Raw genomic sequence first — 72,089 nt, 5'->3', positions numbered from 1 at the left:
TCCTAGAGTCAAGGCGATGGACGTCTGATACTAGAGCCCTATTGGCGACTATTCCTGTTTCCCACAATGCAGTCCCAGCAGCTTCTTTCTTGGACAGACTGAACACTGCCACGAATCCCTCCTCAAGCACACTTGTCTCCCAATGTGTGAAGCTTTTTTGACAAGAAAGACAGTACGGATGACAACCGGTCGTGAACATCCATATGTGTTTGGGATGCCTACTCACCATAGGCTGCACTTACTCACAGTACCCAAAGTGCCCATAGTCCGTCTCTGTTCTATCTTCATTCCTCCAAGGAGAAGACACTGTTATGAATGAGTATCCACCTGAAGTCGTTTTCCCAAACAGATATTTTCCTATGAATCACCTGTAAGGGCCCTGTGTGCAACACTTAATCATTTCAACACAGACAGTTCCCAGAGCTACCCACTTTCCAGAGATTCGTCCCTGTCATGAGTACGTCCTAGAACGCCGTTCCTCGTGACATTAGAAGTGTTTTGAGCAGAGGTGGACACTGGGGAATCGACACAGAAACAGAGTGTGGCTGACCATATGTCGTGCACATTCCTTATTGGTTTTGGATGCCTACACGCAATAGCCTGCACTTCATGCACAGTATCTGAAGTGCCCATAGTCCGTCCTTGTTCTACCTTCATTCCTTAATGGAGAAGACACTGTTATGAGTGAGTATCCAACTGAACTAGTTTCCCTGAATAGCACTTTACTATGAACACAGGTAAGAGCCCTATATGGAACACATCATGATCTCACCACAGACACGTACCACAGTTTCCAGCTTTGCACAGACGCATCCCTGTAATGAGTACGTCCCATGGCACTGTTTTCTCAGAACATTTGAAGTGTTTTGAGCAGAGCTAGACTCTGCGGAATATCAAGGGTGCTGCACGTCGAGTATGTGTCTGTGAGGCCAAGTGCATTACCCTGCCCTTCACTCACAGTATGCAACCTGCCCTCTCTCCGTCCTTTTTCTATCTGCTTTCCTCCACTGGAAAGACACTGTCAGAAAGGAGAATGCGCCTCAAGGAGTTTGCCTCAAACAGAATGTCCTATGCTCGAGGGGATGGCCATCTGACACTAGAGCCCTATACGCGCCTATTCCTGTTTAGCACACAGGCAGTCCTAACAGCTTCTTTCATGAAACATTCAACAAGGCCTCGAAACCCACCTAAAACAGACTTCCCTCCAAAGGTTTGAAGCCTTTTCGACAGAGAAACAGAGTGAGGATAACCACAGGTATTGAACATCCACTATGTGTTTGGGATGCCTAAGCGCCTTAGGCTGCACTTCACTCAGTGTACCTGCGGTGCCCATAGTCCGTCCCTGTTCTACCTTATTTCGTAAAAGGAGAACACACTGGTTGGATTGAGTATCCACCAGGACTCGTTTCTCTGCATAGGTACCTTCCTCGGAACACAGGTAAGTGCCTTGTAGGGAACACATCATGATTTCAACAAAGACAGGTACCACTGTATTCAGTTTTGCACAGAGGCTTCCTTGTCATGAGTACGTGCCATATCACAGTTGTCTCGCAAAATTGAAGTGTTTGGAGCAGAGGTAGACTCTGTGAACTCTCAAGGGTTTTCCACTGCCAGTATGTGTCTTAGAGGCCTAAGTGCATTTCCCTGCCCTTCACACACAGTATGCAACCTGCCCTCTGTCCGGCCTTGTTCTATCATCTTTCCTCCACTGGAAAGAGACTGTCAGATATGAGGATCCGCCTGAAGCAGTTTGCCTGAAACAGAATGTCCTAGGGTCAAGGGGATGGACGTCTGATACTAGAGCCCTATTCGCGACTATTCCTGTTTGCCACAATGCAGTCCCAGCAGCTTCTTTCTTGGACAGACTGAACACTGCCACGAATCCCTCCTCAAGCACACTTGTCTCCCAATGTGTGAAGCTTTCTTGACACGAAAGACAGTACGGATGACAACTGGTCGTGAACATCCATTATGTGTTTGGGATGCCTACGCACCATAGGCTGCACTTCACTCACAGTACCCAAAGTGCCCATAGTCCGTCTCTGTTCTATCTTCATTCCTCCAAGGAGAAGACACTGTTATGAATGAGTATCCACCTGAAGTCGTTTCCCCAAACAGATATTTTCCTATGAATCACCTGTCAGGGCCCTGTGTGCAACACTTAATCATTTCAACACAGACAGGTCCCAGAGCTACGCACTTTCCACAGATTCGTCCCTGTGATGAGTACGTCCTAGAACGCCGTTCGTCGTGACATTAGAAGTGTTTTGAGCAGAGGTAGACACTGGGGAATCGACACGGAAACAGAGTGCGGATGACCACATGTCGTGCACATTCCTTATTGGTTTTGGATGCCTACACGTTATAGCCTGCACTTCATTCACAGTATCTGAAGTGCCCACAGTCCGTCCTTGTTCTACCTTCATTCCTTAAAGGAGAAGACACTGTTATGAGTGAGTATCCAACTGAACTAGCTTCCCTGAATAGACACTTTACTATGTACACAGGTAAGCGCCCTGTATGGAACACATCATGACCTCACCACAGACAGGTACCACAGTTTCCAGCTTTACACAGACGCATCCCTGTCATGAGTACGTCCCATGGCACAGTTATCTCAGGACATTTGAAGTGTTTTGAGCAGAGGTAGACTCTGTGGACTATCAAGGGTGTTGCCCGTCTAGTATGTGTCTGAGAGGCGCAAGAGCATTACCCTGCCCTTCCCTCATAGTATGCAACCTGCCCTCTGTCCGTCCTTTTTCTATCTGCTTTCCTCCACTGGAAAGACACTGTCAGATATGAGGATCCGCCTGATGCAGTTTGCCTGAAACAGAAGGTCCTAGAGTCAAGGCGATGGACGTCTGATACTAGAGCCCTATAAGCGACTATTCCTGTTTCCCACAATGCAGTCCCAGCAGCTTCTTTCTTGGACAGACTGAACACTGCCACGAATCCCTCCTCAAGCACACTTGTCTCCCAATGTGTGAAGCTTTTTTGACAAGAAAGACAGTACGGATGACAACCGGTCGTGAACATCCATATGTGTTTGGGATGCCACTCACCATAGGCTGCACTTCACTCACAGTACCCAAAGTGCCCATAGTCCGTCTCTGTTCTATCTTCATTCCTCCAAGGAGAAGACACTGTTATGAATGAGTATCCACCTGAAGTCGTTTTCCCAAACAGATATTTTCCTATGAATCACCTGTAAGGGCCCTGTGTGCAACACTTAATCATTTCAACACAGACAGTTCCCAGAGCTACCCACTTTCCAGAGATTCGTCCCTGTCATGAGTACGTCCTAGAATGCCATTCCTCGTGACATTAGAAGTGTTTTGAGCAGAGGTGGACACTGGGGAATCGACACAGAAACAGAGTGTGGATGACCATATGTCGTGCACATTCCTTATTGGTTTTGGATGCCTACACGCTATAGCCTGCACTTCATTCACAGTATCTGAAGTGCCCATAGTCCGTCCTTGTTCTACCTTCATTCCTTAATGGAGAAGACACTGTTATGAGTGAGTATCCAACAGAACTAGTTTCCCTGAATAGCACTTTACTATGAACACAGGTAAGAGCCCTATATGGAACACATCATGATCTCACCACAGACACGTACCACAGTTTCCAGCTTTGCACAGACGCATCCCTGTAATGAGTACGTCCCATGGCACTGTTTTCTCAGAACATTTGAAGTGTTTTGAGCAGAGCTAGACTCTGCGGAATATCAAGGGTGCTGCACGTCGAGTATGTGTCTGTGAGGCCAAGTGCATTACCCTGCCCTTCACTCACAGTATGCAACCTGCCCTCTCTCCGTCCTTTTTCTATCTGCTTTCCTCCACTGGAAAGACACTGTCAGAAAGGAGAATGCGCCTCAAGGAGTTTGCCTCAAACAGAATGTCCTATGCTCGAGGGGATGGCCATCTGACACTAGAGCCCTATACGCGCCTATTCCTGTTTAGCACACAGGCAGTCCTAACAGCTTCTTTCATGAAACATTCAACAAGGCCTCGAAACCCACCTAAAACAGACTTCCCTCCAAAGGTTTGAAGTCTTTTCCACAGAAAAACAGAGTGAGGATAACCACAGGTATTGAACATCCACTATGTGTTTGGGATGCCTAAGCGCCTTAGGCTGCACTTCACTCAGTGTACCTGCGGTGCCCATAGTCCGTCCCTGTTCTACCTTATTTCGTAAAAGGAGAACACACTGGTTGGATTGAGTATCCACCCGGACTCGTTTCTCTGCATAGGTACCTTCCTCGGAACACAGGTAAGTGCCTTGTAGGGAACACATCATGATTTCAACAAAGACAGGTACCACTGTATTCAGTTTTGCACAGAGGCTTCCTTGTCATGAGTACGTGCCATATCACAGTTGTCTCGCAAAATTGAAGTGTTTGGAGCAGAGGTAGACTCTGTGAACTCTCAAGGGTTTTCCACTGCCAGTATGTGTCTTAGAGGCCTAAGTGCATTTCCCTGCCCTTCACACACAGTATGCAACCTGCCCTCTGTCCGGCCTTGTTCTATCATCTTTCCTCCACTGGAAAGAGACTGTCAGATATGAGGATCCGCCTGAAGCAGTTTGCCTGAAACAGAATGTCCTAGGGTCAAGGGGATGGACGTCTGATACTAGAGCCCTATTCGCGACTATTCCTGTTTGCCACAATGCAGTCCCAGCAGCTTCTTTCTTGGACAGACTGAACACTGCCACGAATCCCTCCTCAAGCACACTTGTCTCCCAATGTGTGAAGCTTTCTTGACACGAAAGACAGTACGGATGACAACTGGTCGTGAACATCCATTATGTGTTTGGGATGCCTACGCACCATAGGCTGCACTTCACTCACAGTACCCAAAGTGCCCATAGTCCGTCTCTGTTCTATCTTCATTCCTCCAAGGAGAAGACACTGTTATGAATGAGTATCCACCTGAAGTCGTTTCCCCAAACAGATATTTTCCTATGAATCACCTGTCAGGGCCCTGTGTGCAACACTTAATCATTTCAACACAGACAGGTCCCAGAGCTACGCACTTTCCACAGATTCGTCCCTGTGATGAGTACGTCCTAGAACGCCGTTCGTCGTGACATTAGAAGTGTTTTGAGCAGAGGTAGACACTGGGGAATCGACACGGAAACAGAGTGCGGATGACCACATGTCGTGCACATTCCTTATTGGTTTTGGATGCCTACACGTTATAGCCTGCACTTCATTCACAGTATCTGAAGTGCCCACAGTCCGTCCTTGTTCTACCTTCATTCCTTAAAGGAGAAGACACTGTTATGAGTGAGTATCCAACTGAACTAGCTTCCCTGAATAGACACTTTACTATGTACACAGGTAAGCGCCCTGTATGGAAAACATCATGACCTCACCACAGACAGGTACCACAGTTTCCAGCTTTACACAGACGCATCCCTGTCATGAGTACGTCCCATGGCACAGTTATCTCAGGACATTTGAAGTGTTTTGAGCAGAGGTAGACTCTGTGGACTATCAAGGGTGTTGCCCGTCTAGTATGTGTCTGAGAGGCGCAAGAGCATTACCCTGCCCTTCCCTCATAGTATGCAACCTGCCCTCTGTCCGTCCTTTTTCTATCTGCTTTCCTCCACTGGAAAGACACTGTCAGATATGAGGATCCGCCTGATGCAGTTTGCCTGAAACAGAAGGTCCTAGAGTCAAGGCGATGGACGTCTGATACTAGAGCCCTATAAGCGACTATTCCTGTTTCCCACAATGCAGTCCCAGCAGCTTCTTTCTTGGACAGACTGAACACTGCCACGAATCCCTCCTCAAGCACACTTGTCTCCCAATGTGTGAAGCTTTTTTGACAAGAAAGACAGTACGGATGACAACCGGTCGTGAACATCCATATGTGTTTGGGATGCCTACTCACCATAGGCTGCACTTCACTCACAGTACCCAAAGTGCCCATAGTCCGTCTCTGTTCTATCTTCATTCCTCCAAGGAGAAGACACTGTTATGAATGAGTATCCACCTGAAGTCGTTTTCCCAAACAGATATTTTCCTATGAATCACCTGTAAGGGCCCTGTGTGCAACACTTAATCATTTCAACACAGACAGTTCCCAGAGCTACCCACTTTCCAGAGATTCGTCCCTGTCATGAGTACGTCCTAGAACGCCGTTCCTCGTGACATTAGAAGTGTTTTGAGCAGAGGTGGACACTGGGGAATCGACACAGAAACAGAGTGTGGCTGACCATATGTCGTGCACATTCCTTATTGGTTTTGGATGCCTACACGCTATAGCCTGCACTTCATTCACAGTATCTGAAGTGCCCATAGTCCGTCCTTGTTCTACCTTCATTCCTTAATGGAGAAGACACTGTTATGAGTGAGTATCCAACTGAACTAGTTTCCCTGAATAGCACTTTACTATGAACACAGGTAAGAGCCCTATATGGAACACATCATGATCTCACCACAGACACGTACCACAGTTTCCAGCTTTGCACAGACGCATCCCTGTAATGAGTACGTCCCATGGCACTGTTTTCTCAGAACATTTGAAGTGTTTTGAGCAGAGCTAGACTCTGCGGAATATCAAGGGTGCTGCACGTCGAGTATGTGTCTGTGAGGCCAAGTGCATTACCCTGCCCTTCACTCACAGTATGCAACCTGCCCTCTCTCCGTCCTTTTTCTATCTGCTTTCCTCCACTGGAAAGACACTGTCAGAAAGGAGAATGCGCCTCAAGGAGTTTGCCTCAAACAGAATGTCCTATGCTCGAGGGGATGGCCATCTGACACTAGAGCCCTATACGCGCCTATTCCTGTTTAGCACACAGGCAGTCCTAACAGCTTCTTTCATGAAACATTCAACAAGGCCTCGAAACCCACCTAAAACAGACTTCCCTCCAAAGGTTTGAAGTCTTTTCCACAGAAAAACAGAGTGAGGATAACCACAGGTATTGAACATCCACTATGTGTTTGGGATGCCTAAGCGCCTTAGGCTGCACTTCACTCAGTGTACCTGCGGTGCCCATAGTCCGTCCCTGTTCTACCTTATTTCGTAAAAGGAGAACACACTGGTTGGATTGAGTATCCACCCGGACTCGTTTCTCTGCATAGGTACCTTCCTCGGAACACAGGTAAGTGCCTTGTAGGGAACACATCATGATTTCAACAAAGACATGTACCACTGTATTCAGTTTTGCACAGAGGCTTCCTTGTCATGAGTACGTGCCATATCACAGTTGTCTCGCAAAATTGAAGTGTTTGGAGCAGAGGTAGACTCTGTGAACTCTCAAGGGTTTTCCACTGCCAGTATGTGTCTTAGAGGCCTAAGTGCATTTCCCTGCCCTTCACACACAGTATGCAACCTGCCCTCTGTCCGGCCTTGTTCTATCATCTTTCCTCCACTGGAAAGAGACTGTCAGATATGAGGATCCGCCTGAAGCAGTTTGCCTGAAACAGAATGTCCTAGGGTCAAGGGGATGGACGTCTGATACTAGAGCCCTATTCGCGACTATTCCTGTTTGCCACAATGCAGTCCCAGCAGCTTCTTTCTTGGACAGACTGAACACTGCCACGAATCCCTCCTCAAGCACACTTGTCTCCCAATGTGTGAAGCTTTCTTGACACGAAAGACAGTACGGATGACAACTGGTCGTGAACATCCATTATGTGTTTGGGATGCCTACGCACCATAGGCTGCACTTCACTCACAGTACCCAAAGTTCCCATAGTCCGTCTCTGTTCTATCTTCATTCCTCCAAGGAGAAGACACTGTTATGAATGAGTATCCACCTGAAGTCGTTTCCCCAAACCGATATTTTCCTATGAATCACCTGTCAGGGCCCTGTGTGCAACACTTAATCATTTCAACACAGACAGGTCCCAGAGCTACGCACTTTCCACAGATTCGTCCCTGTGATGAGTACGTCCTAGAACGCCGTTCGTCGTGACATTAGAAGTGTTTTGAGCAGAGGTAGACACTGGGGAATCGACACGGAAACAGAGTGCGGATGACCACATGTCGTGCACATTCCTTATTGGTTTTGGATGCCTACACGTTATAGCCTGCACTTCATTCACAGTATCTGAAGTGCCCACAGTCCGTCCTTGTTCTACCTTCGTTCCTTAAAGGAGAAGACACTGTTATGAGTGAGTATCCAACTGAACTAGCTTCCCTGAATAGACACTTTACTATGTACACAGGTAAGCGCCCTGTATGGAAAACATCATGACCTCACCACAGACAGGTACCACAGTTTCCAGCTTTACACAGACGCATCCCTGTCATGAGTACGTCCCATGGCACAGTTATCTCAGGACATTTGAAGTGTTTTGAGCAGAGGTAGACTCTGTGGACTATCAAGGGTGTTGCCCGTCTAGTATGTGTCTGAGAGGCGCAAGAGCATTACCCTGCCCTTCCCTCATAGTATGCAACCTGCCCTCTGTCCGTCCTTTTTCTATCTGCTTTCCTCCACTGGAAAGACACTGTCAGATATGAGGATCCGCCTGATGCAGTTTGCCTGAAACAGAAGGTCCTAGAGTCAAGGCGATGGACGTCTGATACTAGAGCCCTATAAGCGACTATTCCTGTTTCCCACAATGCAGTCCCAGCAGCTTCTTTCTTGGACAGACTGAACACTGCCACGAATCCCTCCTCAAGCACAATTGTCTCCCAATGTGTGAAGCTTTTTTGACAAGAAAGACAGTACGGATGACAACCGGTCGTGAACATCCATATGTGTTTGGGATGCCTACTCACCATAGGCTGCACTTAACTCACAGTACCCAAAGTGCCCATAGTCCGTCTCTGTTCTATCTTCATTCCTCCAAGGAGAAGACACTGTTATGAATGAGTATCCACCTGAAGTCGTTTTCCCAAACAGATATTTTCCTATGAATCACCTGTAAGGGCCCTGTGTGCAACACTTAATCATTTCAACACAGACAGTTCCCAGAGCTTCCCACTTTCCAGAGATTCGTCCCTGTCATGAGTACGTCCTAGAACGCCGTTCCTCGTGACATTAGAAGTGTTTTGAGCAGAGGTGGACACTGGGGAATCGACACAGAAACAGAGTGTGGATGACCATATGTCGTGCACATTCCTTATTGGTTTTGGATGCCTACACGCTATAGCCTGCACTTCATTCACAGTATCTGAAGTGCCCATAGTCCGTCCTTGTTCTACCTTCATTCCTTAATGGAGAAGACACTGTTATGAGTGAGTATCCAACTGAACTAGTTTCCCTGAATAGCACTTTACTATGAACACAGGTAAGAGCCCTATATGGAACACATCATGATCTCACCACAGACACGTACCACAGTTTCCAGCTTTGCACAGACGCATCCCTGTAATGAGTACGTCCCATGGCACTGTTTTCTCAGAACATTTGAAGTGTTTTGAGCAGAGCTAGACTCTGCGGAATATCAAGGGTGCTGCACGTCGAGTATGTGTCTGTGAGGCCAAGTGCATTACCCTGCCCTTCACTCACAGTATGCAACCTGCCCTCTCTCCGTCCTTTTTCTATCTGCTTTCCTCCACTGGAAAGACACTGTCAGAAAGGAGAATGCGCCTCAAGGAGTTTGCCTCAAACAGAATGTCCTATGCTCGAGGGGATGGCCATCTGACACTAGAGCCCTATACGCGCCTATTCCTGTTTAGCACACAGGCAGTCCTAACAGCTTCTTTCATGAAACATTCAACAAGGCCTCGAAACCCACCTAAAACAGACTTCCCTCCAAAGGTTTGAAGTCTTTTCCACAGAAAAACAGAGTGAGGATAACCACAGGTATTGAACATCCACTATGTGTTTGGGATGCCTAAGCGCCTTAGGCTGCACTTCACTCAGTGTACCTGCGGTGCCCATAGTCCGTCCCTGTTCTACCTTATTTCGTAAAAGGAGAACACACTGGTTGGATTGAGTATCCACCCGGACTCGTTTCTCTGCATAGGTACCTTCCTCGGAACACAGGTAAGTGCCTTGTAGGGAACACATCATGATTTCAACAAAGACATGTACCACTGTATTCAGTTTTGCACAGAGGCTTCCTTGTCATGAGTACGTGCCATATCACAGTTGTCTCGCAAAATTGAAGTGTTTGGAGCAGAGGTAGACTCTGTGAACTCTCAAGGGTTTTCCACTGCCAGTATGTGTCTTAGAGGCCTAAGTGCATTTCCCTGCCCTTCACACACAGTATGCAACCTGCCCTCTGTCCGGCCTTGTTCTATCATCTTTCCTCCACTGGAAAGAGACTGTCAGATATGAGGATCCGCCTGAAGCAGTTTGCCTGAAACAGAATGTCCTAGGGTCAAGGGGATGGACGTCTGATACTAGAGCCCTATTCGCGACTATTCCTGTTTGCCACAATGCAGTCCCAGCAGCTTCTTTCTTGGACAGACTGAACACTGCCACGAATCCCTCCTCAAGCACACTTGTCTCCCAATGTGTGAAGCTTTCTTGACACGAAAGACAGTACGGATGACAACTGGTCGTGAACATCCATTATGTGTTTGGGATGCCTACGCACCATAGGCTGCACTTCACTCACAGTACCCAAAGTGCCCATAGTCCGTCTCTGTTCTATCTTCATTCCTCCAAGGAGAAGACACTGTTATGAATGAGTATACACCTGAAGTCGTTTCCCCAAACAGATATTTTCCTATGAATCACCTGTCAGGGCCCTGTGTGCAACACTTAATCATTTCAACACAGACAGGTCCCAGAGCTACGCACTTTCCACAGATTCGTCCCTGTGATGAGTACGTCCTAGAACGCCGTTCGTCGTGACATTAGAAGTGTTTTGAGCAGAGGTAGACACTGGGGAATCGACACGGAAACAGAGTGCGGATGACCACATGTCGTGCACATTCCTTATTGGTTTTGGATGCCTACACGTTATAGCCTGCACTTCATTCACAGTATCTGAAGTGCCCACAGTCCGTCCTTGTTCTACCTTCATTCCTTAAAGGAGAAGACACTGTTATGAGTGAGTATCCAACTGAACTAGCTTCCCTGAATAGACACTTTACTATGTACACAGGTAAGCGCCCTGTATGGAACACATCATGACCTCACCACAGACAGGTACCACAGTTTCCAGCTTTACACAGACGCATCCCTGTCATGAGTACGTCCCATGGCACAGTTATCTCAGGACATTTGAAGTGTTTTGAGCAGAGGTAGACTCTGTGGACTATCAAGGGTGTTGCCCGTCTAGTATGTGTCTGAGAGGCGCAAGAGCATTACCCTGCCCTTCCCTCATAGTATGCAACCTGCCCTCTGTCCGTCCTTTTTCTATCTGCTTTCCTCCACTGGAAAGACACTGTCAGATATGAGGATCCGCCTGATGCAGTTTGCCTGAAACAGAAGGTCCTAGAGTCAAGGCGATGGACGTCTGATACTAGAGCCCTATAAGCGACTATTCCTGTTTCCCACAATGCAGTCCCAGCAGCTTCTTTCTTGGACAGACTGAACACTGCCACGAATCCCTCCTCAAGCACACTTGTCTCCCAATGTGTGAAGCTTTTTTGACAAGAAAGACAGTACGGATGACAACCGGTCGTGAACATCCATATGTGTTTGGGATGCCTACTCACCATAGGCTGCACTTCACTCACAGTACCCAAAGTGCCCATAGTCCGTCTCTGTTCTATCTTCATTCCTCCAAGGAGAAGACACTGTTATGAATGAGTATCCACCTGAAGTCGTTTTCCCAAACAGATATTTTCCTATGAATCACCTGTAAGGGCCCTGTGTGCAACACTTAATCATTTCAACACAGACAGTTCCCAGAGCTACCCACTTTCCAGAGATTCGTCCCTGTCATGAGTACGTCCTAGAACGCCGTTCCTCGTGACATTAGAAGTGTTTTGAGCAGAGGTGGACACTGGGGAATCGACACAGAAACAGAGTGTGGATGACCATATGTCGTGCACATTCCTTATTGGTTTTGGATGCCTACACGCTATAGCCTGCACTTCATTCACAGTATCTGAAGTGCCCATAGTCCGTCCTTGTTCTACCTTCATTCCTTAATGGAGAAGACACTGTTATGAGTGAGTATCCAACTGAACTAGTTTCCCTGAATAGCACTTTACTATGAACACAGGTAAGAGCCCTATATGGAACACATCATGATCTCACCACAGACACGTACCACAGTTTCCAGCTTTGCACAGACGCATCCCTGTAATGAGTACGTCCCATGGCACTGTTTTCTCAGAACATTTGAAGTGTTTTGAGCAGAGCTAGACTCTGCGGAATATCAAGGGGCTGCACGTCGAGTATGTGTCTGTGAGGCCAAGTGCATTACCCTGCCCTTCACTCACAGTATGCAACCTGCCCTCTCTCCGTCCTTTTTCTATCTGCTTTCCTCCACTGGAAAGACACTGTCAGAAAGGAGAATGCGCCTCAAGGAGTTTGCCTCAAACAGAATGTCCTATGCTCAAGGGGATGGCCATCTGACACTAGAGCCCTATACGCGCCTATTCCTGTTTAGCACACAGGCAGTCCTAACAGCTTCTTTCATGAAACATTCAACAAGGCCTCGAAACCCACCTAAAACAGACTTCCCTCCAAAGGTTTGAAGTCTTTTCCACAGAAAAACAGAGTGAGGATAACCACAGGTATTGAACATCCACTATGTGTTTGGGATGCCTAAGCGCCTTAAGCTGCACTTCAATCAGTGTACCTGCGGTGCCCATAGTCCGTCCCTGTTCTACCTTATTTCGTAAAAGGAGAACACACTGGTTGGATTGAGTATCCACCAGGACTCGTTTCTCTGCATAGGTACCTTCCTCGGAACACAGGTAAGTGCCTTGTAGGGAACACATCATGATTTCAACAAAGACAGGTACCACTGTATTCAGTTTTGCACAGAGGCTTCCTTGTCATGAGTACGTGCCATACCACAGTTGTCTCGCAAAATTGAAGTGTTTGGAGCAGAGGTAGACTCTGTGAACTCTCAAGGGTTTTCCACTGCCAGTATGTGTCTTAGAGGCCTAAGTGCATTTCCCTGCCCTTCACACACACTATGCAACCTGCCCTCTGTCCGGCCTTGTTCTATCATCTTTCCTCCACTGGAAAGAGACTGTCAGATATGAGGATCCGCCTGAAGCAGTTTGCCTGAAACAGAATGTCCTAGGGTCAAGGGGATGGACGTCTGATACTAGAGCCCTATTCGCGACTATTCCTGTTTGCCACAATGCAGTCCCAGCAGCTTCTTTCTTGGACAGACTGAACACTGCCACGAATCCCTCCTCAAGCACACTTGTCTCCCAATGTGTGAAGCTTTCTTGACACGAAAGACAGTACGGATGACAACCGGTCGTGAACATCCATATGTGTTTGGGATGCCTACTCACCATAGGCTGCACTTCACTCAGAGTACCCAAAGTGCCCATAGTCCGTCTCTGTTCTATCTTCATTCCTCCAAGGAGAAGACACTGTTATGAATGAGTATCCACCTGAAGTCGTTTTCCCAAACAGATATTTTCCTATGAATCACCTGTAAGGGCCCTGTGTGCAACACTTAATCATTTCAACACAGACAGTTCCCAGAGCTACCCACTTTCCAGAGATTCGTCCCTGTCATGAGTACGTCCTAGAACGCCGTTCCTCGTGACATTAGAAGTGTTTTGAGCAGAGGTGGACACTGGGGAATCGACACAGAAACAGAGTGTGGATGACCATATGTCGTGCACATTCCTTATTGGTTTTGGATGCCTACACGCTATAGCCTGCACTTCATTCACAGTATCTGAAGTGCCCATAGTCCGTCCTTGTTCTACCTTCATTCCTTAATGGAGAAGACACTGTTATGAGTGAGTATCCAACTGAACTAGTTTCCCTGAATAGCACTTTACTATGAACACAGGTAAGAGCCCTATATGGAACACATCATGATCTCACCACAGACACGTACCACAGTTTCCAGCTTTGCACAGACGCATCCCTGTAATGAGTACGTCCCATGGCACTGTTTTCTCAGAACATTTGAAGTGTTTTGAGCAGAGCTAGACTCTGCGGAATATCAAGGGGCTGCACGTCGAGTATGTGTCTGTGAGGCCAAGTGCATTACCCTGCCCTTCACTCACAGTATGCAACCTGCCCTCTCTCCGTCCTTTTTCTATCTGCTTTCCTCCACTGGAAAGACACTGTCAGAAAGGAGAATGCGCCTCAAGGAGTTTGCCTCAAACAGAATGTCCTATGCTCAAGGGGATGGCCATCTGACACTAGAGCCCTATACGCGCCTATTCCTGTTTAGCACACAGGCAGTCCTAACAGCTTCTTTCATGAAACATTCAACAAGGCCTCGAAACCCACCTAAAACAGACTTCCCTCCAAAGGTTTGAAGTCTTTTCCACAGAAAAACAGAGTGAGGATAACCACAGGTATTGAACATCCACTATGTGTTTGGGATGCCTAAGCGCCTTAAGCTGCACTTCAATCAGTGTACCTGCGGTGCCCATAGTCCGTCCCTGTTCTACCTTATTTCGTAAAAGGAGAACACACTGGTTGGATTGAGTATCCACCAGGACTCGTTTCTCTGCATAGGTACCTTCCTCGGAACACAGGTAAGTGCCTTGTAGGGAACACATCATGATTTCAACAAAGACAGGTACCACTGTATTCAGTTTTGCACAGAGGCTTCCTTGTCATGAGTACGTGCCATACCACAGTTGTCTCGCAAAATTGAAGTGTTTGGAGCAGAGGTAGACTCTGTGAACTCTCAAGGGTTCAATACACTGCCAGTATGTGTCTTAGAGGCCTAAGTGCATTTCCCTGCCCTTCACACACACTATGCAACCTGCCCTCTGTCCGGCCTTGTTCTATCATCTTTCCTCCACTGGAAAGAGACTGTCAGATATGAGGATCCGCCTGAAGCAGTTTGCCTGAAACAGAATGTCCTAGGGTCAAGGGGATGGACGTCTGATACTAGAGCCCTATTCGCGACTATTCCTGTTTGCCACAATGCAGTCCCAGCAGCTTCTTTCTTGGACAGACTGAACACTGCCACGAATCCCTCCTCAAGCACACTTGTCTCCCAATGTGTGAAGCTTTCTTGACACGAAAGACAGTACGGATGACAACTGGTCGTGAACATCCATTATGTGTTTGGGATGCCTACGCACCATAGGCTGCACTTCACTCACAGTACCCAAAGTGCCCATAGTCCGTCTCTGTTCTATCTTCATTCCTCCAAGGAGAAGACACTGTTATGAATGAGTATCCACCTGAAGTCGTTTCCCCAAACAGATATTTTCCTATGAATCACCTGTCAGGGCCCTGTGTGCAACACTTAATCATTTCAACACAGACAGGTCCCAGAGCTACGCACTTTCCACAGATTTGTCCCTGTGATGAGTACGTCGTAGAACGCCGTTCCTCGTGACATTAGAAGTGTTTTGAGCAGAGGTAGACACTGGGGAATCGACACGGAAACAGAGTGCGGATGACCACATGTCGTGCACATTCCTTATTGGTTTTGGATGCTACACGTTATAGCCTGCACTTCATTCACAGTATCTGAAGTGCCCACAGTCCGTCCTTGTTCTACCTTCATTCCTTAAAGGAGAAGACACTGTTATGAGTGAGTATCCAACTGAACTAGCTTCCCTGAATAGACACTTTACTATGTACACAGGTAAGCGCCCTGTATGGAAAACATCATGACCTCACCACAGACAGGTACCACAGTTTCCAGCTTTACACAGACGCATCCCTGTCATGAGTACGTCCCATGGCACAGTTATCTCAGGACATTTGAAGTGTTTTGAGCAGAGGTAGACTCTGTGGACTATCAAGGGTGTTGCCCGTCCAGTATGTGTCTGAGAGGCGCAAGAGCATTACCCTGCCCTTCCCTCATAGATTGCAACCTGCCCTCTGTCCGTCCTTTTTCTATCTGCTTTCCTCCACTGGAAAGACACTGTCAGATATGAGGATCCGCCTGATGCAGTTTGCCTGAAACAGAAGGTCCTAGAGTCAAGGCGATGGACGTCTGATACTAGAGCCCTATAAGCGACTATTCCTGTTTCCCACAATGCAGTCCCAGCAGCTTCTTTCTTGGACAGACTGAACACTGCCACGAATCCCTCCTCAAGCACACTTGTCTCCCAATGTGTGAAGCTTTTTTGACAAGAAAGACAGTACGGATGACAACCGGTCGTGAACATCCATATGTGTTTGGGATGCCTACTCACCATAGGCTGCACTTACTCACAGTACCCAAAGTGCCCATAGTCCGTCTCTGTTCTATCTTCATTCCTCCAAGGAGAAGACACTGTTATGAATGAGTATCCACCTGAAGTCGTTTTCCCAAACAGATATTTTCCTATGAATCACCTGTAAGGGCCCTGTGTGCAACACTTAATCATTTCAACACAGACAGTTCCCAGAGCTACCCACTTTCCAGTGATTCGTCCCTGTCATGAGTACGTCCTAGAATGCCGTTCCTCGTGACATTAGAAGTGTTTTGAGCAGAGGTGGACACTGGGGAATCGACACAGAAACAGAGTGTGGATGACCATATGTCGTGCACATTCCTTATTGGTTTTGGATGCCTACACGCTCTAGCCTGCACTTCATTCACAGTATCTGAAGTGCCCATAGTCCGTCCTTGTTCTACCTTCATTCCTTAATGGAGAAGACACTGTTATGAGTGAGTATCCAACTGAACTAGTTTCCCTGAATAGCACTTTACTATGAACATAGGTAAGAGCCCTATATGGAACACATCATGATCTCACCACAGACACGTAGCACAGTTTCCAGCTTTGCACAGACGCATCCCTGTAATGAGTACGTCCCATGGCACTGTTTTCTCAGAACATTTGAAGTGTTTTGAGCAGAGCTAGACTCTGCGGAATATCAAGGGTGCTGCACGTCGAGTATGTGTCTGTGAGGCCAAGTGCATTACCCTGCCCTTCACTCACAGTATGCAACCTGCCCTCTCTCCGTCCTTTTTCTATCTGCTTTCCTCCACTGGAAAGACACTGTCAGAAAGGAGAATGCGCCTCAAGGAGTTTGCCTCAAACAGAATGTCCTATGCTCGAGGGGATGGCCATCTGACACTAGAGCCCTATACGCGCCTATTCCTGTTTAGCACACAGGCAGTCCTAACAGCTTCTTTCATGAAACATTCAACAAGGCCTCGAAACCCACCTAAAACAGACTTCCCTCCAAAGGTTTGAAGTCTTTTCCACAGAAAAACAGAGTGAGGATAACCACAGGTATTGAACATCCACTATGTGTTTGGGATGCCTAAGCGCCTTAGGCTGCACTTCACTCAGTGTACCTGCGGTGCCCATAGTCCGTCCCTGTTCTACCTTATTTCGTAAAAGGAGAACACACTGGTTGGATTGAGTATCCACCAGGACTCGTTTCTCTGCATAGGTACCTTCCTCGGAACACAGGTAAGTGCCTTGTAGGGAACACATCATGATTTCAACAAAGACAGGTACCACTGTATTCAGTTTTGCACAGAGGCTTCCTTGTCATGAGTACGTGCCATATCACAGTTGTCTCGCAAAATTGAAGTGTTTGGAGCAGAGGTAGACTCTGTGAACTCTCAAGGGTTTTCCACTGCCAGTATGTGTCTTAGAGGCCTAAGTGCATTTCCCTGCCCTTCACACACAGTATGCAACCTGCCCTCTGTCCGGCCTTGTTCTATCATCTTTCTACCACTGGAAAGAGACTGTCAGATATGAGGATCCGCCTGAAGCAGTTTGCCTGAAACAGAATGTCCTAGGGTCAAGGGGATGGACGTCTGATACTAGAGCCCTATTCGCGACTATTCCTGTTTGCCACAATGCAGTCCCAGCAGCTTCTTTCTTGGACAGACTGAACACTGCCACGAATCCCTCCTCAAGCACACTTGTCTCCCAATGTGTGAAGCTTTCTTGACATGAAAGACAGTACGGATGACAACTGGTCGTGAACATCCATTATGTGTTTGCGATGCCTACGCACCATAGGCTGCACTTCACTCACAGTACCCAAAGGGCCCATAGTCCGTCTCTGTTCTATCTTCATTCCTCCAAGGAGAAGACACTGTTATGAATGAGTATCCACCTGAAGTCGTTTCCCCAAACAGATATTTTCCTTTGAATCACCTGTAAGGGCCCTGTGTGCAACACTTAATCATTTCAACACAGACAGGTCCCAGAGCTACGCACTTTCCACAGATTCTTCTCTGTGATGAGTACGTCCTAGAACGCCGTTCGTCGTGACATTAGAAGTGTTTTGAGCAGAGGTAGACACTGGGGAATCGACACGGAAACAGAGTGCGGATGACCACATGTCGTGCACATTCCTTATTGGTTTTGGATGCCTACACGTTATAGCCTGCACTTCATTCACAGTATCTGAAGTGCCCACAGTCCGTCCTTGTTCTACCTTCATTCCTTAAAGGAGAAGACACTGTTATGAGTGAGTATCCAACTGAACTAGTTTCCCTGAATAGACACTTTACTATGTACACAGGTAAGCGCCCTGTATGGAAAACATCATGACCAAACCACAGACAGGTACCACAGTTTCCAGCTTTACACAGACGCATCCCTGTCATGAGTACGTCCCATGGCACAGTTATCTCAGGACATTTGAAGTGTTTTGAGCAGAGGTAGACTCTGTGGACTATCAAGGTTGTTGCCCGTCTAGTATGTGTCTGAGAGGCGCAAGAGCATTACCCTGCCCTTCCCTCATAGTATGCAACCTGCCCTCTGTCCGTCCTTTTTCTATCTGCTTTCCTCCACTGGAAAGACACTGTCAGATATGAGGATCCGCCTGATGCAGTTTGCCTGAAACAGAAGGTCCTAGAGTCAAGGCGATGGACGTCTGATACTAAAGCCCTATAAGCGACTATTCCTGTTTCCCACAATGCAGTCCCAGCAGCTTCTTTCTTGGACAGACTGAACACTGCCACGAATCCCTCCTCAAGCACACTTGTCTCCCAATGTGTGAAGCTTTTTTGACAAGAAAGACAGTACGGATGACAACCGGTCGTGAACATCCATATGTGTTTGGGATGCCTACTCACCATAGGCTGCACTTCACTCACAGTACCCAAAGTGCCCATAGTCCGTCTCTGTTCTATCTTCATTCCTCCAAGGAGAAGACACTGTTATGAATGAGTATCCACCTGAAGTCGTTTTCCCAAACAGATATTTTCCTATGAATCACCTGTAAGGGCCCTGTGTGCAACACTTAATCATTTCAACACAGACAGTTCCCAGAGCTACCCACTTTCCAGAGATTCGTCCCTGTCATGAGTACGTCCTAGAACGCCGTTCCTCGTGACATTAGAAGTGTTTTGAGCAGAGGTGGACACTGGGGAATCGACACAGAAACAGAGTGTGGATGACCATATGTCGTGCACATTCCTTATTGGTTTTGGATGCCTACACGCTATAGCCTGCACTTCATTCACAGTATCTGAAGTGCCCATAGTCCGTCCTTGTTCTACCTTATTTCGTAAAAGGAGAACACACTGGTTGGATTGAGTATCCACCCGGACTCGTTTCTCTGCATAGGTACCTTCCTCGGAACACAGGTAAGTGCCTTGTAGGGAACACATCATGATTTCAACAAAGACAGGTACCACTGTATTCAGTTTTGCACAGAGGCTTCCTTGTCATGAGTACGTGCCATATCACAGTTGTCTCGCAAAATTGAAGTGTTTGGAGCAGAGGTAGACTCTGTGAACTCTCAAGGGTTTTCCACTGCCAGTATGTGTCTTAGAGGCCTAAGTGCATTTCCCTGCCCTTCACACACAGTATGCAACCTGCCCTCTGTCCGGCCTTGTTCTATCATCTTTCCTCCACTGGAAAGAGACTGTCAGATATGAGGATCCGCCTGAAGCAGTTTGCCTGAAACAGAATGTCCTAGGGTCAAGGGGATGGACGTCTGATACTAGAGCCCTATTCGCGACTATTCCTGTTTGCCACAATGCAGTCCCAGCAGCTTCTTTCTTGGACAGACTGAACACTGCCACGAATCCCTCCTCAAGCACACTTGTCTCCCAATGTGTGAAGCTTTCTTGACACGAAAGACAGTACGGATGACAACTGGTCGTGAACATCCATTATGTGTTTGCGATGCCTACGCACCATAGGCTGCACTTCACTCACAGTACCCAAAGTGCCCATAGTCCGTCTCTGTTCTATCTTCATTCCTCCAAGGAGAAGACACTGTTATGAATGAGTATCCACCTGAAGTCGTTTCCCAAAACAGATATTTTCCTATGAATCACCTGTCAGGGCCCTGTGTGCAACACTTAATCATTTCAACACAGACAGGTCCCAGAGCTACGCACTTTCCACAGATTCGTCCCTGTGATGAGTACGTCCTAGAACGCCGTTCGTCGTGACATTAGAAGTGTTTTGAGCAGAGGTAGACACTGGGGAATCGACACGGAAACAGAGTGCGGACGACCACATGTCGTGCACATTCCTTATTGGTTTTGGATGCCTACACTTTATAGCCTGCACTTCATTCACAGTATCTGAAGTGCCCACAGTCCGTCCTTGTTCTACCTTCATTCCTTAAAGGAGAAGACACTGTTATGAGTGAGTATCCAACTGAACTAGCTTCCCTGAATAGACACTTTACTATGTACACAGGTAAGCGCCCTGTATGGAAAACATCATGACCTCACCACAGACAGGTACCACAGTTTCCAGCTTTACACAGACGCATCCCTGTCATGAGTACGTCCCATGGCACAGTTATCTCAGGACATTTGAAGTGTTTTGAGCAGAGGTAGACTCTGTGGACTATCAAGGGTGTTGCCCGTCTAGTATGTGTCTGAGAGGCGCAAGAGCATTACCCTGCCCTTCCCTCATAGTATGCAACCTGCCCTCTGTCCGTCCTTTTTCTATCTGCTTTCCTCCACTGGAAAGACACTGTCAGATATGAGGATCCGCCTGATGCAGTTTGCCTGAAACAGAAGGTCCTAGAGTCAAGGCGATGGACGTCTGATACTAGAGCCCTATAAGCGACTATTCCTGTTTCCCACAATGCAGTCCCAGCAGCTTCTTTCTTGGACAGACTGAACACTGCCACGAATCCCTCCTCAAGCACACTTGTCTCCCAATGTGTGAAGGGTTTTTGACAAGAAAGACAGTACGGATGACAACCGGTCGTGAACATCCATATGTGTTTGGGATGCCTACTCACCATAGGCTGCACTTCACTCACAGTACCCAAAGTGCCCATAGTCCGTCTCTGTTCTATCTTCATTCCTCCAAGGAGAAGACACTGTTATGAATGAGTATCCACCTGAAGTCGTTTTCCCAAACAGATATTTTCCTATGAATCACCTGTAAGGGCCCTGTGTGCAACACTTAATCATTTCAACACAGACAGTTCCCAGAGCTACCCACTTTCCAGAGATTCGTCCCTGTCATGAGTACGTCCTAGAACGCCGTTCCTCGTGACATTAGAAGTGTTTTGAGCAGAGGTGGACACTGGGGAATCGACACAGAAACAGAGTGTGGATGACCATATGTCGTGCACATTCCTTATTGGTTTTGGATGCCTACACGCTATAGCCTGCACTTCATTCACAGTATCTGAAGTGCCCATAGTCCGTCCTTGTTCTACCTTCAATCCTTAATGGAGAAGACACTGTTATGAGTGAGTATCCAACTGAACTAGTTTCCCTGAATAGCACTTTACTATGAACACAGGTAAGAGCCCTATATGGAACACATCATGATCTCACCACAGACACGTACCACAGTTTCCAGCTTTGCACAGACGCATCCCTGTAATGAGTACGTCCCATGGCACTGTTTTCTCAGAACATTTGAAGTGTTTTGAGCAGAGCTAGACTCTGCGGAATATCAAGGGTGCTGCACGTCGAGTATGTGTCTGTGAGGCCAAGTGCATTACCCTGCCCTTCACTCACAGTATGCAACCTGCCCTCTCTCCGTCCTTTTTCTATCTGCTTTCCTCCACTGGAAAGACACTGTCAGAAAGGAGAATGCGCCTCAAGGAGGTTGCCTCAAACAGAATGTCCTATGCTCGAGGGGATGGCCATCTGACACTAGAGCCCTATACGCGCCTATTCCTGTTTAGCACACAGGCAGTCCTAACAGCTTCTTTCATGAAACATTCAACAAGGCCTCGAAACCCACCTAAAACAGACTTCCCTCCAAAGGTTTGAAGTCTTTTCCACAGAAAAACAGAGTGAGGATAACCACAGGTATTGAACATCCACTATGTGTTTGGGATGCCTAAGCGCCTTAGGCTGCACTTCACTCAGTGTACCTGCGGTGCCCATAGTCCGTCCCTGTTCTACCTTATTTCGTAAAAGGAGAACACACTGGTTGGATTGAGTATACACCAGGACTCGTTTCTCTGCATAGGTACCTTCCTCGGAACACAGGTAAGTGCCTTGTAGGGAACACATCATGATTTCAACAAAGACAGGTACCACTGTATTCAGTTTTGCACAGAGGCTTCCTTGTCATGAGTACGTGCCATATCACAGTTGTCTCGCAAAATTGAAGTGTTTGGAGCAGAGGTAGACTCTGTGAACTCTCAAGGGTTTTCCACTGCCAGTATGTGTCTTAGAGGCCTAAGTGCATTTCCCTGCCCTTCACACACAGTATGCAACCTGCCCTCTGTCCGGCCTTGTTCTATCATCTTTCCTCCACTGGAAAGAGACTGTCAGATATGAGGATCCGCCTGAAGCAGTTTGCCTGAAACAGAATGTCCTAGGGTCAAGGGGATGGACGTCTGATACTAGAGCCCTATTCGCGACTATTCCTGTTTGCCACAATGCAGTCCCAGCAGCTTCTTTCTTGGACAGACTGAACACTGCCACGAATCCCTCCTCAAGCACACTTGTCTCCCAATGTGTGAAGCTTTCTTGACACGAAAGACAGTACGGATGACAACTGGTCGTGAACATCCAATATGTGTTTGGGATGCCTACGCACCATAGGCTGCACTTCACTCACAGTACCCAAAGTGCCCATAGTCCGTCTCTGTTCTATCTTCATTCCTCCAAGGAGAAGACACTGTTATGAATGAGTATCCACCTGAAGTCGTTTCCCCAAACAGATATTTTCCTATGAATCACCTGTCAGGGCCCTGTGTGCAACACTTAATCATTTCAACACAGACAGGTCCCAGAGCTACGCACTTTCCACAGATTCGTCCCTGTGATGAGTACGTCCTAGAACGCCGTTCCTCGTGACATTAGAAGTGTTTTGAGCAGAGGTAGACACTGGGGAATCGACACGGAAACAGAGTGCGGATGACCACATGTCGTGCACATTCCTTATTGGTTTTGGATGCCTACACGTTATAGCCTGCACTTCATTCACAGTATCTGAAGTGCCCACAGTCCGTCCTTGTTCTACCTTCATTCCTTAAAGGAGAAGACACTGTTATGTGTGAGTATCCAACTGAACTAGCTTCCCTGAATAGACACTTTACTATGTACACAGGTAAGCGCCCTGTATGGAAAACATCATGACCTCACCACAGACAGGTACCACAGTTTCCAGCTTTACACAGACGCATCCCTGTCATGAGTACGTCCCATGGCACAGTTATCTCAGGACATTTGAAGTGTTTTGAGCAGAGGTAGACTCTGTGGACTATCAAGGGTGTTGCCCGTCCAGTATGTGTCTGAGAGGCGCAAGAGCATTACCCTGCCCTTCCCTCATAGTATGCAACCTGCCCTCTGTCCGTCCTTTTTCTATCTGCTTTCCTCCACTGGAAAGACACTGTCAGATATGAGGATCCGCCTGATGCAGTTTGCCTGAAACAGAAGGTCCTAGAGTCAAGGCGATGGACGTCTGATACTAGAGCCCTATAAGCGACTATTCCTGTTTCCCACAATGCAGTCCCAGCAGCTTCTTTCTTGGACAGACTGAACACTGCCACGAATCCCTCCTCAAGCACACTTGTCTCCCAATGTGTGAAGCTTTTTTGACAAGAAAGACAGTACGGATGACAACCGGTCGTGAACATCCATATGTGTTTGGGATGCCTACTCACCATAGGCTGCACTTACTCACAGTACCCAAAGTGCCCATAGTCCGTCTCTGTTCTATCTTCATTCCTCCAAGGAGAAGACACTGTTATGAATGAGTATCCACCTGAAGTCGTTTTCCCAAACAGATATTTTCCTATGAATCACCTGTAAGGGCCCTGTGTGCAACACTTAATCATTTCAACACAGACAGTTCCCAGAGCTACCCACTTTCCAGAGATTCGTCCCTGTCATGAGTACGTCCTAGAACGCCGTTCCTCGTGACATTAGAAGTGTTTTGAGCAGAGGTGGACACTGGGGAATCGACACAGAAACAGAGTGTGGATGACCATATGTCGTGCACATTCCTTATTGGTTTTGGATGCCTACACGCTCTAGCCTGTACTTCATTCACAGTATCTGAAGTGCCCATAGTCCGTCCTTGTTCTACCTTCATTCCTTAATGGAGAAGACACTGTTATGAGTGAGTATCCAACTGAACTAGTTTCCCTGAATAGCACTTTACTATGAACACAGGTAAGAGCCCTATATGGAACACATCATGATCTCACCACAGACACGTAGCACAGTTTCCAGCTTTGCACAGACGCATCCCTGTAATGAGTACGTCCCATGGCACTGTTTTCTCAGAACATTTGAAGTGTTTTGAGCAGAGCTAGACTCTGCGGAATATCAAGGGTGCTGCACGTCGAGTATGTGTCTGTGAGGCCAAGTGCATTACCCTGCCCTTCACTCACAGTATGCAACCTGCCCTCTCTCCGTCCTTTTTCTATCTACTTTCCTCCACTGGAAAGACACTGTCAGAAAGGAGAATGCGCCTCAAGGAGTTTGCCTCAAACAGAATGTCCTATGCTCGAGGGGATGGCCATCTGACACTAGAGCCCTATACGCGCCTATTCCTGTTTAGCACACAGGCAGTCCTAACAGCTTCTTTCATGAAACATTCAACAAGGCCTCGAAACCCACCTAAAACAGACTTCCCTCCAAAGGTTTGAAGTCTTTTCCACAGAAAAACAGAGTGAGGATAACCACAGGTATTGAACATCCACTATGTGTTTGGGATGCCTAAGCGCCTTAAGCTGCACTTCAATCAGTGTACCTGCGGTGCCCATAGTCCGTCCCTGTTCTACCTTATTTCGTAAAAGGAGAACACACTGGTTGGATTGAGTATCCACCAGGACTCGTTTCTCTGCATAGGTACCTTCCTCGGAACACAGGTAAGTGCCTTGTAGGGAACACATCACGATTTCAACAAAGACAGGTACCACTGTATTCAGTTTTGCACAGAGGCTTCCTTGTCATGAGTACGTGCCATACCACAGTTGTCCCGCAAAATTGAAGTGTTTGGAGCAGAGGTAGACTCTGTGAACTCTCAAGGGTTCAATACACTGCCTGTATGTGTCTTAGAGGCCTAAGTGCATTTCCCTGCCCTTCACACACACTATGCAACCTGCCCTCTGTCCGGCCTTGTTCTATCATCTTTCCTCCACTGGAAAGAGACTGTCAGATATGAGGATCCGCCTGAAGCAGTTTGCCTGAAACAGAATGTCCTAGGGTCAAGGGGATGGACGTCTGATACTAGAGCCCTATTCGCGACTATTCCTGTTTGCCACAATGCAGTCCCAGCAGCTTCTTTCTTGGACAGACTGAACACTGCCACGAATCCCTCCTCAAGCACACTTGTCTCCCAATGTGTGAAGCTTTCTTGACACGAAAGACAGTACGGATGACAACTGGTCGTGAACATCCATTATGTGTTTGGGATGCCTACGCACCATAGGCTGCACTTCACTCACAGTACCCAAAGTGCCCATAGTCCGTCTCTGTTCTATCTTCATTCCTCCAAGGAGAAGACACTGTTATGAATGAGTATCCACCTGAAGTCGTTTCCCCAAACAGATATTTTCCTATGAATCAGCTGTCAGGGCCCTGTGTGCAACACTTAATCATTTCAACACAGACAGGTCCCAGAGCTACGCACTTTCCACAGATTCGTCCCTGTGATGAGTACGTCCTAGAACGCCGTTCGTCGTGACATTAGAAGTGTTTTGAGCAGAGGTAGACACTGGGGAATCGACACGGAAACAGAGTGCGGATGACCACATGTCGTGCACATTCCTTATTGGTTTTGGATGCCTACACGTTATAGCCTGCACTTCATTCACAGTATCTGAAGTGCCCACAGTCCGTCCTTGTTCTACCTTCATTCCTTAAAGGAGAAGACACTGTTATGAGTGAGTATCCAACTGAACTAGCTTCCCTGAATAGACACTTTACTATGTACACAGGTAAGCGCCCTGTATGGAAAACATCATGACCTCACCACAGACAGGTACCACAGTTTCCAGCTTTACACAGACGCATCACTGTCATGAGTACGTCCCATGGCACAGTTATCTCAGGACATATGAAGTGTTTTGAGCAGAGGTAGACTCTGTGGACTATCAAGGGTGTTGCCCGTCCAGTATGTGTCTGAGAGGCGCAAGAGCATTACCCTGCCCTTCCCTCATAGTATGCAACCTGCCCTCTGTCCGTCCTTTTTCTATCTGCTTTCCTCCACTGGAAAGACACTGTCAGATATGAGGATCCGCCTGATGCAGTTTGCCTGAAACAGAAGGTCCTAGAGTCAAGGCGATGGACGTCTGATACTAGAGCCCTATTGGCGACTATTCCTGTTTCCCACAATGCAGTCCCAGCAGCTTCTTTCTTGGACAGACTGAACACTGCCACGAATCCCTCCTCAAGCACACTTGTCTCCCAATGTGTGAAGCTTTTTTGACAAGAAAGACAGTACGGATGACAACCGGTCGTGAACATCCATATGTGTTTGGGATGCCTACTCACCATAGGCTGCACTTACTCACAGTACCCAAAGTGCCCATAGTCCGTCTCTGTTCTATCTTCATTCCTCCAAGGAGAAGACACTGTTATGAATGAGTATCCACCTGAAGTCGTTTTCCCAAACAGATATTTTCCTATGAATCACCTGTAAGGGCCCTGTGTGCAACACTTAATCATTTCAACACAGACAGTTCCCAGAGCTACCCACTTTCCAGAGATTCGTCCCTGTCATGAGTACGTCCTAGAACGCCGTTCCTCGTGACATTAGAAGTGTTTTGAGCAGAGGTGGACACTGGGGAATCGACACAGAAACAGAGTGTGGATGACCATATGTCGTGCACATTCCTTATTGGTTTTGGATGCCTACACGCTCTAGCCTGTACTTCATTCACAGTATCTGAAGTGCCCATAGTCCGTCCTTGTTCTACCTTCATTCCTTAATGGAGAAGACACTGTTATGAGTGAGTATCCAACTGAACTAGTTTCCCTGAATAGCACTTTACTATGAACATAGGTAAGAGCCCTATATGGAACACATCATGATCTCACCACAGACACGTACCACAGTTTCCAGCTTTGCACAGACGCATCCCTGTAATGAGTACGTCCCATGGCACTGTTTTCTCAGAACATTTGAAGTGTTTTGAGCAGAGCTAGACTCTGCGGAATATCAAGGGTGCTGCACGTCGAGTATGTGTCTGTGAGGCCAAGTGCATTACCCTGCCCTTCACTCACAGTATGCAACCTGCCCTCTCTCCGTCCTTTTTCTATCTGCTTTCCTCCACTGGAAAGACACTGTCAGAAAGGAGAATGCGCCTCAAGGAGTTTGCCTCAAACAGAATGTCCTATGCTCGAGGGGATGGCCATCTGACACTAGAGCCCTATACGCGCCTATTCCTGTTTAGCACACAGGCAGTCCTAACAGCTTCTTTCATGAAACATTCAACAAGGCCTCGAAACCCACCTAAAACAGACTTCCCTCCAAAGGTTTGAAGTCTTTTCCACAGAAAAACAGAGTGAGGATAACCACAGGTATTGAACATCCACTATGTGTTTGGGATGCCTAAGCGCCTTAGGCTGCACTTCACTCAGTGTACCTGCGGTGCCCATAGTCCGTCCCTGTTCTACCTTATTTCGTAAAAGGAGAACACACTGGTTGGATTGAGTATACACCAGGACTCGTTTCTCTGCATAGGTACCTTCCTCGGAACACAGGTAAGTGCCTTGTAGGGAACACATCATGATTTCAACAAAGACAGGTACCACTGTATTCAGTTTTGCACAGAGGCTTCCTTGTCATGAGTACGTGCCATACCACAGTTGTCTCGCAAAATTGAAGTGTTTGGAGCAGAGGTAGACTCTGTGAACTCTCAAGGGTTCAATACACTGCCAGTATGTGTCTTAGAGGCCTAAGTGCATTTCCCTGCCCTTCACACACACTATGCAACCTGCCCTCTGTCCGGCCTTGTTCTATCATCTTTCCTCCACTGGAAAGAGACTGTCAGATATGAGGATCCGCCTGAAGCAGTTTGCCTGAAACAGAATGTCCTAGGGTCAAGGGGATGGACGTCTGATACTAGAGCCCTATTCGCGACTATTCCTGTTTGCCACAATGCAGTCCCAGCAGCTTCTTTCTTGGACAGACTGAACACTGCCACGAATCCCTCCTCAAGCACACTTGTCTCCCAATGTGTGAAGCTTTCTTGACACGAAAGACAGTACGGATGACAACTGGTCGTGAACATCCATTATGTGTTTGCGATGCCTACGCACCATAGGCTGCACTTCACTCACAGTACCCAAAGTGCCCATAGTCCGTCTCTGTTCTATCTTCATTCCTCCAAGGAGAAGACACTGTTATGAATGAGTATCCACCTGAAGTCGTTTCCCCAAACAGATATTTTCCTATGAATCACCTGTCAGGGCCCTGTGTGCAACACTTAATCATTTCAACACAGACAGGTCCCAGAGCTACGCACTTTCCACAGATTCGTCCCTGTGATGAGTACGTCCTAGAACGCCGTTCGTCGTGACATTAGAAGTGTTTTGAGCAGAGGTAGACACTGGGGAATCGACACGGAAACAGAGTGCGGATGACCACATGTCGTGCACATTCCTTATTGGTTTTGGATGCCTACACGTTATAGCCTGCACTTCATTCACAGTATCTGAAGTGCCCACAGTCCGTCCTTGTTCTACCTTCATTCCTTAAAGGAGAAGACACTGTTATGAGTGAGTATCCAACTGAACTAGCTTCCCTGAATAGACACTTTACTATGTACACAGGTAAGCGCCCTGTATGGAAAACATCATGACCTCACCACAGACAGGTACCACAGTTTCCAGCTTTACACAGACGCATCCCTGTCATGAGTACGTCCCATGGCACAGTTATCTCAGGACATTTGAAGTGTTTTGAGCAGAGGTAGACTCTGTGGACTATCAAGGGTGTTGCCCGTCCAGTATGTGTCTGAGAGGCGCAAGAGCATTACCCTGCCCTTCCCTCATAGTATGCAACCTGCCCTCTGTCCGTCCTTTTTCTATCTGCTTTCCTCCACTGGAAAGACACTGTCAGATATGAGGATCCGCCTGATGCAGTTTGCCTGAAACAGAAGGTCCTAGAGTCAAGGCGATGGACGTCTGATACTAGAGCCCTATTGGCGACTATTCCTGTTTCCCACAATGCAGTCCCAGCAGCTTCTTTCTTGGACAGACTGAACACTGCCACGAATCCCTCCTCAAGCACACTTGTCTCCCAATGTGTGAAGCTTTTTTGACAAGAAAGACAGTACGGATGACAACCGGTCGTGAACATCCATATGTGTTTGGGATGCCTACTCACCATAGGCTGCACTTACTCACAGTACCCAAAGTGCCCATAGTCCGTCTCTGTTCTATCTTCATTCCTCCAAGGAGAAGACACTGTTATGAATGAGTATCCACCTGAAGTCGTTTTCCCAAACAGATATTTTCCTATGAATCACCTGTAAGGGCCCTGTGTGCAACACTTAATCATTTCAACACAGACAGTTCCCAGAGCTACCCACTTTCCAGAGATTCGTCCCTGTCATGAGTACGTCCTAGAACGCCGTTCCTCGTGACATTAGAAGTGTTTTGAGCAGAGGTGGACACTGGGGAATCGACACAGAAACAGAGTGTGGATGACCATATGTCGTGCACATTCCTTATTGGTTTTGGATGCCTACACGCTCTAGCCTGTACTTCATTCACAGTATCTGAAGTGCCCATAGTCCGTCCTTGTTCTACCTTCATTCCTTAATGGAGAAGACACTGTTATGAGTGAGTATCCAACTGAACTAGTTTCCCTGAATAGCACTTTACTATGAACACAGGTAAGAGCCCTATATGGAACACATCATGATCTCACCACAGACACGTAGCACAGTTTCCAGCTTTGCACAGACGCATCCCTGTAATGAGTACGTCCCATGGCACTGTTTTCTCAGAACATTTGAAGTGTTTTGAGCAGAGCTAGACTCTGCGGAATATCAAGGGTGCTGCACGTCGAGTATGTGTCTGTGAGGCCAAGTGCATTACCCTGCCCTTCACTCACAGTATGCAACCTGCCCTCTCTCCGTCCTTTTTCTATCTGCTTTCCTCCACTGGAAAGACACTGTCAGAAAGGAGAATGCGCCTCAAGGAGTTTGCCTCAAACAGAATGTCGTATGCTCGAGGGGATGGCCATCTGACACTAGAGCCCTATACGCGCCTATTCCTGTTTAGCACACAGGCAGTCCTAACAGCTTCTTTCATGAAACATTCAACAAGGCCTCGAAACCCACCTAAAACAGACTTCCCTCCAAAGGTTTGAAGTCTTTTCCACAAAAAAACAGAGTGAGGATAACCACAGGTATTGAACATCCACTATGTGTTTGGGATGCCTAAGCGCCTTAAGCTGCACTTCAATCAGTGTACCTGCGGTGCCCATAGTCCGTCCCTGTTCTACCTTATTTCGTAAAAGGAGAACACACTGGTTGGATTGAGTATCCACCCGGACTCGTTTCTCTGCATAGGTACCTTCCTCGGAACACAGGTAAGTGCCTTGTAGGGAACACATCACGATTTCAACAAAGACAGGTACCACTGTATTCAGTTTTGCACAGAGGCTTCCTTGTCATGAGTACGTGCCATACCACAGTTGTCCCGCAAAATTGAAGTGTTTGGAGCAGAGGTAGACTCTGTGAACTCTCAAGGGTTCAATACACTGCCAGTATGTGTCTTAGAGGCCTAAGTGCATTTCCCTGCCCTTCACACACACTATGCAACCTGCCCTCTGTCCGGCCTTGTTCTATCATCTTTCCTCCACTGGAAAGAGACTGTCAGATATGAGGATCCGCCTGAAGCAGTTTGCCTGAAACAGAATGTCCTAGGGTCAAGGGGATGGACGTCTGATACTAGAGCCCTATTCGCGACTATTCCTGTTTGCCACAATGCAGTCCCAGCAGCTTCTTTCTTGGACAGACTGAACACTGCCACGAATCCCTCCTCAAGCACACTTGTCTCCCAATGTGTGAAGCTTTCTTGACACGAAAGACAGTACGGATGACAACTGGTCGTGAACATCCATTATGTGTTTGGGATGCCTACGCACCATAGGCTGCACTTCACTCACAGTACCCAAAGTGCCCATAGTCCGTCTCTGTTCTATCTTCATTCCTCCAAGGAGAAGACACTGTTATGAATGAGTATCCACCTGAAGTCGTTTCCCCAAACAGATATTTTCCTATGAATCACCTGTCAGGGCCCTGTGTGCAACACTTAATCATTTCAACACAGACAGGTCCCAGAGCTACGCACTTTCCACAGATTCGTCCCTGTGATGAGTACGTCCTAGAACGCCGTTCGTCGTGACATTAGAAGTGTTTTGAGCAGAGGTAGACACTGGGGAATCGACACGGAAACAGAGTGCGGATGACCACATGTCGTGCACATTCCTTATTGGTTTTGGATGCCTACACGTTATAGCCTGCACTTCATTCACAGTATCTGAAGTGCCCACAGTCCGTCCTTGTTCTACCTTCATTCCTTAAAGGAGAAGACACTGTTATGAGTGAGTATCCAACTGAACTAGCTTCCCTGAATAGACACTTTACTATGTACACAGGTAAGCGCCCTGTATGGAAAACATCATGACCTCACCACAGACAGGTACCACAGTTTCCAGCTTTACACAGACGCATCCCTGTCATGAGTACGTCCCATGGCACAGTTATCTCAGGACATTTGAAGTGTTTTGAGCAGAGGTAGACTCTGTGGACTATCAAGGGTGTTGCCCGTCCAGTATGTGTCTGAGAGGCGCAAGAGCATTACCCTGCCCTTCCCTCATAGTATGCAACCTGCCCTCTGTCCGTCCTTTTTCTATCTGCTTTCCTCCACTGGAAAGACACTGTCAGATATGAGGATCCGCCTGATGCAGTTTGCCTGAAACAGAAGGTCCTAGAGTCAAGGCGATGGACGTCTGATACTAGAGCCCTATTGGCGACTATTCCTGTTTCCCACAATGCAGTCCCAGCAGCTTCTTTCTTGGACAGACTGAACACTGCCACGAATCCCTCCTCAAGCACACTTGTCTCCCAATGTGTGAAGCTTTTTTGACAAGAAAGACAGTACGGATGACAACCGGTCGTGAACATCCATATGTGTTTGGGATGCCTACTCACCATAGGCTGCACTTACTCACAGTACCCAAAGTGCCCATAGTCCGTCTCTGTTCTATCTTCATTCCTCCAAGGAGAAGACACTGTTATGAATGAGTATCCACCTGAAGTCGTTTTCCCAAACAGATATTTTCCTATGAATCACCTGTAAGGGCCCTGTGTGCAACACTTAATCATTTCAACACAGACAGTTCCCAGAGCTACCCACTTTCCAGAGATTCGTCCCTGTCATGAGTACGTCCTAGAACGCCGTTCCTCGTGACATTAGAAGTGTTTTGAGCAGAGGTGGACACTGGGGAATCGACACAGAAACAGAGTGTGGATGACCATATGTCGTGCACATTCCTTATTGGTTTTGGATGCCTACACGCTCTAGCCTGTACTTCATTCACAGTATCTGAAGTGCCCATAGTCCGTCCTTGTTCTACCTTCATTCCTTAATGGAGAAGACACTGTTATGAGTGAGTATCCAACTGAACTAGTTTCCCTGAATAGCACTTTACTATGAACACAGGTAAGAGCCCTATATGGAACACATCATGATCTCACCACAGACACGTAGCACAGTTTCCAGCTTTGCACAGACGCATCCCTGTAATGAGTACGTCCCATGGCACTGTTTTCTCAGAACATTTGAAGTGTTTTGAGCAGAGCTAGACTCTGCGGAATATCAAGGGTGCTGCACGTCGAGTATGTGTCTGTGAGGCCAAGTGCATTACCCTGCCCTTCACTCACAGTATGCAACCTGCCCTCTCTCCGTCCTTTTTCTATCTGCTTTCCTCCACTGGAAAGACACTGTCAGAAAGGAGAATGCGCCTCAAGGAGTTTGCCTCAAACAGAATGTCGTATGCTCGAGGGGATGGCCATCTGACACTAGAGCCCTATACGCGCCTATTCCTGTTTAGCACACAGGCAGTCCTAACAGCTTCTTTCATGAAACATTCAACAAGGCCTCGAAACCCACCTAAAACAGACTTCCCTCCAAAGGTTTGAAGTCTTTTCCACAAAAAAACAGAGTGAGGATAACCACAGGTATTGAACATCCACTATGTGTTTGGGATGCCTAAGCGCCTTAAGCTGCACTTCAATCAGTGTACCTGCGGTGCCCATAGTCCGTCCCTGTTCTACCTTATTTCGTAAAAGGAGAACACACTGGTTGGATTGAGTATCCACCCGGACTCGTTTCTCTGCATAGGTACCTTCCTCGGAACACAGGTAAGTGCCTTGTAGGGAACACATCACGATTTCAACAAAGACAGGTACCACTGTATTCAGTTTTGCACAGAGGCTTCCTTGTCATGAGTACGTGCCATACCACAGTTGTCCCGCAAAATTGAAGTGTTTGGAGCAGAGGTAGACTCTGTGAACTCTCAAGGGTTCAATACACTGCCAGTATGTGTCTTAGAGGCCTAAGTGCATTTCCCTGCCCTTCACACACACTATGCAACCTGCCCTCTGTCCGGCCTTGTTCTATCATCTTTCCTCCACTGGAAAGAGACTGTCAGATATGAGGATCCGCCTGAAGCAGTTTGCCTGAAACAGAATGTCCTAGGGTCAAGGGGATGGACGTCTGATACTAGAGCCCTATTCGCGACTATTCCTGTTTGCCACAATGCAGTCCCAGCAGCTTCTTTCTTGGACAGACTGAACACTGCCACGAATCCCTCCTCAAGCACACTTGTCTCCCAATGTGTGAAGCTTTCTTGACACGAAAGACAGTACGGATGACAACTGGTCGTGAACATCCATTATGTGTTTGGGATGCCTACGCACCATAGGCTGCACTTCACTCACAGTACCCAAAGTGCCCATAGTCCGTCTCTGTTCTATCTTCATTCCTCCAAGGAGAAGACACTGTTATGAATGAGTATCCACCTGAAGTCGTTTCCCCAAACAGATATTTTCCTATGAATCACCTGTCAGGGCCCTGTGTGCAACACTTAATCATTTCAACACAGACAGGTCCCAGAGCTACGCACTTTCCACAGATTCGTCCCTGTGATGAGTACGTCCTAGAACGCCGTTCGTCGTGACATTAGAAGTGTTTTGAGCAGAGGTAGACACTGGGGAATCGACACGGAAACAGAGTGCGGATGACCACATGTCGTGCACATTCCTTATTGGTTTTGGATGCCTACACGTTATAGCCTGCACTTCATTCACAGTATCTGAAGTGCCCACAGTCCGTCCTTGTTCTACCTTCATTCCTTAAAGGAGAAGACACTGTTATGAGTGAGTATCCAACTGAACTAGCTTCCCTGAATAGACACTTTACTATGTACACAGGTAAGCGCCCTGTATGGAAAACATCATGACCTCACCACAGACAGGTACCACAGTTTCCAGCTTTACACAGACGCATCCCTGTCATGAGTACGTCCCATGGCACAGTTATCTCAGGACATTTGAAGTGTTTTGAGCAGAGGTAGACTCTGTGGACTATCAAGGGTGTTGCCCGTCCAGTATGTGTCTGAGAGGCGCAAGAGCATTACCCTGCCCTTCCCTCATAGTATGCAACCTGCCCTCTGTCCGTCCTTTTTCTATCTGCTTTCCTCCACTGGAAAGACACTGTCAGATATGAGGATCCGCCTGATGCAGTTTGCCTGAAACAGAAGGTCCTAGAGTCAAGGCGATGGACGTCTGATACTAGAGCCCTATTGGCGACTATTCCTGTTTCCCACAATGCAGTCCCAGCAGCTTCTTTCTTGGACAGACTGAACACTGCCACGAATCCCTCCTCAAGCACACTTGTCTCCCAATGTGTGAAGCTTTTTTGACAAGAAAGACAGTACGGATGACAACCGGTCGTGAACATCCATATGTGTTTGGGATGCCTACTCACCATAGGCTGCACTTACTCACAGTACCCAAAGTGCCCATAGTCCGTCTCTGTTCTATCTTCATTCCTCCAAGGAGAAGACACTGTTATGAATGAGTATCCACCTGAAGTCGTTTTCCCAAACAGATATTTTCCTATGAATCACCTGTAAGGGCCCTGTGTGCAACACTTAATCATTTCAACACAGACAGTTCCCAGAGCTACCCACTTTCCAGAGATTCGTCCCTGTCATGAGTACGTCCTAGAACGCCGTTCCTCGTGACATTAGAAGTGTTTTGAGCAGAGGTGGACACTGGGGAATCGACACAGAAACAGAGTGTGGATGACCATATGTCGTGCACATTCCTTATTGGTTTTGGATGCCTACACGCTCTAGCCTGTACTTCATTCACAGTATCTGAAGTGCCCATAGTCCGTCCTTGTTCTACCTTCATTCCTTAATGGAGAAGACACTGTTATGAGTGAGTATCCAACTGAACTAGTTTCCCTGAATAGCACTTTACTATGAACACAGGTAAGAGCCCTATATGGAACACATCATGATCTCACCACAGACACGTAGCACAGTTTCCAGCTTTGCACAGACGCATCCCTGTAATGAGTACGTCCCATGGCACTGTTTTCTCAGAACATTTGAAGTGTTTTGAGCAGAGCTAGACTCTGCGGAATATCAAGGGTGCTGCACGTCGAGTATGTGTCTGTGAGGCCAAGTGCATTACCCTGCCCTTCACTCACAGTATGCAACCTGCCCTCTCTCCGTCCTTTTTCTATCTGCTTTCCTCCACTGGAAAGACACTGTCAGAAAGGAGAATGCGCCTCAAGGAGTTTGCCTCAAACAGAATGTCGTATGCTCGAGGGGATGGCCATCTGACACTAGAGCCCTATACGCGCCTATTCCTGTTTAGCACACAGGCAGTCCTAACAGCTTCTTTCATGAAACATTCAACAAGGCCTCGAAACCCACCTAAAACAGACTTCCCTCCAAAGGTTTGAAGTCTTTTCCACAAAAAAACAGAGTGAGGATAACCACAGGTATTGAACATCCACTATGTGTTTGGGATGCCTAAGCGCCTTAAGCTGCACTTCAATCAGTGTACCTGCGGTGCCCATAGTCCGTCCCTGTTCTACCTTATTTCGTAAAAGGAGAACACACTGGTTGGATTGAGTATCCACCCGGACTCGTTTCTCTGCATAGGTACCTTCCTCGGAACACAGGTAAGTGCCTTGTAGGGAACACATCACGATTTCAACAAAGACAGGTACCACTGTATTCAGTTTTGCACAGAGGCTTCCTTGTCATGAGTACGTGCCATACCACAGTTGTCCCGCAAAATTGAAGTGTTTGGAGCAGAGGTAGACTCTGTGAACTCTCAAGGGTTCAATACACTGCCAGTATGTGTCTTAGAAGCCTAAGTGCATTTCCCTGCCCTTCACACACACTATGCAACCTGCCCTCTGTCCGGCCTTGTTCTATCATCTTTCCTCCACTGGAAAGAGACTGTCAGATATGAGGATCCGCCTGAAGCAGTTTGCCTGAAACAGAATGTCCTAGGGTCAAGGGGATGGACGTCTGATACTAGAGCCCTATTCGCGACTATTCCTGTTTGCCACAATGCAGTCCCAGCAGCTTCTTTCTTGGACAGACTGAACACTGCCACGAATCCCTCCTCAAGCACACTTGTCTCCCAATGTGTGAAGCTTTCTTGACACGAAAGACAGTACGGATGACAACTGGTCGTGAACATCCATTATGTGTTTGGGATGCCTACGCACCATAGGCTGCACTTCACTCACAGTACCCAAAGTGCCCATAGTCCGTCTCTGTTCTATCTTCATTCCTCCAAGGAGAAGACACTGTTATGAATGAGTATCCACCTGAAGTCGTTTCCCCAAACAGATATTTTCCTATGAATCACCTGTCAGGGCCCTGTGTGCAACACTTAATCATTTCAACACAGACAGGTCCCAGAGCTACGCACTTTCCACAGATTCGTCCCTGTGATGAGTACGTCCTAGAACGCCGTTCGTCGTGACATTAGAAGTGTTTTGAGCAGAGGTAGACACTGGGGAATCGACACGGAAACAGAGTGCGGATGACCACATGTCGTGCACATTCCTTATTGGTTTTGGATGCCTACACGTTATAGCCTGCACTTCATTCACAGTATCTGAAGTGCCCACAGTCCGTCCTTGTTCTACCTTCATTCCTTAAAGGAGAAGACACTGTTATGAGTGAGTATCCAACTGAACTAGCTTCCCTGAATAGACACTTTACTATGTACACAGGTAAGCGCCCTGTATGGAAAACATCATGACCTCACCACAGACAGGTACCACAGTTTCCAGCTTTACACAGACGCATCCCTGTCATGAGTACGTCCCATGGCACAGTTATCTCAGGACATTTGAAGTGTTTTGAGCAGAGGTAGACTCTGTGGACTATCAAGGGTGTTGCCCGTCCAGTATGTGTCTGAGAGGCGCAAGAGCATTACCCTGCCCTTCCCTCATAGTATGCAACCTGCCCTCTGTCCGTCCTTTTTCTATCTGCTTTCCTCCACTGGAAAGACACTGTCAGATATGAGGATCCGCCTGATGCAGTTTGCCTGAAACAGAAGGTCCTAGAGTCAAGGCGATGGACGTCTGATACTAGAGCCCTATAAGCGACTATTCCTGTTTCCCACAATGCAGTCCCAGCAGCTTCTTTCTTGGACAGACTGAACACTGCCACGAATCCCTCCTCAAGCACACTTGTCTCCCAATGTGTGAAGCTTTTTTGACAAGAAAGACAGTACGGATGACAACCGGTCGTGAACATCCATATGTGTTTGGGATGCCTACTCACCATAGGCTGCACTTACTCACAGTACCCAAAGTGCCCATAGTCCGTCTCTGTTCTATCTTCATTCCTCCAAGGAGAAGACACTGTTATGAATGAGTATCCACCTGAAGTCGTTTTCCCAAACAGATATTTTCCTATGAATCACCTGTAAGGGCCCTGTGTGCAACACTTAATCATTTCAACACAGACAGTTCCCAGAGCTACCCACTTTCCAGAGATTCGTCCCTGTCATGAGTACGTCCTAGAACGCCGTTCCTCGTGACATTAGAAGTGTTTTGAGCAGAGGTGGACACTGGGGAATCGACACAGAAACAGAGTGTGGATGACCATATGTCGTGCACATTCCTTATTGGTTTTGGATGCCTACACGCTCTAGCCTGTACTTCATTCACAGTATCTGAAGTGCCCATAGTCCGTCCTTGTTCTACCTTCATTCCTTAATGGAGAAGACACTGTTATGAGTGAGTATCCAACTGAACTAGTTTCCCTGAATAGCACTTTACTATGAACATAGGTAAGAGCCCTATATGGAACACATCATGATCTCACCACAGACACGTAGCACAGTTTCCAGCTTTGCACAGACGCATCCCTGTAATGAGTACGTCCCATGGCACTGTTTTCTCAGAACATTTGAAGTGTTTTGAGCAGAGCTAGACTCTGCGGAATATCAAGGGTGCTGCACGTCGAGTATGTGTCTGTGAGGCCAAGTGCATTACCCTGCCCTTCACTCACAGTATGCAACCTGCCCTCTCTCCGTCCTTTTTCTATCTGCTTTCCTCCACTGGAAAGACACTGTCAGAAAGGAGAATGCGACTCAAGGAGTTTGCCTCAAACAGAATGTCCTATGCTCGAGGGGATGGCCATCTGACACTAGAGCCCTATACGCGCCTATTCCTGTTTAGCACACAGGCAGTCCTAACAGCTTCTTTCATGAAACATTCAACAAGGCCTCGAAACCCACCTAAAACAGACTTCCCTCCAAAGGTTTGAAGTCTTTTCCACAGAAAAACAGAGTGAGGATAACCACAGGTATTGAACATCCACTATGTGTTTGGGATGCCTAAGCGCCTTAGGCTGCACTTCACTCAGTGTACCTGCGGTGCCCATAGTCCGTCCCTGTTCTACCTTATTTCGTAAAAGGAGAACACACTGGTTGGATTGAGTATCCACCAGGACTCGTTTCTCTGCATAGGTACCTTCCTCGGAACACAGGTAAGTGCCTTGTAGGGAACACATCATGATTTCAACAAAGACAGGTACCACTGTATTCAGTTTTGCACAGAGGCTTCCTTGTCATGAGTACGTGCCATACCACAGTTGTCTCGCAAAATTGAAGTGTTTGGAGCAGAGGTAGACTCTGTGAACTCTCAAGGGTTCAATACACTGCCAGTATGTGTCTTAGAGGCCTAAGTGCATTTCCCTGCCCTTCACACACACTATGCAACCTGCCCTCTGTCCGGCCTTGTTCTATCATCTTTCCTCCACTGGAAAGAGACTGTCAGATATGAGGATCCGCCTGAAGCAGTTTGCCTGAAACAGAATGTCCTAGGGTCAAGGGGATGGACGTCTGATACTAGAGCCCTATTCGCGACTATTCCTGTTTGCCACAATGCAGTCCCAGCAGCTTCTTTCTTGGACAGACTGAACACTGCCACGAATCCCTCCTCAAGCACACTTGTCTCCCAATGTGTGAAGCTTTCTTGACACGAAAGACAGTACGGATGACAACTGGTCGTGAACATCCATTATGTGTTTGGGATGCCTACGCACCATAGGCTGCACTTCACTCACAGTACCCAAAGTGCCCATAGTCCGTCTCTGTTCTATCTTCATTCCTCCAAGGAGAAGACACTGTTATGAATGAGTATCCACCTGAAGTCGTTTCCCCAAACAGATATTTTCCTATGAATCACCTGTCAGGGCCCTGTGTGCAACACTTAATCATTTCAACACAGACAGGTCCCAGAGCTACGCACTTTCCACAGATTCGTCCCTGTGATGAGTACGTCCTAGAACGCCGTTCCTCGTGACATTAGAAGTGTTTTGAGCAGAGGTAGACACTGGGGAATCGACACGGAAACAGAGTGCGGATGACCACATGTCGTGCACATTCCTTATTGGTTTTGGATGCCTACACGTTATAGCCTGCACTTCATTCACAGTATCTGAAGTGCCCACAGTCCGTCCTTGTTCTACCTTCATTCCTTAAAGGAGAAGACACTGTTATGAGTGAGTATCCAACTGAACTAGCTTCCCTGAATAGACACTTTACTATGTACACAGGTAAGCGCCCTGTATGGAAAACATCATGACCTCACCACAGACAGGTACCACAGTTTCCAGCTTTACACAGACGCATCCCTGTCATGAGTACGTCCCATGGCACAGTTATCTCAGGACATTTGAAGTGTTTTGAGCAGAGGTAGACTCTGTGGACTATCAAGGGTGTTGCCCGTCCAGTATGTGTCTGAGAGGCGCAAGAGCATTACCCTGCCCTTCCCTCATAGTATGCAACCTGCCCTCTGTCCGTCCTTTTTCTATCTGCTTTCCTCCACTGGAAAGACACTGTCAGATATGAGGATCCGCCTGATGCAGTTTGCCTGAAACAGAAGGTCCTAGAGTCAAGGCGATGGACGTCTGATACTAGAGCCCTATAAGCGACTATTCCTGTTTCCCACAATGCAGTCCCAGCAGCTTCTTTCTTGGACAGACTGAACACTGCCACGAATCCCTCCTCAAGCACACTTGTCTCCCAATGTGTGAAGCTTTTTTGACAAGAAAGACAGTACGGATGACAACCGGTCGTGAACATCCATATGTGTTTGGGATGCCTACTCACCATAGGCTGCACTTACTCACAGTACCCAAAGTGCCCATAGTCCGTCTCTGTTCTATCTTCATTCCTCCAAGGAGAAGACACTGTTATGAATGAGTATCCACCTGAAGTCGTTTTCCCAAACAGATATTTTCCTATGAATCACCTGTAAGGGCCCTGTGTGCAACACTTAATCATTTCAACACAGACAGTTCCCAGAGCTACCCACTTTCCAGAGATTCGTCCCTGTCATGAGTACGTCCTAGAACGCCATTCCTCGTGACATTAGAAGTGTTTTGAGCAGAGGTGGACACTGGGGAATCGACACAGAAACAGAGTGTGGATGACCATATGTCGTGCACATTCCTTATTGGTTTTGGATGCCTACACGCTATAGCCTGCACTTCATTCACAGTATCTGAAGTGCCCATAGTCCGTCCTTGTTCTACCTTCATTCCTTAATGGAGAAGACACTGTTATGAGTGAGTATCCAACTGAACTAGTTTCCCTGAATAGCACTTTACTATGAACACAGGTAAGAGCCCTATATGGAACACATCATGATCTCACCACAGACACGTAGCACAGTTTCCAGCTTTGCACAGACGCATCCCTGTAATGAGTACGTCCCATGGCACTGTTTTCTCAGAACATTTGAAGTGTTTTGAGCAGAGCTAGACTCTGCGGAATATCAAGGGTGCTGCACGTCGAGTATGTGTCTGTGAGGCCAAGTGCATTACCCTGCCCTTCACTCACAGTATGCAACCTGCCCTCTCTCCGTCCTTTTTCTATCTGCTTTCCTCCACTGGAAAGACACTGTCAGAAAGGAGAATGCGACTCAAGGAGTTTGCCTCAAACAGAATGTTCTATGCTCGAGGGGATGGCCATCTGACACTAGAGCCCTATACGCGCCTATTCCTGTTTAGCACACAGGCAGTCCTAACAGCTTCTTTCATGAAACATTCAACAAGGCCTCGAAACCCACCTAAAACAGACTTCCCTCCAAAGGTTTGAAGTCTTTTCCACAGAAAAACAGAGTGAGGATAACCACAGGTATTGAACATCCACTATGTGTTTGGGATGCCTAAGCGCCTTAGGCTGCACTTCACTCAGTGTACCTGCGGTGCCCATATTCCGTCCCTGTTCTACCTTATTTCGTAAAAGGAGAACACACTGGTTGGATTGAGTATCCACCCGGACTCGTTTCTCTGCATAGGTACCTTCCTCGGAACACAGGTAAGTGCCTTGTAGGGAACACATCATGATTTCAACAAAGACAGGTACCACTGTATTCAGTTTTGCACAGAGGCTTCCTTGTCATGAGTACGTGCCATATCACAGTTGTCTCGCAAAATTGAAGTGTTTGGAGCAGAGGTAGACTCTGTGAACTCTCAAGGGTTTTCCACTGCCAGTATGTGTCTTAGAGGCCTAAGTGCATTTCCCTGCCCTTCACACACACTATGCAACCTGCCCTCTGTCCGGCCTTGTTCTATCATCTTTCCTCCACTGGAAAGAGACTGTCAGATATGAGGATCCGCCTGAAGCAGTTTGCCTGAAACAGAATGTCCTAGGGTCAAGGGGATGGACGTCTGATACTAGAGCCCTATTCGTGACTATTCCTGTTTGCCACAATGCAGTCCCAGCAGCTTCTTTCTTGGACAGACTGAACACTGCCACGAATCCCTCCTCAAGCACACTTGTCTCCCAATGTGTGAAGCTTTCTTGACACGAAAGACAGTACGGATGACAACTGGTCGTGAACATCCATTATGTGTTTGGGATGCCTACGCACCATAGGCTGCACTTCACTCACAGTACCCAAAGTGCCCATAGTCCGTCTCTGTTCTATCTTCATTCCTCCAAGGAGAAGACACTGTTATGAATGAGTATCCACCTGAAGTCGTTTCCCCAAACAGATATTTTCCTATGAATCACCTGTCAGGGCCCTGTGTGCAACACTTAATCATTTCAACACAGACAGGTCCCAGAGCTACGCACTTTCCACAGATTCGTCCCTGTGATGAGTACGTCCTAGAACGCCGTTCCTCGTGACATTAGAAGTGTTTTGAGCAGAGGTAGACACTGGGGAATCGACACGGAAACAGAGTGCGGATGACCACATGTCGTGCACATTCCTTATTGGTTTTGGATGCCTACACGTTATAGCCTGCACTTCATTCACAGTATCTGAAGTGCCCACAGTCCGTCCTTGTTCTACCTTCATTCCTTAAAGGAGAAGACACTGTTATGAGTGAGTATCCAACTGAACTAGCTTCCCTGAATAGACACTTTACTATGTACACAGGTAAGCGCCCTGTATGGAAAACATCATGACCTCACCACAGACAGGTACCACAGTTTCCAGCTTTACACAGACGCATCCCTGTCATGAGTACGTCCCATGGCACAGTTATCTCAGGACATTTGAAGTGTTTTGAGCAGAGGTAGACTCTGTGGACTATCAAGGGTGTTGCCCGTCCAGTATGTGTCTGAGAGGCGCAAGAGCATTACCCTGCCCTTCCCTCATAGTATGCAACCTGCCCTCTGTCCGTCCTTTTTCTATCTGCTTTCCTCCACTGGAAAGACACTGTCAGATATGAGGATCCGCCTGATGCAGTTTGCCTGAAACAGAAGGTCCTAGAGTCAAGGCGATGGACGTCTGATACTAGAGCCCTATTGGCGACTATTCCTGTTTCCCACAATGCAGTCCCAGCAGCTTCTTTCTTGGACAGACTGAACACTGCCACGAATCCCTCCTCAAGCACACTTGTCTCCCAATGTGTGAAGCTTTTTTGACAAGAAAGACAGTACGGATGACAACCGGTCGTGAACATCCATATGTGTTTGGGATGCCTACTCACCATAGGCTGCACTTCACTCACAGTACCCAAAGTGCCCATAGTCCGTCTCTGTTCTATCTTCATTCCTCCAAGGAGAAGACACTGTTATGAATGAGTATCCACCTGAAGTCGTTTTCCCAAACAGATATTTTCCTATGAATCACCTGTAAGGGCCCTGTGTGCAACACTTAATCATTTCAACACAGACAGTTCCCAGATCTACCCACTTTCCAGAGATTCGTCCCTGTCATGAGTACGTCCTAGAACGCCATTCCTCGTGACATTAGAAGTGTTTTGAGCAGAGGTGGACACTGGGGAATCGACACAGAAACAGAGTGTGGATGACCATATGTCGTGCACATTCCTTATTGGTTTTGGATGCCTACACGCTATAGCCTGCACTTCATTCACAGTATCTGAAGTGCCCATAGTCCGTCCTTGTTCTACCTTCATTCCTTAATGGAGAAGACACTGTTATGAGTGAGTATCCAACTGAACTAGTTTCCCTGAATAGCACTTTACTATGAACACAGGTAAGAGCCCTATATGGAACACATCATGATCTCACCACAGACACGTAGCACAGTTTCCAGCTTTGCACAGACGCATCCCTGTAATGAGTACGTCCCATGGCACTGTTTTCTCAGAACATTTGAAGTGTTTTGAGCAGAGCTAGACTCTGCGGAATATCAAGGGTGCTGCACGTCGAGTATGTGTCTGTGAGGCCAAGTGCATTACCCTGCCCTTCACTCACAGTATGCAACCTGCCCTCTCTCCGTCCTTTTTCTATCTGCTTTCCTCCACTGGAAAGACACTGTCAGAAAGGAGAATGCGCCTCAAGGAGTTTGCCTCAAACAGAATGTCCTATGCTCGAGGGGATGGCCATCTGACACTAGAGCCCTATACGCGCCTATTCCTGTTTAGCACACAGGCAGTCCTAACAGCTTCTTTCATGAAACATTCAACAAGGCCTCGAAACCCACCTAAAACAGACTTCCCTCCAAAGGTTTGAAGTCTTTTCCACAGAAAAACAGAGTGAGGATAACCACAGGTATTGAACATCCACTATGTGTTTGGGATGCCTAAGCGCCTTAGGCTGCACTTCACTCAGTGTACATGCGGTGCCCATAGTCCGTCCCTGTTCTACCTTATTTCGTAAAAGGAGAACACACTGGTTGGATTGAGTATCCACCCGGACTCGTTTCTCTGCATAGGTACCTTCCTCGGAACACAGGTAAGTGCCTTGTAGGGAACACATCATGATTTCAACAAAGACAGGTACCACTGTATTCAGTTTTGCACAGAGGCTTCCTTGTCATGAGTACGTGCCATATCACAGTTGTCTCGCAAAATTGAAGTGTTTGGAGCAGAGGTAGACTCTGTGAACTCTCAAGGGTTTTCCACTGCCAGTATGTGTCTTAGAGGCCTAAGTGCATTTTCCTGCCCTTCACACACACTATGCAACCTGCCCTCTGTCCGGCCTTGTTCTATCATCTTTCCTCCACTGGAAAGAGACTGTCAGATATGAGGATCCGCCTGAAGCAGTTTGCCTGAAACAGAATGTCCTAGGGTCAAGGGGATGGACGTCTGATACTAGAGCCCTATTCGCGACTATTCCTGTTTGCCACAATGCAGTCCCCGCAGCTTCTTTCTTGGACAGACTGAACACTGCCACGAATCCCTCCTCAAGCACACTTGTCTCCCAATGTGTGAAGCTTTCTTGACACGAAAGACAGTACGGATGACAACTGGTCGTGAACATCCATTATGTGTTTGGGATGCCTACGCACCATAGGCTGCACTTCACTCACAGTACCCAAAGTGCCCATAGTCCGTCTCTGTTCTATCTTCATTCCTCCAAGGAGAAGACACTGTTATGAATGAGTATCCACCTGAAGTCGTTTCCCCAAACAGATATTTTCCTATGAATCACCTGTCAGGGCCCTGTGTGCAACACTTAATCATTTCAACACAGACAGGTCCCAGAGCTACGCACTTTCCACAGATTCGTCCCTGTGATGAGTACGTCCTAGAACGCCGTTCGTCGTGACATTAGAAGTGTTTTGAGCAGAGGTAGACACTGGGGAATCGACACGGAAACAGAGTGCGGATGACCACATGTCGTGCACATTCCTTATTGGATTTGGATGCCTACACGTTATAGCCTGCACTTCATTCACAGTATCTGAAGTGCCCACAGTCCGTCCTTGTTCTACCTTCATTCCTTAAAGGAGAAGACACTGTTATGAGTGAGTATCCAACTGAACTAGCTTCCCTGAATAGACACTTTACTATGTACACAGGTAAGCGCCCTGTATGGAAAACATCATGACCTCACCACAGACAGGTACCACAGTTTCCAGCTTTACACAGACGCATCCCTGTCATGAGTACGTCCCATGGCACAGTTATCTCAGGACATTTGAAGTGTTTTGAGCAGAGGTAGACTCTGTGGACTATCAAGGGTGTTGCCCGTCCAGTATGTGTCTGAGAGGCGCAAGAGCATTACCCTGCCCTTCCCTCATAGTATGCAACCTGCCCTCTGTCCGTCCTTTTTCTATCTGCTTTCCTCCACTGGAAAGACACTGTCAGATATGAGGATCCGCCTGATGCAGTTTGCCTGAAACAGAAGGTCCTAGAGTCAAGGCGATGGACGTCTGATACTAGAGCCCTATTGGCGACTATTCCTGTTTCCCACAATGCAGTCCCAGCAGCTTCTTTCTTGGACAGACTGAACACTGCCACGAATCCCTCCTCAAGCACACTTGTCTCCCAATGTGTGAAGCTTTTTTGACAAGAAAGACAGTACGGATGACAACCGGTCGTGAACATCCATATGTGTTTGGGATGCCTACTCACCATAGGCTGCACTTACTCACAGTACCCAAAGTGCCCATAGTCCGTCTCTGTTCTATCTTCATTCCTCCAAGGAGAAGACACTGTTATGAATGAGTATCCACCTGAAGTCGTTTTCCCAAACAGATATTTTCCTATGAATCACCTGTAAGGGCCCTGTGTGCAACACTTAATCATTTCAACACAGACAGTTCCCAGAGCTACCCACTTTCCAGAGATTCGTCCCTGTCATGAGTACGTCCTAGAACGCCATTCCTCGTGACATTAGAAGTGTTTTGAGCAGAGGTGGACACTGGGGAATCGACACAGAAACAGAGTGTGGATGACCATATGTCGTGCACATTCCTTATTGGTTTTGGATGCCTACACGCTATAGCCTGCACTTCATTCACAGTATCTGAAGTGCCCATAGTCCGTCCTTGTTCTACCTTCATTCCTTAATGGAGAAGACACTGTTATGAGTGAGTATCCAACTGAACTAGTTTCCCTGAATAGCACTTTACTATGAACACAGGTAAGAGCCCTATATGGAACACATCATGATCTCACCACAGACACGTAGCACAGTTTCCAGCTTTGCACAGACGCATCCCTGTAATGAGTACGTCCCATGGCACTGTTTTCTCAGAACATTTGAAGTGTTTTGAGCAGAGCTAGACTCTGCGGAATATCAAGGGTGCTGCACGTCGAGTATGTGTCTGTGAGGCCAAGTGCATTACCCTGCCCTTCACTCACAGTATGCAACCTGCCCTCTCTCCGTCCTTTTTCTATCTGCTTTCCTCCACTGGAAAGACACTGTCAGAAAGGAGAATGCGACTCAAGGAGTTTGCCTCAAACAGAATGTCCTATGCTCGAGGGGATGGCCATCTGACACTAGAGCCCTATACGCGCCTATTCCTGTTTAGCACACAGGCAGTCCTAACAGCTTCTTTCATGAAACATTCAACAAGGCCTCGAAACCCACCTAAAACAGACTTCCCTCCAAAGGTTTGAAGTCTTTTCCACAGAAAAACAGAGTGAGGATAACCACAGGTATTGAACATCCACTATGTGTTTGGGATGCCTAAGCGCCTTAGGCTGCACTTCACTCAGTGTACCTGCGGTGCCCATATTCCGTCCCTGTTCTACCTTATTTCGTAAAAGGAGAACACACTGGTTGGATTGAGTATCCACCCGGACTCGTTTCTCTGCATAGGTACCTTCCTCGGAACACAGGTAAGTGCCTTGTAGGGAACACATCATGATTTCAACAAAGACAGGTACCACTGTATTCAGTTTTGCACAGAGGCTTCCTTGTCATGAGTACGTGCCATATCACAGTTGTCTCGCAAAATTGAAGTGTTTGGAGCAGAGGTAGACTCTGTGAACTCTCAAGGGTTTTCCACTGCCAGTATGTGTCTTAGAGGCCTAAGTGCATTTCCCTGCCCTTCACACACACTATGCAACCTGCCCTCTGTCCGGCCTTGTTCTATCATCTTTCCTCCACTGGAAAGAGTCTGTCAGATATGAGGATCCGCCTGAAGCAGTTTGCCTGAAACAGAATGTCCTAGGGTCAAGGGGATGGACGTCTGATACTAGAGCCCTATTCGTGACTATTCCTGTTTGCCACAATGCAGTCCCAGCAGCTTCTTTCTTGGACAGACTGAACACTGCCACGAATCCCTCCTCAAGCACACTTGTCTCCCAATGTGTGAAGCTTTCTTGACACGAAAGACAGTACGGATGACAACTGGTCGTGAACATCCATTATGTGTTTGGGATGCCTACGCACCATAGGCTGCACTTCACTCACAGTACCCAAAGTGCCCATAGTCCGTCTCTGTTCTATCTTCATTCCTCCAAGGAGAAGACACTGTTATGAATGAGTATCCACCTGAAGTCGTTTCCCCAAACAGATATTTTCCTATGAATCACCTGTCAGGGCCCTGTGTGCAACACTTAATCATTTCAACACAGACAGGTCCCAGAGCTACGCACTTTCCACAGATTCGTCCCTGTGATGAGTACGTCCTAGAACGCCGTTCCTCGTGACATTAGAAGTGTTTTGAGCAGAGGTAGACACTGGGGAATCGACACGGAAACAGAGTGCGGATGACCACATGTCGTGCACATTCCTTATTGGTTTTGGATGCCTACACGTTATAGCCTGCACTTCATTCACAGTATCTGAAGTGCCCACAGTCCGTCCTTGTTCTACCTTCATTCCTTAAAGGAGAAGACACTGTTATGAGTGAGTATCCAACTGAACTAGCTTCCCTGAATAGACACTTTACTATGTACACAGGTAAGCGCCCTGTATGGAAAACATCATGACCTCACCACAGACAGGTACCACAGTTTCCAGCTTTACACAGACGCATCCCTGTCATGAGTACGTCCCATGGCACAGTTATCTCAGGACATTTGAAGTGTTTTGAGCAGAGGTAGACTCTGTGGACTATCAAGGGTGTTGCCCGTCCAGTATGTGTCTGAGAGGCGCAAGAGCATTACCCTGCCCTTCCCTCATAGTATGCAACCTGCCCTCTGTCCGTCCTTTTTCTATCTGCTTTCCTCCACTGGAAAGACACTGTCAGATATGAGGATCCGCCTGATGCAGTTTGCCTGAAACAGAAGGTCCTAGAGTCAAGGCGATGGACGTCTGATACTAGAGCCCTATTGGCGACTATTCCTGTTTCCCACAATGCAGTCCCAGCAGCTTCTTTCTTGGACAGACTGAACACTGCCACGAATCCCTCCTCAAGCACACTTGTCTCCCAATGTGTGAAGCTTTTTTGACAAGAAAGACAGTACGGATGACAACCGGTCGTGAACATCCATATGTGTTTGGGATGCCTACTCACCTTAGGCTGCACTTCACTCACAGTACCCAAAGTGCCCATAGTCCGTCTCTGTTCTATCTTCATTCCTCCAAGGAGAAGACACTGTTATGAATGAGTATCCACCTGAAGTCGTTTTCCCAAACAGATATTTTCCTATGAATCACCTGTAAGGGCCCTGTGTGCAACACTTAATCATTTCAACACAGACAGTTCCCAGAGCTACCCACTTTCCAGAGATTCGTCCCTGTCATGAGTACGTCCTAGAACGCCGTTCCTCGTGACATTAGAAGTGTTTTGAGCAGAGGTGGACACTGGGGAATCGACACAGAAACAGAGTGTGGATGACCATATGTCGTGCACATTCCTTATTGGTTTTGGATGCCTACACGCTATAGCCTGCACTTCATTCACAGTATCTGAAGTGCCCATAGTCCGTCCTTGTTCTACCTTCATTCCTTAATGGAGAAGACACTGTTATGAGTGAGTATCCAACTGAACTAGTTTCCCTGAATAGCACTTTACTATGAACACAGGTAAGAGCCCTATATGGAACACATCATGATCTCACCACAGACACGTACCACAGTTTCCAGCTTTGCACAGACGCATCCCTGTAATGAGTACGTCCCATGGCACTGTTTTCTCAGAACATTTGAAGTGTTTTGAGCAGAGCTAGACTCTGCGGAATATCAAGGGTGCTGCACGTCGAGTATGTGTCTGTGAGGCCAAGTGCATTACCCTGCCCTTCACTCACAGTATGCAACCTGCCCTCTCTCCGTCCTTTTTCTATCTGCTTTCCTCCACTGGAAAGACACTGTCAGAAAGGAGAATGCGCCTCAAGGAGTTTGCCTCAAACAGAATGTCCTATGCTCGAGGGGATGGCCATCTGACACTAGAGCCCTATACGCGCCTATTCCTGTTTAGCACACAGGCAGTCCTAACAGCTTCTTTCATGAAACATTCAACAAGGCCTCGAAACCCACCTAAAACAGACTTCCCTCCAAAGGTTTGAAGTCTTTTCCACAGAAAAACAGAGTGAGGATAACCACAGGTATTGAACATCCACTATGTGTTTGGGATGCCTAAGCGCCTTAGGCTGCACTTCACTCAGTGTACATGCGGTGCCCATAGTCCGTCCCTGTTCTACCTTATTTCGTAAAAGGAGAACACACTGGTTGGATTGAGTATCCACCCGGACTCGTTTCTCTGCATAGGTACCTTCCTCGGAACACAGGTAAGTGCCTTGTAGGGAACACATCATGATTTCAACAAAGACAGGTACCACTGTATTCAGTTTTGCACAGAGGCTTCCTTGTCATGAGTACGTGCCATATCACAGTTGTCTCGCAAAATTGAAGTGTTTGGAGCAGAGGTAGACTCTGTGAACTCTCAAGGGTTTTCCACTGCCAGTATGTGTCTTAGAGGCCTAAGTGCATTTTCCTGCCCTTCACACACACTATGCAACCTGCCCTCTGTCCGGCCTTGTTCTATCATCTTTCCTCCACTGGAAAGAGACTGTCAGATATGAGGATCCGCCTGAAGCAGTTTGCCTGAAACAGAATGTCCTAGGGTCAAGGGGATGGACGTCTGATACTAGAGCCCTATTCGCGACTATTCCTGTTTGCCACAATGCAGTCCCCGCAGCTTCTTTCTTGGACAGACTGAACACTGCCACGAATCCCTCCTCAAGCACACTTGTCTCCCAATGTGTGAAGCTTTCTTGACACGAAAGACAGTACGGATGACAACTGGTCGTGAACATCCATTATGTGTTTGGGATGCCTACGCACCATAGGCTGCACTTCACTCACAGTACCCAAAGTGCCCATAGTCCGTCTCTGTTCTATCTTCATTCCTCCAAGGAGAAGACACTGTTATGAATGAGTATCCACCTGAAGTCGTTTCCCCAAACAGATATTTTCCTATGAATCACCTGTCAGGGCCCTGTGTGCAACACTTAATCATTTCAACACAGACAGGTCCCAGAGCTACGCACTTTCCACAGATTCGTCCCTGTGATGAGTACGTCCTAGAACGCCGTTCCTCGTGACATTAGAAGTGTTTTGAGCAGAGGTAGACACTGGGGAATCGACACGGAAACAGAGTGCGGATGACCACATGTCGTGCACATTCCTTATTGGTTTTGGATGCCTACACGTTATAGCCTGCACTTCATTCACAGTATCTGAAGTGCCCACAGTCCGTCCTTGTTCTACCTTCATTCCTTAAAGGAGAAGACACTGTTATGAGTGAGTATCCAACTGAACTAGCTTCCCTGAATAGACACTTTACTATGTACACAGGTAAGCGCCCTGTATGGAAAACATCATGACCTCACCACAGACAGGTACCACAGTTTCCAGCTTTACACAGACGCATCCCTGTCATGAGTACGTCCCATGGCACAGTTATCTCAGGACATTTGAAGTGTTTTGAGCAGAGGTAGACTCTGTGGACTATCAAGGGTGTTGCCCGTCCAGTATGTGTCTGAGAGGCGCAAGAGCATTACCCTGCCCTTCCCTCATAGTATGCAACCTGCCCTCTGTCCGTCCTTTTTCTATCCGCTTTCCTCCACTGGAAAGACACTGTCAGATATGAGGATCCGCCTGATGCAGTTTGCCTGAAACAGAAGGTCCTAGAGTCAAGGCGATGGACGTCTGATACTAGAGCCCTATTGGCGACTATTCCTGTTTCCCACAATGCAGTCCCAGCAGCTTCTTTCTTGGACAGACTGAACACTGCCACGAATCCCTCCTCAAGCACACTTGTCTCCCAATGTGTGAAGCGTTTTTGACAAGAAAGACAGTACGGAAGACAACCGGTCGTGAACATCCATATGTGTTTGGGATGCCTACTCACCATAGGCTGCACTTACTCACAGTACCCAAAGTGCCCATAGTCCGTCTCTGTTCTATCTTCATTCCTCCAAGGAGAAGACACTGTTATGAATGAGTATCCACCTGAAGTCGTTTTCCCAAACAGATATTTTCCTATGAATCACCTGTAAGGGCCCTGTGTGCAACACTTAATCATTTCAACACAGACAGTTCCCAGAGCTACCCACTTTCCAGAGATTCGTCCCTGTCATGAGTACGTCCTAGAACGCCGTTCCTCGTGACATTAGAAGTGTTTTGAGCAGAGGTGGACACTGGGGAATCGACACAGAAACAGAGTGTGGATGACCATATGTCGTGCACATTCCTTATTGGTTTTGGATGCCTACACGCTATAGCCTGCACTTCATTCACAGTATCTGAAGTGCCCATAGTCCGTCCTTGTTCTACCTTCATTCCTTAATGGAGAAGACACTGTTATGAGTGAGTATCCAACTGAACTAGTTTCCCTGAATAGCACTTTACTATGAACACAGGTAAGAGCCCTATATGGAACACATCATGATCTCACCACAGACACGTAGCACAGTTTCCAGCTTTGCACAGACGCATCCCTGTCATGAGTACGTCCCATGGAACAGTTATCTCAGGACATTTGAAGTGTTTTGAGCAGAGGTAGACTCTGTGGACTATCAAGGGTGTTGCCCGTCCAGTATGTGTCTGAGAGGCGCAAGAGCATTACCCTGCCCTTCCCTCATAGTATGCAACCTGCCCTCTGTCCGTCCTTTTTCTATCTGCTTTCCTCCACTGGAAAGACACTGTCAGATATGAGGATCCGCCTGATGCAGTTTGCCTGAAACAGAAGGTCCTAGAGTCAAGGCGATGGACGTCTGATACTAGAGCCCTATTGGCGACTATTCCTGTTTCCCACAATGCAGTCCCAGCAGCTTCTTTCTTGGACAGACTGAACACTGCCACGAATCCCTCCTCAAGCACACTTGTCTCCCAATGTGTGAAGCTTTTTTGACAAGAAAGACAGTACGGATGACAACCGGTCGTGAACATCCATATGTGTTTGGGATGCCTACTCACCATAGGCTGCACTTCACTCACAGTACCCAAAGTGCCCATAGTCCGTCTCTGTTCTATCTTCATTCCTCCAAGGAGAAGACACTGTTATGAATGAGTATCCACCTGAAGTCGTTTTCCCAAACAGATATTTTCCTATGAATCACCTGTAAGGGCCCTGTGTGCAACACTTAATCATTTCAACACAGACAGTTCCCAGAGCTACCCACTTTCCAGAGATTCGTCCCTGTCATGAGTACGTCCTAGAACGCCGTTCCTCGTGACATTAGAAGTGTTTTGAGCAGAGGTGGACACTGGGGAATCGACACAGAAACAGAGTGTGGATGACCATATGTCGTGCACATTCCTTATTGGTTTTGGATGCCTACACGCTATAGCCTGCACTTCATTCACAGTATCTGAAGTGCCCATAGTCCGTCCTTGTTCTACCTTCATTCCTTAATGGAGAAGACACTGTTATGAGTGAGTATCCAACTGAACTAGTTTCCCTGAATAGCACTTTACTATGAACACAGGTAAGAGCCCTATATGGAACACATCATGATCTCACCACAGACACGTACCACAGTTTCCAGCTTTGCACAGACGCATCCCTGTAATGAGTACGTCCCATGGCACTGTTTTCTCAGAACATTTGAAGTGTTTTGAGCAGAGCTAGACTCTGCGGAATATCAAGGGTGCTGCACGTCGAGTATGTGTCTGTGAGGCCAAGTGCATTACCCTGCCCTTCACTCACAGTATGCAACCTGCCCTCTCTCCGTCCTTTTTCTATCTGCTTTCCTCCACTGGAAAGACACTGTCAGAAAGGAGAATGCGCCTCAAGGAGTTTGCCTCAAACAGAATGTCCTATGCTCGAGGGGATGGCCATCTGACACTAGAGCCCTATACGCGCCTATTCCTGTTTAGCACACAGGCAGTCCTAACAGCTTCTTTCATGAAACATTCAACAAGGCCTCGAAACCCACCTAAAACAGACTTCCCTCCAAAGGTTTGAAGTCTTTTCCACAGAAAAACAGAGTGAGGATAACCACAGGTATTGAACATCCACTATGTGTTTGGGATGCCTAAGCGCCTTAGGCTGCACTTCACTCAGTGTACCTGCGGTGCCCATAGTCCGTCCCTGTTCTACCTTATTTCGTAAAAGGAGAACACACTGGTTGGATTGAGTATCCACCCGGACTCGTTTCTCTGCATAGGTACCTTCCTCGGAACACAGGTAAGTGCCTTGTAGGGAACACATCATGATTTCAACAAAGACAGGTACCACTGTATTCAGTTTTGCACAGAGGCTTCCTTGTCATGAGTACGTGCCATATCACAGTTGTCTCGCAAAATTGAAGTGTTTGGAGCAGAGGTAGACTCTGTGAACTCTCAAGGGTTTTCCACTGCCAGTATGTGTCTTAGAGGCCTAAGTGCATTTTCCTGCCCTTCACACACACTATGCAACCTGCCCTCTGTCCGGCCTTGTTCTATCATCTTTCCTCCACTGGAAAGAGACTGTCAGATATGAGGATCCGCCTGAAGCAGTTTGCCTGAAACAGAATGTCCTAGGGTCAAGGGGATGGACGTCTGATACTAGAGCCCTATTCGCGACTATTCCTGTTTGCCACAATGCAGTCCCCGCAGCTTCTTTCTTGGACAGACTGAACACTGCCACGAATCCCTCCTCAAGCACACTTGTCTCCCAATGTGTGAAGCTTTCTTGACACGAAAGACAGTACGGATGACAACTGGTCGTGAACATCCATTATGTGTTTGGGATGCCTACGCACCATAGGCTGCACTTCACTCACAGTACCCAAAGTGCCCATAGTCCGTCTCTGTTCTATCTTCATTCCTCCAAGGAGAAGACACTGTTATGAATGAGTATCCACCTGAAGTCGTTTCCCCAAACAGATATTTTCCTATGAATCACCTGTCAGGGCCCTGTGTGCAACACTTAATCATTTCAACACAGACAGGTCCCAGAGCTACGCACTTTCCACAGATTCGTCCCTGTGATGAGTACGTCCTAGAACGCCGTTCGTCGTGACATTAGAAGTGTTTTGAGCAGAGGTAGACACTGGGGAATCGACACGGAAACAGAGTGCGGATGACCACATGTCGTGCACATTCCTTATTGGTTTTGGATGCCTACACGTTATAGCCTGCACTTCATTCACAGTATCTGAAGTGCCCACAGTCCGTCCTTGTTCTACCTTCATTCCTTAAAGGAGAAGACACTGTTATGAGTGAGTATCCAACTGAACTAGCTTCCCTGAATAGACACTTTACTATGTACACAGGTAAGCGCCCTGTATGGAAAACATCATGACCTCACCACAGACAGGTACCACAGTTTCCAGCTTTACACAGACGCATCCCTGTCATGAGTACGTCCCATGGCACAGTTATCTCAGGACATTTGAAGTGTTTTGAGCAGAGGTAGACTCTGTGGACTATCAAGGGTGTTGCCCGTCCAGTATGTGTCTGAGAGGCGCAAGAGCATTACCCTGCCCTTCCCTCATAGTATGCAACCTGCCCTCTGTCCGTCCTTTTTCTATCCGCTTTCCTCCACTGGAAAGACACTGTCAGATATGAGGATCCGCCTGATGCAGTTTGCCTGAAACAGAAGGTCCTAGAGTCAAGGCGATGGACGTCTGATACTAGAGCCCTATTGGCGACTATTCCTGTTTCCCACAATGCAGTCCCAGCAGCTTCTTTCTTGGACAGACTGAACACTGCCACGAATCCCTCCTCAAGCACACTTGTCTCCCAATGTGTGAAGCTTTTTTGACAAGAAAGACAGTACGGATGACAACCGGTCGTGAACATCCATATGTGTTTGGGATGCCTACTCACCATAGGCTGCACTTCACTCACAGTACCCAAAGTGCCCATAGTCCGTCTCTGTTCTATCTTCATTCCTCCAAGGAGAAGACACTGTTATGAATGAGTATCCACCTGAAGTCGTTTTCCCAAACAGATATTTTCCTATGAATCACCTGTAAGGGCCCTGTGTGCAACACTTAATCATTTCAACACAGACAGTTCCCAGAGCTACCCACTTTCCAGAGATTCGTCCCTGTCATGAGTACGTCCTAGAACGCCGTTCCTCGTGACATTAGAAGTGTTTTGAGCAGAGGTGGACACTGGGGAATCGACACAGAAACAGAGTGTGGATGACCATATGTCGTGCACATTCCTTATTGGTTTTGGATGCCTACACGCTATAGCCTGCACTTCATTCACAGTATCTGAAGTGCCCATAGTCCGTCCTTGTTCTACCTTCATTCCTTAATGGAGAAGACACTGTTATGAGTGAGTATCCAACTGAACTAGTTTCCCTGAATAGCACTTTACTATGAACACAGGTAAGAGCCCTATATGGAACACATCATGATCTCACCACAGACACGTAGCACAGTTTCCAGCTTTGCACAGACGCATCCCTGTAATGAGTACGGCCCATGGCACTGTTTTCTCAGAACATTTGAAGTGTTTTGAGCAGAGCTAGACTCTGCGGAATATCAAGGGTGCTGCACGTCGAGTATGTGTCTGTGAGGCCAAGTGCATTACCCTGCCCTTCACTCACAGTATGCAACCTGCCCTCTCTCCGTCCTTTTTCTATCTGCTTTCCTCCACTGGAAAGACACTGTCAGAAAGGAGAATGCGCCTCAAGGAGTTTGCCTCAAACAGAATGTCCTATGCTCGAGGGGATGGCCATCTGACACTAGAGCCCTATACGCGCCTATTCCTGTTTAGCACACAGGCAGTCCTAACAGCTTCTTTCATGAAACATTCAACAAGGCCTCGAAACCCACCTAAAACAGACTTCCCTCCAAAGGTTTGAAGTCTTTTCCACAGAAAAACAGAGTGAGGATAACCACAGGTATTGAACATCCACTATGTGTTTGGGATGCCTAAGCGCCTTAGGCTGCACTTCACTCAGTGTACATGCGGTGCCCATAGTCCGGCCTGTTCTACCTTATTTCGTAAAAGGAGAACACACTGGTTGGATGAGTATCCACCCGGACTCGTTTCTCTGCATAGGTACCTTCCTCGGAACACAGGTAAGTGCCTTGTAGGGAACACATCATGATTTCAACAAAGACAGGTACCACTGTATTCAGTTTTGCACAGAGGCTTCCTTGTCATGAGTACGTGCCATATCACAGTTGTCTCGCAAAATTGAAGTGTTTGGAGCAGAGGTAGACTCTGTGAACTCTCAAGGGTTTTCCACTGCCAGTATGTGTCTTAGAGGCCTAAGTGCATTTCCCTGCCCTTCACACACAGTATGCAACCTGCCCTCTGTCCGGCCTTGTTCTATCATCTTTCCTCCACTGGAAAGAGACTGTCAGATATGAGGATCCGCCTGAAGCAGTTTGCCTGAAACAGAATGTCCTAGGGTCAAGGGGATGGACGTCTGATACTAGAGCCCTATTCGCGACTATTCCTGTTTGCCACAATGCAGTCCCCGCAGCTTCTTTCTTGGACAGACTGAACACTGCCACGAATCCCTCCTCAAGCACACTTGTCTCCCAATGTGTGAAGCTTTCTTGACACGAAAGACAGTACGGATGACAACTGGTCGTGAACATCCATTATGTGTTTGGGATGCCTACGCACCATAGGCTGCACTTCACTCACAGTACCCAAAGTGCCCATAGTCCGTCTCTGTTCTATCTTCATTCCTCCAAGGAGAAGACACTGTTATGAATGAGTATCCACCTGAAGTCGTTTCCCCAAACAGATATTTTCCTATGAATCACCTGTCAGGGCCCTGTGTGCAACAGTTAATCATTTCAACACAGACAGGTCCCAGAGCTACGCACTTTCCACAGATTTGTCCCTGTGATGAGTACGTCCTAGAACGCCGTTCGTCGTGACATTAGAAGTGTTTTGAGCAGAGGTAGACACTGGGGAATCGACACGGAAACAGAGTGCGGATGACCACATGTCGTGCACATTCCTTATTGGTTTTGGATGCCTACACGTTATAGCCTGCACTTCATTCACAGTATCTGAAGTGCCCACAGTCCGTCCTTGTTCTACCTTCATTCCTTAAAGGAGAAGACACTGTTATGAGTGAGTATCCAACTGAACTAGCTTCCCTGAATAGACACTTTACTATGTACACAGGTAAGCGCCCTGTATGGAAAAGATCATGACCTCACCACAGACAGGTACCACAGTTTCCAGCTTTACACAGACGCATCCCTGTCATGAGTACGTCCCATGGCACAGTTATCTCAGGACATTTGAAGTGTTTTGAGCAGAGGTAGACTCTGTGGACTATCAAGGGTGTTGCCCGTCTAGTATGTGTCTGAGAGGCGCAAGAGCATTACCCTGCCCTTCCCTCATAGTATGCAACCTGCCCTCTGTCCGTCCTTTTTCTATCTGCTTTCCTCCTTTGGAAAGACACTGTCAGATATGAGGATCCGCCTGATGCAGTTTGCCTGAAACAGAAGGTCCTAGATTCAAGGCGATGGACGTCTGATACTAGAGCCCTATTCGCGACTATTCCTGTTTCCCACAATGCAGTCCCAGCAGCTTCTTTCTTGGACAGACTGAACACTGCCACGAATCCCTCCTCAAGCACACTTGTCTCCCAATGTGTGAAGCTTTTTTGACAAGAAAGACAGTATGGATGACAACCGGTCGTGAACATCCATATGTGTTTGGGATGCCTACTCACCATAGGCTGCACTTCACTCACAGTACCCAAAGTGCCCATAGTCCGTCTCTGTTCTATCTTCATTCCTCCAAGGAGAAGACACTGTTATGAATGAGTATCCACCTGAAGTCGTTTTCCCAAACAGATATTTTCCTATGAATCACCTGTAAGGGCCCTGTGTGCAACACTTAATCATTTCAACACAGACAGTTCCCAGAGCTACCCACTTTCCAGAGATTCGTCCCTGTCATGAGTACGTCCTAGAACGCCGTTCCTCGTGACATTAGAAGTGTTTTGAGCAGAGGTGGACACTGGGGAATCGACACAGAAACAGAGTGTGGATGACCATATGTCGTGCACATTCCTTATTGGTTTTGGATGCCTACACGCTATAGCCTGCACTTCATTCACAGTATCTGAAGTGCCCATAGTCCGTCCTTGTTCTACCTTCATTCCTTAATGGAGAAGACACTGTTATGGGTGAGTATCCAACTGAACTAGTTTCCCTGAATAGCACTTTACTATGAACACAGGTAAGAGCCCCATATGGAACACATCATGATCTCACCACAGACACGTACCACAGTTTCCAGCTTTGCACAGACCCATCTCTGTAATGAGTACGTCCCATGGCACTGTTTTCTCAGAACATTTGAAGTGTTTTGAGCAGAGCTAGACTGCGGAATATCAAGGGTGCTGCACGTCGAGTATGTGTCTGTGAGGCCAAGTGCATTACCCTGCCCTTCACTCACAGTATGCAACCTGCCCTCTCTCCGTCCTTTTTCTATCTGCTTTCCTCCACTGGAAAGACACTGTCAGAAAGGAGAATGCGCCTCAAGGAGTTTGCCTCAAACAGAATGTCCTATGCTCGAGGGGATGGCCATCTGACACTAGAGCCCTATACGCGCCTATTCCTGTTTAGCACACAGGCAGTCCTAACAGCTTCTTTCATGAAACATTCAACAAGGCCTCGAAACCCACCTAAAACAGACTTCCCTCCAAAGGTTTGAAGTCTTTTCCACAGAAAAACAGAGTGAGGATAACCACAGGTATTGAACATCCACTATGTGTTTGGGATGCCTAAGCGCCTTAGGCTGCACTTCACTCAGTGTACATGCGGTGCCCATAGTCCGTCCCTGTTCTACCTTATTTCGTAAAAGGAGAACACACTGGTTGGATTGAGTATCCACCCGGACTCGTTTCTCTGCATAGGTACCTTCCTCGGAACACAGGTAAGTGCCTTGTAGGGAACACATCATGATTTCAACAAAGACAGGTACCACTGTATTCAGTTTTGCACAGAGGCTTCCTTGTCATGAGTACGTGCCATATCACAGTTGTCTCGCAAAATTGAAGTGTTTGGAGCAGAGGTAGACTCTGTGAACTCTCAAGGGTTCAATACACTGCCAGTATGTGTCTTAGAGGCCTAAGTGCATTTCCCTGCCCTTCACACACAGTATGCAACCTGCCCTCTGTCCGGCCTTGTTCTATCATCTTTCCTCCACTGGAAAGAGACTGTCAGATATGAGGATCCGCCTGAAGCAGTTTGCCTGAAACAGAATGTCCTAGGGTCAAGGGGATGGACGTCTGATACTAGAGCCCTATTCGCGACTATTCCTGTTTGCCACAATGCAGTCCCCGCAGCTTCTTTCTTGGACAGACTGAACACTGCCACGAATCCCTCCTCAAGCACACTTGTCTCCCAATGTGTGAAGCTTTCTTGACACGAAAGACAGTACGGATGACAACCGGTCGTGAACATCCATTATGTGTTTGGGATGCCTACGCACCATAGGCTGCACTTCACTCACAGTACCCAAAGTGCCCATAGTCCGTCTCTGTTCTATCTTCATTCCTCCAAGGAGAAGACACTGTTATGAATGAGTATCCACCTGAAGTCGTTTCCCCAAACAGATATTTTCCTATGAATCACCTGTCAGGGCCCCGTGTGCAACACTTAATCATTTCAACACAGACAGGTCCCAGAGCTACGCACTTTCCACAGATTCGTCCCTGTGATGAGTACGTCCTAGAACGCCGTTCGTCGTGACATTAGAAGTGTTTTGAGCAGAGGTAGACACTGGGGAATCGACACGGAAACAGAGTGCGGATGACCACATGTCGTGCACATTCCTTATTGGTTTTGGATGCCTACACGTTATAGCCTGCACTTCATTCACAGTATCTGAAGTGCCCACAGTCCGTCCTTGTTCTACCTTCATTCCTTAAAGGAGAAGACACTGTTATGAGTGAGTATCCAACTGAACTAGCTTCCCTGAATAGACACTTTACTATGTACACAGGTAAGCGCCCTGTATGGAAAACATCATGACCTCACCACAGACAGGTACCACAGTTTCCAGCTTTACACAGACGCATCCCTGTCATGAGTACGTCCCATGGCACAGTTATCTCAGGACATTTGAAGTGTTTTGAGCAGAGGTAGACTCTGTGGACTATCAAGGGTGTTGCCCGTCCAGTATGTGTCTGAGAGGCGCAAGAGCATTACCCTGCCCTTCCCTCATAGTATGCAACCTGCCCTCTGTCCGTCCTTTTTCTATCTGCTTTCCTCCACTGGAAAGACACTGTCAGATATGAGGATCCGCCTGATGCAGTTTGCCTGAAACAGAAGGTCCTAGAGTCAAGGCGATGGACGTCTGATACTAGAGCCCTATAAGCGACTATTCCTGTTTCCCACAATGCAGTCCCAGCAGCTTCTTTCTTGGACAGACTGAACACTGCCACGAATCCCTCCTCAAGCACACTTGTCTCCCAATGTGTGAAGCTTTTTTGACAAGAAAGACAGTACGGATGACAACCGGTCGTGAACATCCATATGTGTTTGGGATGCCTACTCACCATAGGCTGCACTTACTCACAGTACCCAAAGTGCCCATAGTCCGTCTCTGTTCTATCTTCATTCCTCCAAGGAGAAGACACTGTTATGAATGAGTATCCACCTGAAGTCGTTTTCCCAAACAGATATTTTCCTATGAATCACCTGTAAGGGCTCTGTGTGCAACACTTAATCATTTCAACACAGACAGTTCCCAGAGCTACCCACTTTCCAGAGATTCGTCCCTGTCATGAGTACGTCCTAGAACGCCGTTCCTCGTGACATTAGAAGTGTTTTGAGCAGAGGTGGACACTGGGGAATCGACACAGAAACAGAGTGTGGATGACCATATGTCGTGCACATTCCTTATTGGTTTTGGATGCCTACACGCTATAGCCTGCACTTCATTCACAGTATCTGAAGTGCCCATAGTCCGTCCTTGTTCTACCTTCATTCCTTAATGGAGAAGACACTGTTATGAGTGAGTATCCAACTGAACTAGTTTCCCTGAATAGCACTTTACTATGAACACAGGTAAGAGCCCTATATGGAACACATCATGATCTCACCACAGACACGTACCACAGTTTCCAGCTTTGCACAGACGCATCCCTGTAATGAGTACGTCCCATGGCACTGTTTTCTCAGAACATTTGAAGTGTTTTGAGCAGAGCTAGACTCTGCGGAATATCAAGGGTGCTGCACGTCGAGTATGTGTCTGTGAGGCCAAGTGCATTACCCTGCCCTTCACTCACAGTATGCAACCTGCCCTCTCTCCGTCCTTTTTCTATCTGCTTTCCTCCACTGGAAAGACACTGTCAGAAAGGAGAATGCGCCTCAAGGAGTTTGCCTCAAACAGAATGTCCTATGCTCGAGGGGATGGCCATCTGACACTAGAGCCCTATACGCGCCTATTCCTGTTTAGCACACAGGCAGTCCTAACAGCTTCTTTCATGAAACATTCAACAAGGCCTCGAAACCCACCTAAAACAGACTTCCCTCCAAAGGTTTGAAGTCTTTTCCACAGAAAAACAGAGTGAGGATAACCACAGGTATTGAACATCCACTATGTGTTTGGGATGCCTAAGCGCCTTAGGCTGCACTTCACTCAGTGTACCTGCGGTGCCCATAGTCCGTCCCTGTTCTACCTTATTTCGTAAAAGGAGAACACACTGGTTGGATTGAGTATCCACCCGGACTCGTTTCTCTGCATAGGTACCTTCCTCGGAACACAGGTAAGTGCCTTGTAGGGAACACATCATGATTTCAACAAAGACAGGTACCACTGTATTCAGTTTTGCACAGAGGCTTCCTTGTCATGAGTACGTGCCATATCACAGTTGTCTCGCAAAATTGAAGTGTTTGGAGCAGAGGTAGACTCTGTGAACTCTCAAGGGTTCAATACACTGCCAGTATGTGTCTTAGAGGCCTAAGTGCATTTCCCTGCCCTTCACACACAGTATGCAACCTGCCCTCTGTCCGGCCTTGTTCTATCATCTTTCCTCCACTGGAAAGAGACTGTCAGATATGAGGATCCGCCTGAAGCAGTTTGCCTGAAACAGAATGTCCTAGGGTCAAGGGGATGGACGTCTGATACTAGAGCCCTATTCGCGACTATTCCTGTTTGCCACAATGCAGTCCCAGCAGCTTCTTTCTTGGACAGACTGAACACTGCCACGAATCCCTCCTCAAGCACACTTGTCTCCCAATGTGTGAAGCTTTCTTGACACGAAAGACAGTACGGATGACAACTGGTCGTGAACATCCATTATGTGTTTGGGATGCCTACGCACCATAGGCTGCACTTCACTCACAGTACCCAAAGTGCCCATAGTCAGTCTCTGTTCTATCTTCATTCATCCAAGGAGAAGACACTGTTATGAATGAGTATCCACCTGAAGTCGTTTCCCCAAACAGATATTTTCCTATGAATCACCTGTCAGGGCCCTGTGTGCAACACTTAATCATTTCAACACAGACAGGTCCCAGAGCTACGCACTTTCCACAGATTCGTCCCTGTGATGAGTACGTCCTAGAACGCCGTTCGTCGTGACATTAGAAGTGTTTTGAGCAGAGGTAGACACTGGGGAATCGACACGGAAACAGAGTGCGGATGACCACATGTCGTGCACATTCCTTATTGGTTTTGGATGCCTACACGTTATAGCCTGCACTTCATTCACAGTATCTGAAGTGCCCACAGTCCGTCCTTGTTCTACCTTCATTCCTTAAAGGAGAAGACACTGTTATGAGTGAGTATCCAACTGAACTAGCTTCCCTGAATAGACACTTTACTATGTACCCAGGTAAGCGCCCTGTATGGAACACATCATGACCTCACCACAGACAGGTACCACAGTTTCCAGCTTTACACAGACGCATCCCTGTCATGAGTACGTCCCATGGCACAGTTATCCCAGGACATTTGAGGTGTTTTGAGCAGAGGTAGACTCTGTGGACTATCAAGGGTGTTGCCCGTCTAGTATGTGTCTGAGAGGCGCAAGAGCATTACCCTGCCCTTCCCTCATAGTATGCAACCTGCCCTCTGTCCGTCCTTTTTCTATCTGCTTTCCTCCACTGGAAAGACACTGTCAGATATGAGGATCCGCCTGATGCAGTTTGCCTGAAACAGAAGGTCCTAGAGTCAAGGCGATGGACGTCTGATACTAGAGCCCTATAAGCGACTATTCCTGTTTCCCACAATGCAGTCCCAGCAGCTTCTTTCTTGGACAGACTGAACACTGCCACGAATCCCTCCTCAAGCACACTTGTCTCCCAATGTGTGAAGCGTTTTTGACAAGAAAGACAGTACGGATGACAACCGGTCGTGAACATCCATATGTGTTTGGGATGCCTACTCACCATAGGCTGCACTTCACTCACAGTACCCAAAGTGCCCATAGTCCGCTTCTGTTCTATCTTCATTCCTCCAAGGAGAAGACACTGTTATGAATGAGTATCCACCTGAAGTCGTTTTCCCAAACAGATATTTTCCTATGAATCACCTGTAAGGGCCCTGTGTGCAACACTTAATCATTTCAACACAGACAGTTCCCAGAGCTACCCACTTTCCAGAGATTCGTCCCTGTCATGAGTACGTCCTAGAACGCCATTCCTCGTGACATTAGAAGTGTTTTGAGCAGAGGTGGACACTGGGGAATCGACACAGAAACAGAGTGTGGATGACCATATGTCGTGCACATTCCTTATTGGTTTTGGATGCCTACACGTTATAGCCTGCACTTCATTCACAGTATCTGAAGTGCCCACAGTCCGTCCTTGTTCTACCTTCATTCCTTAAAGGAGAAGACACTGTTATGAGTGAGTATCCAACTGAACTAGCTTCCCTGAATAGACACTTTACTATGTACACAGGTAAGCGCCCTGTATGGAAAACATCATGACCTCACCACAGACAGGTACCACAGTTTCCAGCTTTACACAGACGCATCCCTGTCATGAGTACGTCCCATGGCACAGTTATCTCAGGACATTTGAAGTGTTTTGAGCAGAGGTAGACTCTGTGGACTATCAAGGTTGTTGCCCGTCCAGTATGTGTCTGAGAGGCGCAAGAGCATTACCCTGCCCTTCCCTCATAGTATGCAACCTGCCCTCTGTCCGTCCTTTTTCTATCTGCTTTCCTCCACTGGAAAGACACTGTCAGATATGAGGATCCGCCTGATGCAGTTTGCCTGAAACAGAAGGTCCTAGAGTCAAGGCGATGGACGTCTGATACTAGAGCCCTATTGGCGACTATTCCTGTTTCCCACAATGCAGTCCCAGCAGCTTCTTTCTTGGACAGACTGAACACTGCCACGAATCCCTCCTCAAGCACACTTGTCTCCCAATGTGTGAAGCTTTTTTGACAAGAAAGACAGTACGGATGACAACCGGTCGTGAACATCCATATGTGTTTGGGATGCCTACTCACCATAGGCTGCACTTCACTCACAGTACCCAAAGTGCCCATAGTCCGTCTCTGTTCTATCTTCATTCCTCCAAGGAGAAGACACTGTTATGAATGAGTATCCACCTGAAGTCGTTTTCCCAAACAGATATTTTCCTATGAATCACCTGTAAGGGCCCTGTGTGCAACACTTAATCATTTCAACACAGACAGTTCCCAGAGCTACCCACTTTCCAGAGATTCGTCCCTGTCATGAGTACGTCCTAGAACGCCGTTCCTCGTGACATTAGAAGTGTTTTGAGCAGAGGTGGACACTGGGGAATCGACACAGAAACAGAGTGTGGATGACCATATGTCGTGCACATTCCTTATTGGTTTTGGATGCCTACACGCTATAGCCTGCACTTCATTCACAGTATCTGAAGTGCCCATAGTCCGTCCTTGTTCTACCTTCATTCCTTAATGGAGAAGACACTGTTATGAGTGAGTATCCAACTGAACTAGTTTCCCTGAATAGCACTTTACTATGAACACAGGTAAGAGCCCTATATGGAACACATCATGATCTCACCACAGACACATAGCACAGTTTCCAGCTTTGCACAGACGCATCCCTGTAATGAGTACGGCCCATGGCACTGTTTTCTCAGAACATTTGAAGTGTTTTGAGCAGAGCTAGACTCTGCGGAATATCAAGGGTGCTGCACGTCGAGTATGTGTCTGTGAGGCCAAGTGCATTACCCTGCCCTTCACTCACAGTATGCAACCTGCCCTCTCTCCGTCCTTTTTCTATCTGCTTTCCTCCACTGGAAAGACACTGTCAGAAAGGAGAATGCGACTCAAGGAGTTTGCCTCAAACAGAATGTCCTATGCTCGAGGGGATGGCCATCTGACACTAGAGCCCTATACGCGCCTATTCCTGTTTAGCACACAGGCAGTCCTAACAGCTTCTTTCATGAAACATTCAACAAGGCCTCGAAACCCACCTAAAACAGACTTCCCTCCAAAGGTTTGAAGTCTTTTCCACAGAAAAACAGAGTGAGGATAACCACAGGTATTGAACATCCACTATGTGTTTGGGATGCCTAAGCGCCTTAGGCTGCACTTCACTCAGTGTACCTGCGGTGCCCATAGTCCGTCCCTGTTCTACCTTATTTCGTAAAAGGAGAACACACTGGTTGGATTGAGTATCCACCCGGACTCGTTTCTCTGCATAGGTACCTTCCTCGGAACACAGGTAAGTGCCTTGTAGGGAACACATCATGATTTCAACAAAGACAGGTACCACTGTATTCAGTTTTGCACAGAGGCTTCCTTGTCATGAGTACGTGCCATATCACAGTTGTCTCGCAAAATTGAAGTGTTTGGAGCAGAGGTAGACTCTGTGAACTCTCAAGGGTTTTCCACTGCCAGTATGTGTCTTAGAGGCCTAAGTGCATTTCCCTGCCCTTCACACACACTATGCAACCTGCCCTCTGTCCGGCCTTGTTCTATCATCTTTCCTCCACTGGAAAGAGACTGTCAGATATGAGGATCCGCCTGAAGCAGTTTGCCTGAAACAGAATGTCCTAGGGTCAAGGGGATGGACGTCTGATACTAGAGCCCTATTCGTGACTATTCCTGTTTGCCACAATGCAGTCCCAGCAGCTTCTTTCTTGGACAGACTGAACACTGCCACGAATCCCTCCTCAAGCACACTTGTCTCCCAATGTGTGAAGCTTTCTTGACACGAAAGACAGTACGGATGACAACTGGTCGTGAACATCCATTATGTGTTTGGGATGCCTACGCACCATAGGCTGCACTTCACTCACAGTACCCAAAGTGCCCATAGTCCGTCTCTGTTCTATCTTCATTCCTCCAAGGAGAAGACACTGTTATGAATGAGTATCCACCTGAAGTCGTTTCCCCAAACAGATATTTTCCTATGAATCACCTGTCAGGGCCCTGTGTGCAACACTTAATCATTTCAACACAGACAGGTCCCAGAGCTACGCACTTTCCACAGATTCGTCCCTGTGATGAGTACGTCCTAGAACGCCGTTCCTCGTGACATTAGAAGTGTTTTGAGCAGAGGTAGGCACTGGGGAATCGACACGGAAACAGAGTGCGGATGACCACATGTCGTGCACATTCCTTATTGGTTTTGGATGCCTACACGTTATAGCCTGCACTTCATTCACAGTATCTGAAGTGCCCACAGTCCGTCCTTGTTCTACCTTCATTCCTTAAAGGAGAAGACACTGTTATGAGTGAGTATCCAACTGAACTAGCTTCCCTGAATAGACACTTTACTATGTACACAGGTAAGCGCCCTGTATGGAAAACATCATGACCTCACCACAGACAGGTACCACAGTTTCCAGCTTTACACAGACGCATCCCTGTCATGAGTACGTCCCATGGCACAGTTATCTCAGGACATTTGAAGTGTTTTGAGCAGAGGTAGACTCTGTGGACTATCAAGGGTGTTGCCCGTCCAGTATGTGTCTGAGAGGCGCAAGAGCATTACCCTGCCCTTCCCTCATAGTATGCAACCTGCCCTCTGTCCGTCCTTTTTCTATCTGCTTTCCTCCACTGGAAAGACACTGTCAGATATGAGGATCCGCCTGATGCAGTTTGCCTGAAACAGAAGGTCCTAGAGTCAAGGCGATGGACGTCTGATACTAGAGCCCTATTGGCGACTATTCCTGTTTCCCACAATGCAGTCCCAGCAGCTTCTTTCTTGGACAGACTGAACACTGCCACGAATCCCTCCTCAAGCACACTTGTCTCCCAATGTGTGAAGCTTTTTTGACAAGAAAGACAGTACGGATGACAACCGGTCGTGAACATCCATATGTGTTTGGGATGCCTACTCACCATAGGCTGCACTTCACTCACAGTACCCAAAGTGCCCATAGTCCGTCTCTGTTCTATCTTCATTCCTCCAAGGAGAAGACACTGTTATGAATGAGTATCCACCTGAAGTCGTTTTCCCAAACAGATATTTTCCTATGAATCACCTGTAAGGGCCCTGTGTGCAACACTTAATCATTTCAACACAGACAGTTCCCAGAGCTACCCACTTTCCAGAGATTCGTCCCTGTCATGAGTACGTCCTAGAACGCCGTTCCTCGTGACATTAGAAGTGTTTTGAGCAGAGGTGGACACTGGGGAATCGACACAGAAACAGAGTGTGGATGACCATATGTCGTGCACATTCCTTATTGGTTTTGGATGCCTACACGCTATAGCCTGCACTTCATTCACAGTATCTGAAGTGCCCATAGTCCGTCCTTGTTCTACCTTCATTCCTTAATGGAGAAGACACTGTTATGAGTGAGTATCCAACTGAACTAGTTTCCCTGAATAGCACTTTACTATGAACACAGGTAAGAGCCCTATATGGAACACATCATGATCTCACCACAGACACGTACCACAGTTTCCAGCTTTGCACAGACGCATCCCTGTAATGAGTACGTCCCATGGCACTGTTTTCTCAGAACATTTGAAGTGTTTTGAGCAGAGCTAGACTCTGCGGAATATCAAGGGTGCTGCACGTCGAGTATGTGTCTGTGAGGCCAAGTGCATTACCCTGCCCTTCACTCACAGTATGCAACCTGCCCTCTCTCCGTCCTTTTTCTATCTGCTTTCCTCCACTGGAAAGACACTGTCAGAAAGGAGAATGCGCCTCAAGGAGTTTGCCTCAAACAGAATGTCCTATGCTCGAGGGGATGGCCATCTGACACTAGAGCCCTATACGCGCCTATTCCTGTTTAGCACACAGGCAGTCCTAACAGCTTCTTTCATGAAACATTCAACAAGGCCTCGAAACCCACCTAAAACAGACTTCCCTCCAAAGGTTTGAAGTCTTTTCCACAGAAAAACAGAGTGAGGATAACCACAGGTATTGAACATCCACTATGTGTTTGGGATGCCTAAGCGCCTTAGGCTGCACTTCACTCAGTGTACATGCGGTGCCCATAGTCCGTCCCTGTTCTACCTTATTTCGTAAAAGGAGAACACACTGGTTGGATTGAGTATCCACCCGGACTCGTTTCTCTGCATAGGTACCTTCCTCGGAACACAGGTAAGTGCCTTGTAGGGAACACATCATGATTTCAACAAAGACAGGTACCACTGTATTCAGTTTTGCACAGAGGCTTCCTTGTCATGAGTACGTGCCATATCACAGTTGTCTCGCAAAATTGAAGTGTTTGGAGCAGAGGTAGACTCTGTGAACTCTCAAGGGTTTTCCACTGCCAGTATGTGTCTTAGAGGCCTAAGTGCATTTTCCTGCCCTTCACACACACTATGCAACCTGCCCTCTGTCCGGCCTTGTTCTATCATCTTTCCTCCACTGGAAAGAGACTGTCAGATATGAGGATCCGCCTGAAGCAGTTTGCCTGAAACAGAATGTCCTAGGGTCAAGGGGATGGACGTCTGATACTAGAGCCCTATTCGCGACTATTCCTGTTTGCCACAATGCAGTCCCCGCAGCTTCTTTCTTGGACAGACTGAACACTGCCACGAATCCCTCCTCAAGCACACTTGTCTCCCAATGTGTGAAGCTTTCTTGACACGAAAGACAGTACGGATGACAACTGGTCGTGAACATCCATTATGTGTTTGGGATGCCTACGCACCATAGGCTGCACTTCACTCACAGTACCCAAAGTGCCCATAGTCCGTCTCTGTTCTATCTTCATTCCTCCAAGGAGAAGACACTGTTATGAATGAGTATCCACCTGAAGTCGTTTCCCCAAACAGATATTTTCCTATGAATCACCTGTCAGGGCCCTGTGTGCAACACTTAATCATTTCAACACAGACAGGTCCCAGAGCTACGCACTTTCCACAGATTCGTCCCTGTGATGAGTACGTCCTAGAACGCCGTTCGTCGTGACATTAGAAGTGTTTTGAGCAGAGGTAGACACTGGGGAATCGACACGGAAACAGAGTGCGGATGACCACATGTCGTGCACATTCCTTATTGGTTTTGGATGCCTACACGTTATAGCCTGCACTTCATTCACAGTATCTGAAGTGCCCACAGTCCGTCCTTGTTCTACCTTCATTCCTTAAAGGAGAAGACACTGTTATGAGTGAGTATCCAACTGAACTAGCTTCCCTGAATAGACACTTTACTATGTACACAGGTAAGCGCCCTGTATGGAAAACATCATGACCTCACCACAGACAGGTACCACAGTTTCCAGCTTTACACAGACGCATCCCTGTCATGAGTACGTCCCATGGCACAGTTATCTCAGGACATTTGAAGTGTTTTGAGCAGAGGTAGACTCTGTGGACTATCAAGGGTGTTGCCCGTCCAGTATGTGTCTGAGAGGCGCAAGAGCATTACCCTGCCCTTCCCTCATAGTATGCAACCTGCCCTCTGTCCGTCCTTTTTCTATCCGCTTTCCTCCACTGGAAAGACACTGTCAGATATGAGGATCCGCCTGATGCAGTTTGCCTGAAACAGAAGGTCCTAGAGTCAAGGCGATGGACGTCTGATACTAGAGCCCTATTGGCGACTATTCCTGTTTCCCACAATGCAGTCCCAGCAGCTTCTTTCTTGGACAGACTGAACACTGCCACGAATCCCTCCTCAAGCACACTTGTCTCCCAATGTGTGAAGCGTTTTTGACAAGAAAGACAGTACGGAAGACAACCGGTCGTGAACATCCATATGTGTTTGGGATGCCTACTCACCATAGGCTGCACTTCACTCACAGTACCCAAAGTGCCCATAGTCCGTCTCTGTTCTATCTTCATTCCTCCAAGGAGAAGACACTGTTATGAATGAGTATCCACCTGAAGTCGTTTTCCCAAACAGATATTTTCCTATGAATCACCTGTAAGGGCCCTGTGTGCAACACTTAATCATTTCAACACAGACAGTTCCCAGAGCTACCCACTTTCCAGAGATTCGTCCCTGTCATGAGTACGTCCTAGAACGCCGTTCCTCGTGACATTAGAAGTGTTTTGAGCAGAGGTGGACACTGGGGAATCGACACAGAAACAGAGTGTGGATGACCATATGTCGTGCACATTCCTTATTGGTTTTGGATGCCTACACGCTATAGCCTGCACTTCATTCACAGTATCTGAAGTGCCCATAGTCCGTCCTTGTTCTACCTTCATTCCTTAATGGAGAAGACACTGTTATGAGTGAGTATCCAACTGAACTAGTTTCCCTGAATAGCACTTTACTATGAACACAGGTAAGAGCCCTATATGGAACACATCATGATCTCACC

Source organism: Neovison vison, chromosome 13 (assembly GCF_020171115.1).
Source record: "Neovison vison isolate M4711 chromosome 13, ASM_NN_V1, whole genome shotgun sequence".
Taxonomy (NCBI): domain Eukaryota; kingdom Metazoa; phylum Chordata; class Mammalia; order Carnivora; family Mustelidae; genus Neogale; species Neogale vison.
The sequence above is the reverse complement of the archived record's forward strand: the minus strand, read 5'-3'. Positions refer to the sequence as shown.